This window comes from Diadema setosum, chromosome 5 (genome assembly GCF_964275005.1).
Source record: "Diadema setosum chromosome 5, eeDiaSeto1, whole genome shotgun sequence".
NCBI lineage: Eukaryota > Metazoa > Echinodermata > Echinoidea > Diadematoida > Diadematidae > Diadema > Diadema setosum.
The window spans coordinates 3,270,387-3,342,475 of record NC_092689.1 but is presented as its reverse complement, the minus strand read 5'-3'; the positions used below and the strand labels follow the sequence as shown (position 1 = coordinate 3,342,475).

General features: G+C 38.1%; 2 protein-coding genes and 1 non-coding gene across 3 annotated transcripts; 1 reads left to right on the top strand and 2 right to left on the bottom strand.

Annotated features, from left to right (window-relative positions):
* Positions 1–23,074: 23,074 nt before the first annotated feature.
* On the bottom strand, positions 23,075–30,583 carry LOC140228430 (uncharacterized). The gene is made up of 3 exons (XM_072308648.1): positions 28,639–30,583; positions 26,325–27,084; positions 23,075–26,246 (listed from the first exon to the last, which is right to left on the bottom strand). The coding sequence occupies exons 1-3, from the start codon at positions 30,581–30,583 to the stop codon at positions 25,418–25,420; spliced, it is 3,534 nt and encodes a 1,177-aa protein (XP_072164749.1). The 3' UTR covers positions 23,075–25,417.
* Positions 30,584–38,495: 7,912 nt separating this feature from the next.
* On the top strand, positions 38,496–38,713 carry LOC140229364 (small nucleolar RNA U3). Its single transcript, XR_011901289.1, has one exon. It is a non-coding gene; the product is annotated as a small nucleolar RNA U3 (small nucleolar RNA).
* A 5,527-nt stretch (positions 38,714–44,240) lies between these two features.
* On the bottom strand, positions 44,241–70,937 carry LOC140229004 (calcyphosin-2-like). Its single transcript, XM_072309267.1, has 17 exons — positions 70,831–70,937; positions 69,677–69,874; positions 67,488–67,567; positions 66,423–66,533; positions 65,976–66,147; positions 65,416–65,579; positions 64,135–64,234; positions 62,047–62,114; positions 60,704–60,808; positions 59,673–59,840; positions 58,655–58,748; positions 58,043–58,161; positions 55,204–55,310; positions 54,242–54,396; positions 48,468–48,587; positions 47,812–47,908; positions 44,241–44,407 (listed from the first exon to the last, which is right to left on the bottom strand). The coding sequence occupies exons 2-17, from the start codon at positions 69,842–69,844 to the stop codon at positions 44,241–44,243; spliced, it is 1,995 nt and encodes a 664-aa protein (XP_072165368.1). The 5' UTR covers positions 69,845–69,874; positions 70,831–70,937.
* Positions 70,938–72,089: the final 1,152 nt, after the last annotated feature.

Genomic DNA, 72,089 nt, shown 5'->3' with positions numbered 1-72,089 from the left:
TGTGATGGCTGTGGTAAGGTGGTAGTAGCCTCGAAGGTGGTCGGAAGAAGTAGTGCTTCTAAGGTGTGAAAGTGATGATGATGGTGATGTTGGCGGTTAGCCTGTACAAAGATGACCTTGTGAAAATATGATTTATACTCGTAGAGTATACATATGTATGTATACCAATTCTGACAAAGCATCAATGGTTAAATCAGTGGTAATGGAATTAGTATACTACCGGCACTTTTGGTAAAGACAGAAATAGCGGTGGTGGTAGAAATATTCAAATATATATCATAAATAAAATAATAATATATATATATATGATGAGGTATGTTAGTTAGGGAAGAGATGGTGGTGGTGATGATTATGAAATGACGATAATGATGACAATTGGTGGTGGTATTTGTGGTTAGGATGGTGCTCTGGAGAAAATGATGGTGGTGGTGGTCGTTGGACTGATGCTGCTGCTACTGATGATGGTAATGGTGATTATGATGATGATGATGATGATGATGATGATGATGATGATGATGATGATGATGAAGATAATGATGATGGTGGTGGTGGTGGTGAGGACTGTGGTGACTGTGGTGGAAGCGGTGTCATGTGGTGGCTGTGGTGGAAGCGGTGTCGTGACAAAATGGTCATGGTGATGAGCAGATTATTTTACTGGTGCTGATGATGGTGATGGTTGTAGTGGTGGTGGTGGTTGTGTTACTGGTGCTTCTTGAAGGGGCATTTTCAAGATGTTGACACTGCATGATGGTGATGACGATGACGGTTATTCTAAATAGAAAAGGACAACAGAATTAATACCAGCAATGACAGCAATTGCACTGAAGTAACAATCATGGACAACATGGCCTTGCAACGATGACAACGATACATAACGATCATCATGTTGTGAGACCACATTGGGTAAATGATGTTGATTAAGTGGAGGCAAAGAGCATCTCGTCCAAACAATTCATGTAAAACAGTGATGACGACGCCGAGATGACAAAGCTAACTGACAGTCTGACGTATAATGATGATAACTACACAATGTTTTTCTTATTTTTTCTTATTTTGTATTGAGTCTTTGACTTTCGATGATGATATGTACTCCTCCCTGAAGTGGTACCAGAGTTTTAGGTAAAGGTGTATCAATATCATAGTGAAGGACATGTCTTATGTATATGCCTTCAGTCACTCCTTTTTTTTTTCAAAGTGCATAATATTTCTGCCAACGAGAGAAAGAGACGTGGTATACATTAATGATGTATATGTGGAACCAAGGAGGTATGAGAGAACCATACCTCCTTGGTGGAACCACCAACCTTGTATAGCGGCCAAGAAGTTGTTGTGTATAGGGGGAAGAGAGGAGAGAGAGTCCGCTCAATACGGCGGTGGGTCTAATTTTAGCTGCCTGCGTATGGTATCAGTGGGTAATGTGTTTGCCATATCAATTAGGAAATCGCTCCTTAATTTTCGAGCGTCGTACATTCTTTCCCGGTCAAGCCCTTAATCAATACGTTACTCGCAGATCTCAGGGTAATGTGTATCGATTCCGTATACACTTGACATTCTGCCCTCGGTGTTTCGGCCTTTCGAGAAGTGAAGGGACAGAGGAGAAAATGGAGGTGTACGTGTGTGGGGGTGGGGGAGATGGGAACAGAGAAATACTAGTAGACAGACAGACGGGAGGGGTCGAGTGGACTAGAACTGATGAGGGGAGGGATGAGAGAACTGAATTATGGTGCAGTGGAAGACAATCATAAGATTAAAGAGAAAATCCACCCCAAAAAAATAAAATCTCTAAAAGAAAGAGAACAAAATCTCTACATAACGCTTCAAAAATGACAAAAATCAGATAAGATATAAGGAAGATATGACTTTTTAAAGTTTCATGTTTGTTTGTTTTTTGTTTTTTGTTTTTTTTTTTTTTGGTTGGAAAACATTTCTTGACCAGTCCTTATGAATATCTAAATGAGCGAACTGATGATGTCATGCCCTCACAGTTGTTGTTTATGTTTCAATTCATTTCTGTTTATGAAATGAATTTTAAAAAAAAAAATGTCAGAGTATGACATCATCAACTTGCTGATTTGAATGTTCATAACGCCTGGTCAAAAAGTGTTTTCCGAAAAAAAAAAATGAAATTCAGAATGTCATAACTTCCTATTTCTTATCCGATTTTGATCATTTTTTCATCTCTTTCTTATGAAATTGATAAAATTCTGGCGGTGATTCGGCTCAATAACGATAGCACTCGTCTGCCTCCAGATCCGCATGGGACCCGGGTTCGATTCTCGAGTCTAACTGGGCAATGCTGTGTAATCAGGGAGGTGGAAGAACTGACTTCCACCTCCCTGGTGTAATCAAGAACACAGAGGGCCTCCTTGGTGTAAACAGGGAGGTGGAAGAAAAACTTCCACCTCCCTGGTGTAAACACGCCTTCCCCAGTAGTAAGAGACAAAATACAGTCTGTATATAGGATAGGTCATAAAATGGAGGTCCCGAGTGTGATAGAGCCACAACTTATGAACGTAAAAGATCCTACTTCATTCATTCATCCCAAAGAGCAAGGTGCATAACCCAACGAAGTGGTCCCGCCTAACACTCAACTGGACCCCATGGAAGACCAGCTAGAGCAGCTGAATGAGTATGGGCTGTCCAGCAATCTTCTCAAATGGAAACGAAGCAAACCAACAAACTATCCGCTGCACAAGTAACATTTTCATAAAGTTGTCAGAGTTGGAGGACATTGGTAAAAGCTTTAGGTCTCTTCATTTCATGATTGTCAGTGATAATGCTAACAGGGAGGTCCCCATTCACCTGTCCCCACAGATTATTTAGATGACAAGGATAGTCTCTTCAATGTTTCTACCCCCATACCCTTCCCAATGGGCTCACTGCCTATTCATACTGTTGCCATCAACGCTGGACAGTGCACGCTCAGGTCAATAGGGACAGACTGAATGAAATACAACAACGGGTGGTCAAGGAAAATGATATGTTGTGAGATAGAAACACTGAGAACCTCCAGAAAACATTCACATGGGAAATACATACACGTAGATTTTCGAATTTCTCGAGTCGACTGATATTCGTCTATTGTATTGCTTCCCGCAACTCGAATACGATGAGGTCCCCCTCCGTGGTGAAACATCCGAAATCTTTCATTGTCTCGTAAGTCCCGATTTGTGTACTGCCATATCATAAAAGAGATGAATACAATAGGAATCTTTTGTTATATAATGTGAACAAAAAGAAGAAAAAAAGTTATTTTATAGTAATTGTACATTGCCACATTAAATGATTAATATATTATTATTACATGTAATTATACTTTTATGGGGGAACTAGATATTGTTAGAGGCGTCAAAGCACGTCGAAAGAAAAATATCGTAAAAAGATTCGAATAAAAAAGGGCAATCAGAGAAGAAAATGGGGGGGGGGGGGAGAGAAGACGTGAATGAAACAAGTTTTTTTTTTTTTTTTAACACTCAGGAAGCGAAACCAACGTAATGACAATCGGCGTTGACTCAAAGGGGGAGTTTGACCGAAGTCCCGTAACCTCTTTGATTATGTAGCCTATGTTGTTCTTACTGCTTTGTGATGAGTTTGAGGTTTACACTGCACTGTTTCGATGTTTGTCGGTAGCACAGTACTCAACTGTCACATGATCCATGAACATATAACGCGGTTGACGCATACAATAAATCGAGAGTCTGATTTCACTGCGTAATTCAGTTCCATTCGATGTGTTGTTGTTGTTCTTCTTCTTCTTCTTCATCTTCTTCTTGTAGTTGTTGGTGGTGGTGTTTGTGTTGGTGTTGATGTTGATGTTGACGTTGGTGTTGGTGTTGATGTTGATGCTGGTGTTGGTGTTGGTGTTGGTGTTGGTGTTGGTGTTGGTGTTGGTGTTGGTACTGGTGTTGGTGTTGGTGTTGTTATTGTTGGTGGTGGTGGTGTAAATCTAACGGTAACGAGATCTACCTCCATCAAATTCAATCCCACGTGCAGGTGAAAGAAGAAGACGACGTTGCAAACGAAGACGAAAAAAAGGGAGGAAGAAGAAAAATAAGCTGAAGATTAAATGACCTTTTTTTTTTTTTATTCAGCGATGATAACAGCAATTTCAAGCTATTCATTGATTAGAATTGTGGCAGATTCATCAATTCAATATATGAAAATTTCGCTTGCATAGATAACGCCATATTCTACTTTAACACAAAAGTAACACAGAGAAAAAAAGAAAACATTTTCTTCTCACAAGCACACCATGTTCTCCACACGACCAGCACAATAAAGGCTTTTCCCTTCATTACGGTGGGGCTTCATCGTCAAGGAGCGGAAACCAAACTGGTCCCTCCCCATTCTCTCCTGTATCCATCGGACTGATGAAATCGCCTTTCTCCCCCGTCATACGATACCAGTTGACATTGCTGAGAACAAACATGGTCTCCTTGTAGCAATGCGGTTGCTATGTGTACATACTCCAATCAAAAGTCATGCCGACACGCAGGAAGATCGGCGGCGAGTCTCCGCTTACCTTCCGACTGTAGTCTATCATCGCAGTCCTAAGTATAGTAGCCCAAGAAGGCTTAGCTCAGTTTGCTCACGTATGTTTTTTTTTTTCAGTCTCAAGGTATAGTTTTATCATTGAGCTGTAGTAGCTCCATGGTTTTATGATGGTGGACGTTGTATGGGCTCGCTGTTAACGGAGAATGACTATGCGCTCTACATGCATTGATGCCTGCTGAGATAAACAAGCTTCCTAGGTGACCTTATGCAGTGTCATGAGGTATGAGCAGGTGTCAAGGCTGAACTTCGTGAAAAAAAAAAAACATCCTCCACACAAACATTATGATATTGCAGAATATATCGTCCATTATTGATTTCAAGATGGGACCGTGTCTACCTCCCTGCCGAGTAGTAGCTGCATGCATGAGCTCAAACTACTTGTCTCTACAGTCGCTGTATACTTTACTAGTAAATGTGGAGATAAATAATTTTAAAAAAAAGTCTCCTGCTATAAGACTATACCAAGTCAAGGACAAAGGGAAGGATGACGTAACGGCACAGCTGATTCTCAGGAGGAGGGGATGACGAAATGCGACGAATGAAAGAGAAATACAGTACGCGTTTCGTCCATGACTTGCACAATTTACCTATCTCGTATTTTTGTTCTGCACGTGTTTGATTTAGTCGAACCATGAGGCGAGGATCGATATAATTCATTCGTGATGAGGCTTGACATACCAACATTTATCATCTCGATGGCTACTTTTGCCAACACCTGAATGCGAGGAATTCGCGAGGCAGACTACTAGTGCACGTTGCAAAGGGTTCACTGGGACAGCGGAAGTCCATTCACTGTATCAATAAATTGGACAAAGACGTTTCCGCTGCTTCGCGACGAACACATATACACGATGTCAAAAGTGGTATACGCGCGTGGGCACAAATGTAAACAATAATTTTCTCTATAGAAAAAACAAAACAAAACTTATTTCGTTCTTATGTCCCAAAATGTTGAATGTTTCATCTGTTCTTATATTGCAGTCTTCATTTCAACTCTATATGTATATATATATATATATATATATATATATATATATAATGGTATTATTATCCGCGTGTTGGAATAAGAGCATGAAGACGACGAAGACAAACAAGTTGACATAATGCATTAGAATCCAACTTCATTTATTTGTAAACCAAATTTTCGACCCTTGCACGGATCTTCCTCAGGGTAACAGTGATCTTCCTCACTGTTACCCTGAGGAAGATCCGTGCAAGGGTCGAAAATTTGGTTTACAAATAAATGAAGTTGGATTCTAATGCATTATGTCAACTTGTTTGTCTTCGTCGTCTATATATATATATATATATATATATATATATATATATATACATATATATATATGTACATATATGTGTATATATATATATACATATATATATATGTACACATATATGTATATATATATATATATATATACATATACATATAATATATATATATATATGTACATATATATATGTATATATATATATATATATATATATATATATATATATATATATATATATATATATATATATACATATATATATATATATATATATATATATATATATATATATATATATATATATATATACGTAAGGGAAAAGTGAAATTTTGCCCACCAGGCCCAGGCCCCACCCCTCTCTCTCTCTCTCTCTCTCTCTCTGTCAATCTCTTCGTTGCCATGGTGATGTTTGTGTTTCACGTGACCAGTCATCCCACCAATAACGGTGCTCATTAATATGATCAGCGTCAGTGACGGGGTGGGGGGGGTCGAAAACAAATATGCCTCCTGCTTTGCTTGAAATACAATGTAACTAGTCATTCATTTGGCTCATTTTCCAATAGTTTATTGAAACATGATGATACGCATGCTATCAAACGTGACGTTTGAAGAGACATCAAGAAGTACGTTCAGTTCTAGTTCATTTACCCAAAGACTCTTTCTCAGTTCAATGGAAGATCTCGATACGAGTGCCACTGTTTTCTTCTCCAGAGGGCACCACCATTTTACACATGTGTCGAGAGAAGCATTAATATTCAAGGATGTTCGCACTGGGCCGGATTCGAACTTCTTCTGTTGAGAGTCAAGCTTTATCCACAATGTCATGCATGGATAGGTGATGATTTCACAGTAGAATTCATGCTATTCTCGTTTTAAATACAAATTTGGTGGAAACTGGGAGTGTCTAACAGTTGGTAGGAGTATTTATTTCAACTCCCACATTACTGATTGGCCACTGCGTGAAATTCTCTAATAACGTTGAAGTGAAAAAAAAAAAACACTCCCATAGTCAAGTTAAAAGTTGTTTAAGTTCAAACAAACAGAATACAGGCCTATACCCAGTAGAAGATTTATCACAATCACAGAGAGACATCATGAACGTTTTGGAGTTCATAAGTTTGTCAGTGTCATGACACGACATTCGCAACAACGTGTGCAGCCATGTACGCCTGTCAGAACGAAAAAGTTATCTGTTCAAAAATGTTATGAAATTTATTGTTTTCTTTGTTATAGAACTTTCTTTTCGTAAATTCTTGATAGTTTTTTTTTTTTTCAAATACACTTCAGCCTTTAATGCTCTGTCATAAGTCACAATAGCTAAGTTGTCACAACTGTACACGCAATGGACCATGATTCATTTCTATTGATTTAATCAAGGGGAGAGTGTGCAACTCAAAAACGGACTTATAAAGCAATGACATCATCCCAATTGATTTGAATTTTGGCGACCAACATCACGGTGGCTGTCTTGGGGTGGGTGGGGGAGTTAGCCGTCACACATGGAACTTCCAACTTTTGTTTTTCTGGACCGACTTCTTGAAAATATAACATTTCGAAGTCACAACTTCTAAGCTCGTCATTTTCAAGCTCCATTGGTGGGAATGTTATCAGCACAAAGTTAACTTGTGTTGGTACTCATACTTATTAGTGCAGTACATAATTCGTTACATAGTATTACACTCAAGAGTATGTGCTGCGTGCATGTACATACACAATTCAATACACGTACACACATGCATAATTATTTGTATACATGATGTTATATATGATAAACACGCTAGTTTACATACTACTTTATCTTTTAGGAAGTAGTTCTGAAGGGTAGTATTTGGCATTAAGCGTTTAATACGTTTCACTTTTGTTTCAGATGATCTCATGACGAAACTTTCACTTTTTGTCTAATAATACACTTACGCCTACTCAATTATTAATAATACATGAACAATTCAATCTTGAAATCAAACTATGAGAATGGAATCAAGCAAACATCATAGACCATTCTTCTGATGTAGTAACAGCTTCTCCCCTACATTCATGTTGTTGATGACGCCGTAAGTGGTTCGGTCGCTCGCTCGCATGCAATTAGAACTTTGCATGATTGCTCAGTTGTAGACTACTGCCAATTTGGCGATGCAATATTTTAAGAATGTTACCTTGTCACCGGAAGTATTCAACATCAGTGACACTAGTGAAAATTTCTTCACCTAAAATGACTCAAAACGAGTCAGAATATGGTATTCATGGTTTAACACTTGGGAACCCGTGTTTGTCTCGCCAAGATGCATATCAACCAAACGAATAAAGCGAAAATATGTCCATATCGATATTCTTGACTGATTAAACCGACAGACACACGCACCAATAAATAACCGCACTGGGCCACGCGCGTCATACATGGCTGGAGAGCTACGTCATAATGTGCATGCGGTATTGTGATGCCCTAATATTTTTACATTAGTGTTCAAGCCCGACGCAGTGGTATTCCGTTTACTCGAATCGTAAGCACGCTGAGACCGTGAGACGACCAGGTGTGTGAGAAAATACCGGGTCGTACCGCTGGCACACGTATACACCCCAAATAAATGTTTTCTGAGCACACGGAACAGCTTAAATGGATTATAAATATTGTAGAAATTCCACACTTGACAGGAATGTTGTCCTTGAACTAACGAAAGTATTTCAAATTCCGCATTGTTTTGACAAGACTCGACAGGATATCATCTTAAAACCTCAGAAAATGTCATGTTAATTTGTCATACGAGGAAAATGAATAAAAATTTTCTGATAAAGAAAATAATATAAATTCCTCAAAGTTGAAGTAAATGATTCGTTTGACATAACATACGAGAATTCAAGAGACAGAGAAAAAGCTATAGTGTTGATTTTAAGGTGGTTTTCGACAATTTTATTCTGAATAACCCCCATTCACACTGTTGTGCTTTAAAAACACGATTGGGATAGCTTAAATCAGTTTTATTCTTCCAATATCTTTTTTACATATTAAATTACTTTTAAGAAAATAATCTTTGTTGGAACACCATGTAAAGAGTATACCTCAAGATAGAATTTGGAATTTCCTTTATGTAAACCACAGGCTTATGTTTGTGTGTTGGTTTGTTTGTTTTGTGTATGTGCATGCGCTCGAAGTTTTGTTATGATTAACCGTTCCTTGAAATAGAATAAAGAATTTAATTACTTTACAAATAAGAAGATTTGTCGTTGAATGTTGCAAGGGCTCGTATGTATTACTGAGATCTTCTCACTCTTTTAGTTAAGTTCGTTCTGATCGTCATTAGTTGAAAAGACAACCAGGGGAAAAAAAAAACAAAAAAAAAACAAAAAAAACAAGAGATGCTACTTTGTCTGGGCTCTGGTGAGCTTCAATTAGTATCCCTTGTCACCGAAATATGACAATATTTCTTGTAGAGTATTCATGACACACCCGCTTCCAGTGAGCAATATTGGGTATCTTGTCATTCAAAAGAGCAATGTCAGCCTAGAATTTCTTGCAGGTTTTCAGCGATATAATACTGAAATACGAATTTAACGAATTATAATTATATATCATCTCTGCACGAGGCGTTCACCGGAAAAAAAAGGAAGGAACTCTTCAAAGCAACTCTGTCGAAGAGAAAGGTCTGGTCCAACACTATACGTGATTTCTCTTACTGTAAAAAGCCACCCAAATTTTAAATCGACATCTAACAAAATATGGTGAAGTTTAGAAAAAAAAACTGTGGAAGATTCATTTTAATCAATCATTAAATGAAGTGAGAATATGACATCTTAAAGATTTACATGCATGTGTTTACGAAACAGCAATATCGATTTCATCCAGGTATATGTAACGATTTAGATAGAAACAATGATTCTGTCATCGCCTTAGAACTGTCTCACTTGCTTTTACCTACAATACGAGTATCATTAAAAAGTTCGGTTGGAAGTTGATTACTTAGTATTTATACAACACACTCTCCTTTACAAGTCACCATTCGTTATTATGACACAATTATACACTCATTCGATGCAATGGATATGATTTGTGTCAAGACCAGTGGTTGAGACTTGCGAGGACACCTAATGTCACCATGAGTTGGACATGTTTCTTTAAAAAAAAATACATGCATGAAACTTTGAAATTTGCGATATTGATGTCATCCCCTCTCGAGTTTCTTGGCATGTGCCTAGTGACCTGCTCGCAGTTCATTGCTTAAGATTTCTTTTCAAAATCAGAATGTCAAATCAAATTGACTCAACTATAAAAGACTTATATACAGCATCATTCAATGGAAACAACAAAAACGTGACTTCGATAATAATCTTTTTAAAAAAATAGACTTAGTGTAAACAAATCAAAAGGAGTTGTGAGGCGATGACGTCAGCATTTGTCTACTTTGCATAATACCCCTGTTTTTTGAAAACATGTTGGATTTGAAATTTTAATTTTCCCATGCCAATGGATGCCATGTCCGAACTTCATGAAATATCAACTGTTCCGTTCGGCAGAATTTACCCTGTCTTGAGCGTTAACAAAAACATGGCAGTTACGCTTTAAAAAACGGATGTACATGCAGAGCTGAACTTCAAACGCACTTCACTGGACACTGGTCCCAATGAAACACAGAAAACAAAAACTTTGCATCCATACGAATGTAATGCCTCCATGCCCAAGCCTAGTGTGGCGAAGCTAGATCAATTAGGTTCACCTTACGTGAAAAACATCAATTCGCGCTTGTGTCCTGTCGTGAAATACAAATTAATTACGCGGCGATAACTATCGATAAATTAATTTTCCAGTTCAGTTAATGCATTCACCTCCACGCACATCACATTATGAATTCGAGCAGTTAATTTGATTTAGCTCACCGTATGATATGCCGGGATGCCATGGCGGGGGAAGGGTTACAGTCAATTTCATTCAGGAATGGCAACCGTTGCTTGTGATCTTCTTAGCAACAAAGACTAAGCCTATTTATAGGACTACACTGAGCTTAATATTATGGATTAAATGCAGTTTTCGTTCAATGATTTTCGGATCGCCACACACTTTCAATGTACAAGAAAGTCTGGTATCAATGTAACAACTTCAATAAACAAACGAAATCGCGATCAAATAGACTGGTTTATTTATTAATGTATTCAATAATTTACCGATACACTATATCGTTCGTTGTGAATCCGTCCGTATATTTGTTACTTTGTAAATCGTTCAGACATTGACTACTATTATCATGGGATTTTTTGAGCTTTTAAAGGTTTGACTGTTATCGTTTTCTGGTGAATAGATATCATTTATAATAAATAACAAATGTCCTGCAACACAACCCTAGCTTGCAGTTGGTGATTATTGTTTTAGGATTTTTGCTTTTATTTCTTTTGTTTGATTGGTTGGTTGCTGGTTAAATTATCCAGCGCTACCGCGAGTTATTGCTCACATCAAAAGGACATAAACTTATGAACACACAAATCATGTACCAAAAAAAAAAATAATAGTAATAATAATAATTATTATTATTATTGTTATTGATATTATTATATCATCATCATCATTATTATTATTATTCCTGAGCACAACAGCGTATTCAGTATAATTATTCTCTAATGCAGTTCACCTTATTGTCAGCCCACATGCCGAGAAACGGCCTAACCATGACGAACAGATAGATACACACTATCTACCGAAACTATTACATGAAAGCATAATTTCAAATTCCATTCTAATGACTGAAAAAAAAAAGTTTTTAGGAGCAAAATATCTGAAGATCTAGCATTTTTCTTTCGAAGACGGATGTTTTAAATGTGTTTATCAGTGTGTGAGTGCGTGGGTTTGTATTGGCTGTGCGTCTCTTGAATAATATGAGATCAAGGACATGTTGCTTGGCTCATTTCTCCCATGATATGCGAACGTTGTACACGCGATTTATACAACACTATAGGCACAGACGCGTATGAATTTTTGCGGTTACCTCTTCGTCTGGAATGCAATCTGGGTGGGAAAATATATATGAACTCATAATAAGCCTGTTTTTAATGTCAATATCATCAGCACCCCATTCCCTTTATCATAAAAGAGTTTATAATAATAAAAAATAAAGAAATGAAAATTGTTTACGCATACTCCTTGGAATTTCCAGGGGAAGTATTCAAATTCCTCCTCGTCTCGCATTCGTCGTCCGGTGCATGGTGTCTAGTTGTCTCAAATACTTTTCCCCTCCTGGCCGGTTGTGTTTATCGTCTTTCGGTATAACACCGTCGCGTCCCGGTCAAATCCATAAAAAGTACACTACATGAAATGCAATACGATATCATATATATATATATATATATATATATATATATATATATATATATATATATATATATATATATATTATATATATATGATATATATCATATATATATATATTATATATATAATATGTATACATATATTATATATATATATATATATATATATATAATGGTATTATTATATATTAATAATGATAATGGTATTATTATTATTAGGCGCTGTGGGCTAATTCATTTCTTTTTTTAAGTCAATTTATTGATCTGACGGAGAGCAGCCTCTCTGACTGTTACCCTGAGGAAGATCCGTGCAAGGGTCGAAAATTTGGTTTACAAATAAATGAAGTTGGATTCTAATGCATTATGTCAACTTGTTTGTCTTCATCGTCTTTATGTATATATATATATATACATATATATTATATGTATATATATATATATATATATATATAGAGAGAGAGAGAGAGAGAGAGAGAGAGAGAGCTAGAGCTAGACTTAAACCACGAAAAATTGATGTAGGGCCATCAAAACTTCGAAAAGGCTATCTATTTTCTTCTTCTTCTTCTTCTTCTTTTTTTTTTTTTTGGGGGGGGGGGTGATCGGATAACTAAGATTCAAAATTGATTGACATTTTTTTCCCCTTTTATTTCAGGGCTACATTTCTTTTCCGGGTTATCAAAAGAAAATAAAAGTTAGTGTCTAGCCCGGGGGCGCATTTCACAGTTTTGTCACTTTTTTCTTCTTTTTTTTTTTCTGACAAATTTACTCTCAGCCAGTCAGATGCAAGTTGGTTTTTTTGTTGTTGTTGTTTTTTTTTTTGTCAGTAGCTTACAACAGTTTATCAGACCAGGGAGGTGGGTCTTCCCTCCTCCCTGATCAGACAAAATATCTGACAAAATGCTTCATGAAATGTCCCCTGAACATTGTCATTACAATGATCAAAATGATTATAATTCTGTTATCATCTTTATCATGACAATTGTCATCATTTTATATCAGGCATGCAATTACTTGTTACCTGGGCTTGTTACACACGAGTCAAATTAGCCTTTCCACATGGTGCAAGGTTTAGGGAAAGCGCAGGTATATAGGGAAGTGTATATTGTTATCTATGATCTTTCATTAATGAAGTTATTTCTTTAGTTTTTCATTTTTTTTTTCATTCGTTTATCAATTTATTCATTTATCCACTTGTACATTATGGTAATTATTCAATCAAATAGATTTAACTGCAGGGTACACTTTACACCTTTACACTTTACATTTTTTGTACCCACACGCTGCCGTGTACCTAAGTGCATGCGTGACATTATTAATGCGTGTGTTGTTTAACTAGTTCCTTATTTTAGATTTTAGTGGAATGTTTCATGAAAAGGCTATTGATGTGTACTGAAAAATAACAAGGGAAAGCAATATAGCATAAAGATTAAATAATTGTTTAAAAAACTAATAAGAAATTGACTTTCATTGAATTTATTGTACATTTTGATTAGAGGCGCTGTGGGCTAATTCATTTCTTTTTTTAAGTCAATTTATTGATCTGACGGAGAGCAGCCTCTCTGACGTGCACACACCCTCTAAACAGCACAAAGGAAAAAGCGACACTCGATGCGATCGAAAACTCGTCGTGTCACTTGTATCTTTTGGTATCACTTGGCGCGCATATCTTTAATTAGAGTCATGGCTATTTATAGAAAAGCTACAGCGATCGTTTCGTAGCCGACGGCCGTGGCGGAAAGCGAAAACGAGGATCGAAACAAAGAAACATAAAGACTATAAAGAGTATTTTAGACTTCCAAGCATTCCACGAGACAATAGCTGAGGTGTCGCTTGACGAAAGTGCCGACGAGCTCTCTGGATATTTGACAGCGGGGATATTGCGGTGTTTCTCCGCTGTCAAAAGTTGGAATTAGTGGTCAACTCTGAAATTGACTGATCCTCAGGAATGTTCTATACAGATGCCTCGTGTCGCGCTTTTGTTCTCGGCTGTGTGCGTGATCACCGCCAACAATAGCCCAAAGTAGCGAATTAGTCGCGCCCGGTTTCCTCGCTTTCACCGCTACAAGAGGCCGCAAAATGGGCCCCATTTGGTGGACAAGAAGGAGGCTTTGTTGTCATTACAATTGCTGCCGACGGTGACTCTAACAGCTGCTGTCACTTTCGTTTTGACCTCAATGTTTTTGTTGTCTGTATAATTACTGTGTGTCCTTTGATAACTCTCTATAAGGCTTTGGTCAATGTCCACTTTGTTCATACATCGTTTGATATGATCTAGAGCCTACTTATCATTATATTGATTCATCCACTTCAGCGACCTCTTGAACATCATTACCGACGAAGATAGGTTTAGATTACCACACTTCGATGCATTTAATGATATAATGATAAGTTACGTTACCATGGCAACTGAATTGGAAAGTTTTCTGGTATGGGCTTCGTTCCATCCTGTCTAGGTGCACTTTCCTCATTAGCGTTCTCTTCTCCTCCTTCTTCTTCTCCTCCTCTGTCTCATTCTTTCATTCGTCCATCCATTCATTCAGTATATTTCATTCATTCATTCTTTGGGGGTTTTTTTCCACACGGAAAAAAAAAACATACAAAGACATGACTTAAATTTGTTTAAACTGATATATCAAACACGACTCACAGGATATGAGGGAAAGTAACTTCTCTTTTTAAATGCATGCAGAGGAGCCGGGTTTTTTTTTTTTTTTCTTCTTTCTTTCTTTCTTCTCAAAGGTTGACTTCAGTAGGCCTATAATGTGCAGAAATGAAATATCAAAGGAAGTTTCGAAAGGTTGAACGACAGAAAGTCACCTTGTGTGGCGTCATGTTGTGCCAATCCAATTTGATTTCATTGCCATTGGGAATCTGGGTGTTTTGTTGTTTTTTTTTAAATTTGTATATCCACATAGACATCGCAAATATGGGTATCATTGATTGGAATAGTTTACACCATATCTATATAGATCATTATTATCGTGAATGCCACATTTCTAACACGACATCAGATAAGTGCGATTTCGATGATTATTTATATGTTTTCATTGAAACTTTTCTCCAAGGAACGAGAGTGTATAAGAAATCGGACTCACACAACCGAAAAAACCCAATTTGAATTGTCATATGAAAGTGATATAAGATAATTATATAGAAATCATGATAAGTGTAAACGTATTGAAATATTTTCGCAATGATTATATCGCTATAACTATTAACATTATACAATTTTCATTGCTTATATCGATAGCATTGTTGTCGGTTTTGCTGTCAGGAAAGTTTCCATCATTGTTGTATCATCGATATAATAATGTATTGACTTCTATTGTTTGATATGTTTCATAACATTGGATTTCAGGATATATACAAGTTCTTGTTTCGTTTTGTATTGTGTCACTACCTGTGTGGCTTTGTATGTATCGTTGTTTGTAATCGCACATCCTGGTACACTGGCACCATATTAATGTCTAAATATCTGACATTGTCATATTATTTTAAGTATATTTTCTTGTACGTTAAAGCAAGTATACTCTCTACGACATGCTTTATGTCATTGGCATCATAATGAATTATTAAGTGCTTTAACAGTACATATTAAGATTAATTTTTAATAATGTTATCGATAGGCTTATATCGTGTTTGTATTGTGTGTGTGTGTGTATGTGTGTGTGTGTGCGTGTGCGTGTGTGATCCACGTCTTACAAGCTGCGCTTTACAGTTACAGATCACCCTTTTCCATCGCTTTGGATTTTATTCTTTGTTTATACAATTGCAAAATGTACATTGTTTTCTCGTTAATATTATCCGTATACGTATATTTTGTATTATATTTTCTGACTTTATAACTTCTTTTAGATCACAACAATATGAATTAACTTATGTTTGCATTGTATTTTTTGTTTTGTTTGATGGAAATAAAGTAAATATTTGGGGAAAATAAAATCGAAAATACATCTTCCACCAAAATCAGGGTACTCCAATTTCCAGCTCGCAACTAAGAAACAGAGAAATGATCTGAAATGAAATTGGAGTGGAGTTCATTGAGGAAAGGATGGAGGCAAGTTCATCCAGGCAGGAAATCGGGGTCTCTTACGGAAGTAGCCGTGGATCGGAAGTCTTTGGGTATAGTTGGCCGATATTCAAGAAACAGTTTGTTAGGCCAATGTACGTTTATCATTGTTGGTGTTATTTTTCAGACCATGCCAGATGATTGACTTTATGGATGAGTGTCAGTGTGGTATTCTGTTTAGTTGTTTTTCTTTTCTTTTTCCCCTTGGGGCGGGGGGGGGGGGGGGACGGGGAATCTTTCACGATCCAGCCAATAAAACCACCGTGACATCCGATAGGAGACGTGATGTTATCTCGTGCCACTGCACGCGTCATTTCAAGGAGTGGTTCGAAACGCTGAACAGCAGCACCACAGAAACATATTTCCATATAATATATGATATAAAGAGAAGTCAACATTTCTTTTTAATGAAAAGTACACTCGGACTTGTTACTGACATGCGTAAAGGGTACTGAAGAGTTTGTTTGCAAAAACCGATAAGTCCATTTTTGAAGATTTTGAAATAAGGTCTCTGTCATAAAGTACAAAATGATACCTTTTAAATGATATATTGGTCACTACATATAAAGGTATATTTTTGAAGTTATAGTCAAAAGAAGCAAAAATTTTCTTATTATTCTCTTTATTTTTCTTGACCTTTAATTGCAAATATCTCCATTTGACAAATATGGACTTATCGGTTTTTGCAAACAAATTCTTCTATTATTCCCTTGCCTCCTGAAAGAGGCAAGTCAAGTGCTCTTTCAAAATGAAAATGTGTTGAATTCTCGCTCATATCTCCTCTATATTCCACTATTGCATGTGATGTCACACATTGTTACAGCGTTTTATCCAGCGATGACAACACATGCATTCAACAAAACTTTAAAAATGCATAACTTTTGAAATTATTGTCCGATATTCCTCAACCTTCACTGTTTATACTGCACATCTTTCCACACTATGAAAGCTGTTTTAAGTAGAATTATTCTGCAGAATGATACAGTGCATGGGATAGACGGCATGTGCACTAAAAATGATTATACAAGTTTTGGGTTTTTCAGGACAAATCAAAAGCAGAGCTTTTATTACGAAGATAAATGAATATTTCATTCTTAAGACATAATTACTTACCTAAATGTGTTTGCATTATTTCTAAGCAGTTTAACAGCACGGAGGAAGCGATGAGCATGGTGAATGAGGACATATTAAATCAACGATATAAGGACTCTTCTTGAATAACTGCTGGAAGACCGGACAGAGAGGTCAATGTGAAGACGAATACTCATGATTTTAAAGTCACTAGTTCCCCGAAGTGGGATGTGAATACAAGCTTTTCAGGGAACTATGACGAGTTTGTCTTGACATGCGTGCATGTTTCTAAGGCCATTCCACGCACGCAATTCACTCGTTCTCCGGGGGAGAAAAATAGATGCCCGTATTTGTGTTTCTTCGAAGGCAAATCTTTCAAATATGCCAACCAAATTCCACTCCAGCTCAACCCATCTATCAACATCGAACCAAACTTTTCTAACCGTTTTCTTTTTGGTTCACCTCTGTAGGAAGAAAAAAAAAAAAAGAAAGAAAAAAATATTTGCACGTCGCATCCGATATTGGCAAATGAGAAACGATTTCTCACTTGGACGTGCTAAGGTGGAAGTTGTTGTGGCGCGATCGGAGCGACTCGAAAGAATAAATGCCACAGCCTCAAAGTAGTTCGTGATGTGAAGTTGATCTAAATTAGAAGGAGAAAATAACTCTGTCTGCTCGTCAGACAACATGAGAATATACTCTATTGTCGGACTGATTTTTTTTTTCACGACTGCAAGTTTAGTATGATACAACTGAAAGCCGTTGCCCGGATATTACCTCCAAATTTGTATTCGCAAACCTCAACATGCTTCTGTTTATAGGTCACCATCTTGCGTTTTCTTTCATATCTAAAGATGTGATAATAAGATATTTGTAAAAAAAAAGAGTGTATAATGATGATGAACATAACATGACTCTAAAATGTTCCCCATCCACACGGACAAGATGGTTGTGACATAAATTGTTATGGCAACATAACTTACCATAACTATCTCCTATACAAAGTACTTTTTCAGATTATCAAAAGACATCAGTGAAAGTTTGAGAAAAATTGGACAATCCGTTTAAAAGTTCCGAATATTTAAGTATCTGCGCAGTCACTGCTGGAAGAGAAGACTACTAGAGTGTATGATGTCACATGCGTACAACTATATAAGGAAAATAAAAAGAGAATTTCACAAAACTTTACTTTTTGAATAAAGTGCACATTTCTTCGACTTGCTACAGACGTATGTTAAGGGTAATATTATTCCCCCTGCCTTCTGAAAGAGAGAAGTTGAGTGTTCTTTTGTTATGCGAGAAAAATGGAAATATGTTGAATTTTCTTTATTCTTTCTTTATATCGTTGTACTCATGTGACATCACAAGCTATAGTAGTCTTTTCATCCAGCCGTGACTGAGTTGAAACTTTAAAAATTCATAACTTTTTAACGGATTGTCCGATTTTGCTCAAACTCTCACTGATGTGTTCTACTATTATTGCTGCATTCACTCAACCCACATGTCTATGAAGGTGAACTTGTCCTTTAAGGTTCTCAAATCGTCAGAATAGCTAACCGAACTCGCGTGGATACATCGGATACGAGAACTTGATGGTTCAATTCGACATTTCCAGCAACAAATGGAGAATTTTTTGGTTTGGTGGCACGCGGCAGTCTCCCCACGAAAGGAATCGCCATCATAACTATGTCTTGTGATTGACAAACATTGTAATACATTTTACGCAAACATAAACATTGGTCAGTGAATGTAGAAATAATACACAACAGTAAAGTCTGAGAAAAATCAAACAACTGAAATGTTTTGAAGCTATAAATTTTGAACAAAAACATGGTTAAATACATGTATTATGTCATCATCGCTGGATGGGAAGGCGACTTTACAATAATCAGAGTGATGTCACAATATAGTGCAACAGGAGAAAAAAAAAAGGTGTATCAGAGATTCCATACGCTTTCTTTCTTTCTTTTTTTTTTTTTAGCATAATGAAAAAGTTCTTGACTTACCTCTTTCAAAAGGCAGGGAGAAGGATACATTCAGTATCCTTCAGTGGGTGTGTACCTTTTCACTGAAAACTTGTTAACGATGTGACCATTTTCTCGCCTCCCTTTCTCTTCAGTCTTGCGAGACTCTAATTGGCTGCACTTCCGATAATTATGCACGGACAAGGGTATAACTTTGTAAGTCTGAAGTTTCAATCAAAATGAAACAGTAATTCCTGCCATATGTATATAAGCGGATATTCTTGTTTGTTAGGTTACTAACATATGATTTCAATGATATCCAATCAATGTATTAAGGACGTTGCATGAGTGGAAAAAAAACTATCTTCATGTGAAGTCTGACATCTTTTCCTCACCATAGTTGTCTATCATCCCTCCTCTATATATTTTCGACCTGCTGTAAGCCTTACTGTAAACTAGGCCCATTCTTCTGTGAAAAACATTTCACCTGCGATCACATCGACTGTCCACCCACGTGTATATCTTCGTCGAAAATCCGCGATGGGAATTTTTCATTCATCTTCTTGTTATTTCCTTGTCTTTTGATGCGTATAATATTACGGAAATATTTCTTTAAGTATCCCGGTGCGGTTTGTTACTAATTCCCTCGATTTATCGATTAAGACGTTATAGCTTCCTCATAGATGAAAATCACCTGTAACGCATCAGGGTTTTTATTCATCTATTTGTTTTCTTACCTCCGTGTCATTTCAGGGTATATTAAATTTAACACACTGGAGGGAAGTGTTTGTTTTCTTATTTTGGAAGCCTATGTGATATAGCTCTTTCCTCTTCTGCATTCAGTCAGGTTTGGAGGAGGTTGGAAAGATTCGCCGAGCACGAAATGAAACATAGAATCATGAGCGAGAAGACAATATGTTGCAGTCTTATCGAGGAACCTGCGAATGACGTTGCCATGGTAATCAGAGTAATAGAGTGATTTTATAGAACAGTAATAGAACACGAATAAACGGGGACATCTTAAAAAGAAAATCGAAAAATTGCCCTGACGGAGGAAGAGGTATAATTCCGCTCAAAATGAGTCCATCAGTGTTCTTCAATACCATTTTTGAGGGTGTAATTTAAAGGACATTCCTGACCAGTAAGATGTTAAAGATTCATTATAAAAGAAATAGTAACATTTCACAAACATAATGATAAACGATTTTGATGAAATTCGGCTTAAAGATAAAGGAAGTTATAGAATTTTGAAGACTCGCTATTCACTGTGGAACAGTTCTCGAGCAGTTGGTATGAATATGCAAATGAGTGAGCTGCTGATGTCATCACCTCACAATTATTTTACATTGTAGAAAACATGAAATGCCGAAAATTTAATTCTTCTGCCATAAGAATAAAACATAGTGTTATTCTATGATAGGCTGAATGACTTCAAAGTAATGATCAATAAGATATCTTATCATTTGAGACTTGGTCATAATAACGTTTAAACAAAAACCAAAAAAAAAAAAAAAACCTAACAACAACACACAAATACATACAACCTGGATACTGTAGGATTCAAACTATAATTATGCTAAGTTGTGTTATGATGACATCATCTCAGTATTTGCACATTCGTATTGACTGAACTGTTTTGTGAAACTTCCCTAATGTCTATTCAATTTTGATAAGATTTTCAATGTTTTTATGATAAACTTTAATCCTTTCTTGTAAAACTAGACCATACTTTTAACTATATTGTTTTCAGTGTCATCATTTATCATTATCATGCTTACCGTTTCTGATATTTAGTTGTAGCTACAGGTTTTACTTTGAAAACTTTTACATGATTTTGATTTTATGCTATTTATGAATTTTTCTCTATTGAAAGTAAAATACTACTTGACTAAAAATAAAAGAAGTATGTCGTGTTATAAATAACTTGAAAAGAATCCGCATTATTGATAGCAATTATTTGCAAGGCTCATTATCATGCAAATATCAACATTTATCAAGAATTTAAAAAAAGGAAATATAACATCTTTCGGTGTATTAGTCGGGGTACAAAAAGCACCCCAAAATATAAACTTGCTTTGTAAAGAAGCCTTATAATAAAGGGTATGAGAATTGAGGTTGCAAATTTGGTTTGTTTATTTTGCCATGTTTGTTTGTTATTTGTTTAGATTACCATCGCGATAGAGATAAAATCCTATTGTCTGCTCAGCTATTTTGTTCCCAATTTTTTATCCGGCAGGTTAGTTTTCGCTGGTGGTGCATTCGTACATCCAATATCCTTTCGTCCTCGCATCCTCCCGTTCCCGAGAGGAAAACATAACAAACAGACAGAAAACAAAACCCGCAAAACATCCCAACAAATTGACACGGATGTTGGCGTTAAATCTAATGTGGAGGAAGTGGTAACAGGAGTAACATCAGCAGGAGTTCGTTAGCTGTTATCATAATCCTTTCAACGCTGATCATATTTCGGCATCAGATACCAGCGAAGGAAAAGTAGCAGAGATTTGTATTATCTAATTTTTCCCCCACTGCACCCACATTTTTTTTTCGTAACAGCGGAAAGGTTGAGAAGGAGTGTCGGCGAAGTGAAAAAAAAAATAGTTCTCTGAACAATTAGCTCGCTCAAGTCTTTCTGACAGTGAGTATGTGCCTGTTGTGTTGTGTTGTGTTGTGTTGTGTTGTGTTGTGTTGTGTTGTGTTGTGTTGTGTTGTGTTGTGTTGTGTTGTGTTGTGTTGTGTTGTGTTGTGTGTGTGTGCGTTTTCTACGTGTTTTTGTTTTTTCTATGAACTTTCTTGCTATAGAAACGTACTGACGTTCTTATCACATGGTACTCTTTATTAGTAATATTTAATGGTATACCCAAGCTGGACATTATGATAACAATATTATATATCGTTATATTTCATGCATTTTTATTGAGAAATGCTACAATATATTGAATTTCAAATTGAAATTTAAATGAAAACATAGTTATTCACACATATTGGTATTTTTCTGGAAGAAATTTCAATGGATTTTGTTATTATGCACGGGAACAAAAAAAAACAATAAACAAAATGATCTCTTTTCTGTCGTACATGAACAGCATCTTATAGGAATCTAACCCTGTGAAATTTATTCACTTCTGAATTACCTGAATTACCCATGATGACACCCAGTTTAAGTCAAAAACTTAGAAGAATTCAACAGGTGTAATCCTGAGCTTGGAAAGTTCAATAAGATGTATCCAAGGTATGGTCAGTTTTAATAAAGACTGGATTAAACTCATTATACTTCAGTTTCCAGTGGTCATTGAGTTTACACCTGAAGATGTTAACTGATGATGCTTCGACAATATCAGAAGAAAGACTGTTTCAGGAATTCACCGATCTTTGATGGTTGAAAGAGTATAATCTCTCACTGTGTACGACACATTCCCTTACACAACTTAAACCTTCATATATTGAATTACACAAAAGTATACACACGCAACTAACGTTGTTGATACGAATATAACGGCACAAAAGATCAACAAATCCCAGCCATTCTACTGACAAAAGTAAAAAAAGATAACGAGATAGGACGTGGATGCAGGAAGAGTTTCTATAGAGTCAGTTTCTTCAATATCATCTTACGACTAGTGTGGCGCATGAGTAGTCTCTGAAATGAATTCGGATAAGGTCACTTCGTCGTCAAAATATTTTGTTTATGTTTGTTTGCCGTGACGTGGCAACCTGTGACATGATAAAACAACATGAAACGACGGTGGCGCCCTCTCAATACTGCCGATTCATCTCATCTTCGTTATCTGTGTCCCAAATTTAATCTGAGAAAAATAAGAGGATGCGGCTTTGATCTTGACCCGATCGCGTCGTGAGTTATCAAGATGTCGCCTAACCCCTGCTCGTCATCTAGCTGACAAGATAGCTATACTTTATCCATGTATTGTGAGTGTACTACACTGTGCCTACCAGACTTGCTGATGTTGTTTTGTGATGTTCCCCGGGCGACGTTAGTAACATGTTTGTTTAGAGGGTGGGATGGGACTTAAAACGTCTGCATGCCTGCCTCACACCTGATCCCAGCCGCCTGAGCCCAGACACGGTCCTGGGTGATGGCACGTTACGTGAGACACTGACAAACTTCTGTCGTGACTAGCCTTCAATAAAATCACTGTCGAAAAGTAAACATGTGAATAGTCGAAGAATGGAACCCGAGTTTAGCCCAGCCGTGGATTGAGATAGTTAAGCCGTGAAGCTTGTTTATTCGATCTGTGAATAGATCAAAACCGTAAACAAAGAAAATATTAGCACCTTGTTGCTAATACACATGCAGTAACTTGGACATGTGAATCACATGTAATACTCAGGCATGCCTTGTACACTGAACTTGGACTTCTGAATCACATGTACATTATTCATGCACGTCTTGTACACTATACATTTGTATATGATTAAATCTTTGCATTGCCTGACATGCATATAGATTCAAAAACTTCTCTTGTTGTCACTGTCTCTTATTACCTTCATAGTATATTGTACGTGTATTGTACATGTACACTTCATCTGGATTTATACCTGTCACATATTGAAAAGCGACTAATAAATCACCATGTTTCTGTTACATAGGGAATATCAATTGAACATGCACCTTGAATGCTTGGAGTTTGCTAATGTACACTTGTATGCTAGATGTATGCTAGATGTATGTAGGAGTTAGCTACTACAATGTACACTTGTATGCCAAAATTACAGATTCTTTCCGTCTTATTGAAAGAACTTTGTATAATATGTAATACACTGGCTCATTGTGCTCATTTACTGTGTACACATGCAGATTAATCTGAGCACTTTATTTTGCACTCTTGCACTGTACTTAGCCGTGTTGTGCATATCCTGTCTAATTTGTACTTCTGCACAAACATGTAATTTTGTACAAATACAACATGTGTTATCACCCCTTTAACTCTCAGTGACTTTGCTTCATACACTTGCAGTCACAAATCATACGGATATGAAACAGAACTTACACTGTACATACAACTGTATGTGAAAGTCAAACCACCTGTACTTATTCTTACATGTTATATGTCAAACATCACTTGCATCTACACTCTGATTGTACTGTAGACACTCATAATCTCACTTTGAGCTCGGTAATTTATGCTGAATATACTCAATGTAACACCTTACAACAAATCTACAACCTGAATTTCTGCATTTGCTTAGCACTATATTGTACACTCAACATTGTTACCTCCATACCATGGATTCTAGTTCCACTCCAGAAATGCAAATTAAACCTTACAGCACACCATTGAGTAGATTCTTACACTTTAGATTCCACTTTAGGCACTACAAACACTGTATGAACTGCTGTCATTAAGCACAGTTCTGTAATTACCTTACAATTTGTCTTGCAATACAAACACCCACACTGATGCATGTCGATAAATCATACACAAAGAACCTATTAACGTGTGGTGACCTTTTCCCACTATCAACTCTATTCACCAACAACTTTGTCTCTTTGAACATTATCGACATTTATATAACACTAAATCTGTCTTAATGTCAATTTCTGTCACAACTGTATCTTCACACAACCACCACATCAGGTTGATGAAATGACATTACACATAGTTCATAAATTCCTGGCATTACATGCCTTGACATGAACGTGCATTACATGAACATGCACCAATGTTCACGTGCAATACCTGTGTAACCACGTATGTACCACGTTGCAACTCACCAGTACGCATGCAACAAATTCAACACTGTAACTGAGTTCAAATGAGTTCATAAGTTCGCTCAAGCATACTCTTATTTGCTTTCTTTCAGTTTTTAATGTTCATTTCACATTTTCCGGTATTTACTTACTCCTGTAGCGGGACTAAACTTGACTTGCATGAGTCTTCTGCAGAAACGGACGAGTCAGCATTCGCATCCCATAACGCGACCAGTCTTCACGTTGATACGGTCAGCTGCTAACTAACTGAATGGCACAATTAGAAACTGCGCGAAACGTGACAAATGACAACTTTCACTCACTGCGCATGTCGTCTATGGTGTCCTCAAATCACAAATGAGGCAAACTCAAACGCAAACTTTCCTAACCAGAATCAAAACCCGCTTCGCTCCGCGAGACATCCTCCCCACCCAATGAGGAAATCTCTCCTCATGATCGCTTTAACACTGAATTTATCACAAACAAATCACTCGTCGTATCCCTCAGCTGGGTAGATCACCGCGATCTTCGTAACTGGACGTCGATACTCAGCAGTTGGCGTTTTCACCTTCACATTGCGCACCTTACCATCCGGTCCCGGGTAGACTTGGATAACGCGGGCGATGGTCCATTTCCCTCGAACCGCGTTCGCGTCAGCCATCATCGCGACGTCGTCGACACGTACGTTGCGGCGATCGACGTGCCATTTCTGTCGCGGTGCTAACAACGGAAGAACGTCTCTCGTCCAGCGATGCCAGAATGTGTCGACAATTCGCTGAATGAATTCGACACGATGCCTCGGATTTCTCGTTTCCCGGAACGGCCCTTGAGCGACGTCGCTAGATGCACGCCCCAACAGCATATCATTAGGACATAGGTAGTTGCCGTCATCGGGTTCGGTCGGAATCCTGCCAATCGGTCGCTGATTCACAAGGTTGGCGACCTCCAGCAGGCACGTATACAGCTCGAACGGTGTCAAAATCTGCTCCCCAATTGCCCTCTTCAGAGCATACTTGCAGCTTTTAACCAGCGACTCTGCACTGCCATTCTGATGGGGGGCAGCGGGTGTCGTGAATGTCCATTCCGTGCCTTTCTCTGCACAGAATTCTCGTAGCTCCTCTTTAGACCAGCCTCTTACCATGTCTCGTAGTTCCCGCTGTGCACCAATGAACTGAGTTCCATTGTCGCTTAGGATTTTCCCTGGCTGGCCCCTTATAGCGAAGAATCGCCGCAGCACTTGCAGGAATTCCATCGTGGAACAGTCTGTTGCAAGCTCAAGGTGGACGGCCCTTGAGTTTAAGCATGTGAACAGGACGCCGTAGTTTTTTGCAGTCTTGTTTCGTCCTACCCTCACTTGGAAAGGACCAAAATAGTCACATGCCGTGTAGTGAAATGGCGGCGTATGTGGAGATAGCCTCTCGGTAGGCAGGTCTGCCATTTCCTGGGTCTCAGTCTTGTGGTCGAATGCTCGGCAAACTGTACATCTGAACTTAACTGTTTTTGCCAAATTATGCCCTTTCAGAATCCAGTATCTGCGTCGAGCCTTAGCAGTCGTTACAGCCACTCCATTGTGACCGCTCTCATGGAAATGCCGTGTAATCAGGGTAGATATCCAATGCTCATATGGAAGTAGCACTGGATGCCTCATTTCAAATGACATTTCAGCCTTGTCTACTCTGCCTCCAACCCTGATTATGCCTGTTTCGTCTGTGTATGGGCTGAGGGTCCTTAATTCTCCCTTGTCGACTCTGGCCTTCAATGACTGCTGGGCTTTCTGGATCAGGAAATTCTCTCCCTTCTGCAGGTCATCAGGTGTCAAAGTGCAATCTGTGTCTTTCTCACTCTCGTCAGTTTCTCCTTTGCACTTTGCCTTCAGCTTTCTCAGGAACCTCAGCACATATGACGTCACCCGGATCAATTTTCTCCAGCTGGAGAATTTGGCACAGTCTATAACATCCTCATCTGGTGGTTGGGTGATGTTTAGAACTGACTGATTCTTTCTCATTTCCTTCTCCATTTCAGACATCTTTTCCTCTGCCTTGCCTTCTTCAGGCCAGTCTGACATAGGCTCACGAAGGAAGTCAGGTCCGTGTTGCCATCTGGCGGTCAGCTGATCTGCATCTAGTCCTCTCGACAGGTCATCTGCTACGTTAACTTCTCCAGGGATATGACGCCACTTACTCGGGTCAGTAGCAGTCTGGATTTCACCAACTCGGACAGCGACAAACATCTTGTAACTCCTGGCCTTACTCTTTATCCAAGATAGTGTTATCATGCTGTCAGTCATGAAGATAACATTGGCCAGCTCCATTGACATCTCAGTTCTGATTGCTGTGTACAACCTGCTTGCAAGTACCGCTGCTTGTAGTTCAAGCCTTGGGATAGTCAACTGTTTCAGCGGTGCCACCCTGGACTTTGCTGTCACGAACCGCACTTCGTACCTCGCCTCGTCTACCTCCCATCTGAGATACGCACATGCTCCGAATGCCTCCATAGATGCATCACAGAAAATGCAAAGAGTTGGCTTGCCTCTGGCGTGAGCTGGTGTCAGACATCTCTCAAATCTGACATTTGTCAGCTTTTCCATTTCATGGAACAGCTTTCTCCATTCTGTCTGACTCTCCTCGGGTAGTTCAACATCCCAGTTCAAGCCTTTCTCCCATAGCCTCTGCAGTCCGATCTTTGCTCGTATCACTATGGGGGTTGCAAATCCAATGGGATCGAAGATACGTGCAACTTGGCTAAGGATGCTCCTCTTTGTCATCTTGATTGCTTGAATTGCATCCTCATTCAGTTTGACTTTGTATGAGAATGTGTCTGAGTCATTTTCCCATACCACACCCAAGACTTTCTCATCAGTGATCGTCTTCAGTAATTTGGGCTTTTTGTCATTCCCATCATGTTCTCTGGAGAGCTCCTTGTTTGATCTCCATCCCTTTACTTTGAACCCTCCATCAGCCAGTACTTTATCGATGCTTCTGCTCAGCTCCTCTGCCTCTGTCACTGTCGGCACCGATGCACAGATGTCATCCATGTAAGTATCAAGCATGATGGTTGATGCTGCTTTCGGAAACATCTTAGCGCCTTCCTCCGCTGTCTTCCGCAATGCCGTCTGTGCCATAGCTGGGGATGGCTTATCACCGAAAGTGACAACTCTCATGATATAGACATCTGGCTGCTTATCCTGGTTCAAATTCCTCCACAGAAAGCGGTGGACGTGCTGGTCCCTTTCAGGTATCATCACTCTGTGGTACATCTTGGATATATCTGCGCAGAGTGCCACCTCGTGTTCCCTGAATCTCATCAGTACACCAAACAGTCTGTTCAGCAGATCGGGACCCTTCATCCAGTAGTCGTTAAGCGAGTGTCCCTGGTAGGAGGCGGATGAGTTGAATACGATTCGGATGGGGGTACTCTGCTTCTCCGGTCGAACGACCGCATGATGCGCAATGTAGTGCACTGGGCCTTCATACGATCGCACTTCATCCTTTGACAGCTTTCTGGCAAATTTCATTTCAACCATCTCCTGGATCTGTCTGTCATATGCGTCTGCATGGTTGGGATTTTTTGCCAGTTTCCTCTCAGTAGCATATAGCATTCTCTCAGCCTGGGCCTTGTTATCCGGCAGAAGATCCGGCTCCTTTTGCCATGGATAGGGAACGAGCCACTGCTTGCCGACCTTCTGACAGGAATTACTGATTAGCTTACTCTCATCCATTTCCTGTCTACTCAGTCCGTCTGGTTGGTACTGGCTGGGACTATGACAAACTCCCATCGACTCTGTTGTCCAAAAATCTTTCAAGTCCACAGCATCTGTAACCATCACATTCAAAACTGTGCTTTTGGCAGCCTGATGATCCGGGTCAGCTCCAAATACCACCCATCCCAGGGGGGTATGTCTGGCTACCAAATTTCCTTTCTGCCTGGTTTCTCCTGTGTGCAGCTTAGCATGATCAATTCCAACCAAGACATCAATCGATCCGCTGCTACGATGTAGACAGTTCTGTCCCAGGTTGAATGTCTTGCACAAGTCATCTGTCTGGACTTGTACTACGTCATCATTGATGGAATCCAGTCCGACAGCCGACACTCTGTACACTCTGTTGTCATCGAGAGATCGCAGTCTTAATCGGTAGATCTTCGTCTGGACCTCTTCAGTGACACAGCCAACTTTCGTGATGTTGATGGATATCGGCTTTCCCTTTAATCCTAGGTTTTCTGCAACTGATCGTCTGACAAGGCTAATTTGTGCACCAGAATCCAGTAGACAGTTAGCTGAGTAGCTCTGGTCCTTGGAACCCATCATAGTAACTGTCACAACAGGCAGAAGGGCTGTTTTACCTGAAACACTTGCCACTATCTCATGGGCTATTTCTTTGTGCAGCAGAGGATGATGAAAGGATGTGCACTGTTCTCCGTTCAATTTCTCTGTGCACCTCTTCCGTCGCTTGCAAGTTTTCATGTTGTGATCCCTGCCTGCTCTCTTCAAGCAACTGTAGCATGCATGATTGTCTTTCATCATTTGGAACCTCTCGGGCTGACTCTTTGACAGAAGCTTCTTACACTGGTCTACCCAGTGATCAGATGATTTACAAATCCAGCACTTGTGGTCCGCCTGTTTGCCTGACTTATCCTCTTCAGCAATGTGACTAACTGAAGCACTGGATCGTTTGTCTTTCTGTTGAGTGGAAGACCGTGCATCTCGAAGAGGGGCCGATGCTCTCAATCTCATCTTCATTTCCCCACTCATCCAGGTTCGCAGTGCCTCAAAGGTAGCCTCCTGTCTATCCCTCTGTAGATAGCGGAACCAAACCTTGCGATCATTGCTGGTCATCTTTCTTTCCACCAGTGCCAGCATATGGCTGTTATCCATGTCTCCTGTTCTCCCCACTTCCTTCAGTGTGTTGTAACTTCTCATTACAATGTGCACAAGATCGCAGAATCTTGCATCATCTCCCTCTTTGAGTGGGGGGAACCGCTCCATTTCATCCACGATTACATCTGCCACGAGCCTTGGATCGCCGTATATGGAGTCCAGCAATGCCCATGCTTCATCATAGTCATTTCCTATCCCTCTGATTAGCTCCAAAGGCTTACCGTGTAATGCTGTACGAAGGATGGCCATCGCGTCCCGTTTACTGTATCGGTCTATCAAATGGTGAAAGTCCGATTTGAACGTAGAGTACACTCTCACGTCTCCGCTGAAATGTGGCAGTTTGGGCCGCTCTACCTGTACTCTGAATGCAGACTCTACTTGTGGACTGTTAGATTCATCTGGCCTTTCAGGTGAGGCTACATTGCTGCTATCATTTACAGCCGGTTGTGTCTCAGCTCTCTCAGATGCCTCACTTGCTTTTGCCTTGATGCAATCCTTCGCCTTTATCTGCATATCCATGAAGTTTGACTGACACTCTTCCAACCAAGTGCCCTCTTTTAGAAACTGCTCGTCATCCTCGATAATCTCGCAGTAAGCTTCATGTTTCTCCTCTAAGTCCTTATACGCTAACTCCAGACTCTGTAAGGACTCGGTGACCTCGTCAAGATTCCTGTTGCTGTCCAGCAATTTCTGCAAGGCATTCAATAATCGGGTCAGCTTTGCCTTGGCAGTCCTCCTCTTGATCTTGAGGTCCTTCTCTTTCTGTTCTGCACTCATGACTGCATGCAGTGTTCCCTCTGTCTCCTATTCCAGGTCAGCAGGAATCGAATTTGATGAATAGTCGAAGAATGGAACCCGAGTTTAGCCCAGCCGTGGATTGAGATAGTTAAGCCGTGAAGCTTGTTTATTCGATCTGTGAATAGATCAAAACCGTAAACAAAGAAAATATTAGCACCTTGTTGCTAATACACATGCAGTAACTTGGACATGTGAATCACATGTAATACTCAGGCATGCCTTGTACACTGAACTTGGACTTCTGAATCACATGTACATTATTCATGCACGTCTTGTACACTATACATTTGTATATGATTAAATCTTTGCATTGCCTGACATGCATATAGATTCAAAAACTTCTCTTGTTGTCACTGTCTCTTATTACCTTCATAGTATATTGTACGTGTATTGTACATGTACACTTCATCTGGATTTATACCTGTCACATATTGAAAAGCGACTAATAAATCACCATGTTTCTGTTACATAGGGAATATCAATTGAACATGCACCTTGAATGCTTGGAGTTTGCTAATGTACACTTGTATGCTAGATGTATGCTAGATGTATGTAGGAGTTAGCTACTACAATGTACACTTGTATGCCAAAATTACAGATTCTTTCCGTCTTATTGAAAGAACTTTGTATAATATGTAATACACTGGCTCATTGTGCTCATTTACTGTGTACACATGCAGATTAATCTGAGCACTTTATTTTGCACTCTTGCACTGTACTTAGCCGTGTTGTGCATATCCTGTCTAATTTGTACTTCTGCACAAACATGTAATTTTGTACAAATACAACATGTGTTATCACCCCTTTAACTCTCAGTGACTTTGCTTCATACACTTGCAGTCACAAATCATACGGATATGAAACAGAACTTACACTGTACATACAACTGTATGTGAAAGTCAAACCACCTGTACTTATTCTTACATGTTATATGTCAAACATCACTTGCATCTACACTCTGATTGTACTGTAGACACTCATAATCTCACTTTGAGCTCGGTAATTTATGCTGAATATACTCAATGTAACACCTTACAACAAATCTACAACCTGAATTTCTGCATTTGCTTAGCACTATATTGTACACTCAACATTGTTACCTCCATACCATGGATTCTAGTTCCACTCCAGAAATGCAAATTAAACCTTACAGCACACCATTGAGTAGATTCTTACACTTTAGATTCCACTTTAGGCACTACAAACACTGTATGAACTGCTGTCATTAAGCACAGTTCTGTAATTACCTTACAATTTGTCTTGCAATACAAACACCCACACTGATGCATGTCGATAAATCATACACAAAGAACCTATTAACGTGTGGTGACCTTTTCCCACTATCAACTCTATTCACCAACAACTTTGTCTCTTTGAACATTATCGACATTTATATAACACTAAATCTGTCTTAATGTCAATTTCTGTCACAACTGTATCTTCACACAACCACCACATCAGGTTGATGAAATGACATTACACATAGTTCATAAATTCCTGGCATTACATGCCTTGACATGAACGTGCATTACATGAACATGCACCAATGTTCACGTGCAATACCTGTGTAACCACGTATGTACCACGTTGCAACTCACCAGTACGCATGCAACAAATTCAACACTGTAACTGAGTTCAAATGAGTTCATAAGTTCGCTCAAGCATACTCTTATTTGCTTTCTTTCAGTTTTTAATGTTCATTTCACATTTTCCGGTATTTACTTACTCCTGTAGCGGGACTAAACTTGACTTGCATGAGTCTTCTGCAGAAACGGACGAGTCAGCATTCGCATCCCATAACGCGACCAGTACAGTCTTCACGTTGATACGGTCAGCTGCTAACTAACTGAATGGCACAATTAGAAACTGCGCGAAACGTGACAAATGACAACTTTCACTCACTGCGCATGTCGTCTATGGTGTCCTCAAATCACAAATGAGGCAAACTCAAACGCAAACTTTCCTAACCAGAATCAAAACCCGCTTCGCTCCGCGAGACAACATGCAAAACATCAAAACAAACAAACAAACAAACAAACAAAAACATTCACTCTGACAAATGATGCAAAAGACAATTGATATGATTTAATGGAACAATCGCAAATACATAATAATATGGAAAGTGATATGGAGGTGACGTCATGACCTTAAATATCCTATTGGCTTGCCTTATGCATAATTACGAGAGAGAGGGGGGGGGTGGGAAGGGTGGGATCTGGAAAAAAAAAATCGATAGAGCGTGCATAGTTTGTCATAGTGACTCATTAGATCATCATGCTATAAAAACCCAACGAAGGTGATAATGTTCACGATCTATGATTGACTGACATTAAAATCTGATGATATCATCCTATCTTGAAAGGAACTGGTAAATTTGTGGATAGAAAATGGGTTCATGTTTTTTTGCATGACAGATCTCATGATAATGATCGTTTCCGAACGGCTCCTGGACGACACTGCATGAGTCACATACGGAAAACGCAATTGTTATCCGTCACATAACACTAACATTCCTCACTTCCGCCACAGACTAATAGGCCAATGATTTACATCTTTTGTATTATCATTATTATTATTCGATTGCCATTATCGTCTCCAGGTGAAAGTTTGTGGGACTTTCGGTGCCAACTCGATAAAACGACGTTGCAACTTCTACCAAAGGGGGTTATATAGGACTATCTTAATTGCGTCAGTTCAGCTTTTGATATTACAAAGTTAGCACAAAATCCGCCGTCTTCACAGCATCTTTATAGATGGCGTCATCCCCTTCACATCGTTACTATTCGATAGAACTGACCCTGAGATGAATACAATAACCATGGACCCTAGGGTCCATGCAATAACTTAAATAAGTGTGCGAGCTTCAGATTGTCCCACTTATTCCCCTTACTTTCCCTCTAATCTTACAGCTTGGCCCTATGCATATTCTCCACACTGACGAAAACTTAATCCTGGGGATTACGTTTTTCATGTCGTCTTGTGCTGTATACGTCTCCCCGGCTCGTAGATCATGAATTGCTTTCCAGCGGATAGTCACGTGTCCAATACATTGGCTGAGTAGATAAAACCATGTGGAGCTAAAACTGCTCGGCATCATTAGGAAGTGGCTGTGGGGAGTTTATTTGTGTGATGTCCTTTTCACAAAGGAAAATAAAAACATCGTCGAATAGCTAGAGACCGTAGTTCATTCACACGAGATGACCTTTGGTATGTCTGATGTCCAAGTTACAATGAATGAAGCTTTTTACAAGTGTGATAATACAGCAAGGGTCGTTGACAAATAAATGTATTAGATTATTCTGTAGAGTCTATAGCTCTAGTTCAAGGGAGTTAGGGTAAGCACTATTGTATCCATATTTGTGTTTATGAATGCCTTTATTGTATCCATATTTGTGTTTATGAATATAAATGGAATTCATATATCAGTGAAGTCATAGTTAAAGGAGAAATGTGAAACTTTTGAGAATAGCATACCAACTAAGGTTACATTTCAGCATTTCTTAGAATATGCATTCGAGAATGGAATGTGCTGTGATATGGGGAAGGAAGGAAAACATGCTTGTGGTTTTTAATCTGTGTTCAATTTAGGTTTCATGGGTTTTCTCGCGTGTCATGGATGTTTGTATTTTATCGTATACACATTAAGAAGAAGGGCTTGAGACTATAAACGCAGGTGCTAAAATGAAATGAAAACTGAAACACTGATGAAAAGAAATGTAAAAAAAAAACGAAAGAAAGAAAAAAGCTACGGTCGAGCGGGAGGTATAAAGAAATTGGACACACACCTGAAGACGACACACGTGGACAAGACCACGGATGGCGGATGGGAAGGAAATGAAAGTAGATCAGAGAGCAACACACGCTTTATGACCTAAAAATATCGGAAGAGATGAGACAAAGCTTTGCGAAAACGTTCTGATTTTTCCTTTTGATAGACAGAATGATGCTTATAATATCCTTTGTTTTTTATATTTATGCTGATGTCGCATTTTGTCCAATTCCCTCACATCTTTGTCTTTCACAAGTTGATCTAGTGGCAGGCACCAACGTCATGAGTTTTTATAGTGTTCCATTATTCAAATCGGATATGTCCATATAGCGAGATGGTTAGGTATTTTGTAACCGTATAATCGTCCGTGGAATAGACGCCGAAACAAGGCCAATATCCAAGTCACATGCCCATTTCACGCAATTTGTACAAAATTCACGATTTTCTAATGACTATATTTTTGATGTTCATATTCATAAAATTTTGTGGTAAGTCCAGCTTGAGTATATATTAAATCACTAACATTCAATAAACCTACTAACCCCGAGGACCGGAAGATTTGTCGCCATGTTGGCCGTGATGTAAAGTCAACTATCTTGACGAAAATATCAAGGCTAGACTACACGGTCTTCTACTCTCATAATTTCCAACAAGATAACACTTTTTTTTTTCACGTATAGTCGCGCTCAGATAGCACTGTAAGCATTCATCATTTTTTTTCTGCAGAATTCATTATATTATTTTTTTTTGTTATTTATGGATTCTTAATATTCAAAAGCGCACCAACTCGTCATTAATGAAGAAGGTTGTTTCCATTCGTTGGACATCGGCGTCAACATGACGGAGTATATCGAGCCTAGAAGATCCATAGCATGACATTGACCTTATATGGCAATATTAGATCTTGGAATCAGTTTAGTCCAGGAATAGACCAACCTAGGTATAAGGTAGTAATGCGCATACAGGACAGACAGACAAACTGATTCACTGGACTTGAGTCAAAACTTTCAGTTTGCAAAAGTTTTTTTTTTTTCGTAATCTGTCTAAAAATCGTCTTATGCGGTTTGTTCCACTTCCTTCCCATACCCATTATCTTCTTCTCCTCCTCCCCTGCGATGACCCACCTTCCTAGTTCTCACAGTTTTTCAGACATGTCAAAAATGAGATCGCCGAACCCACGTCCTCGACTCAAGGCCTTATCGTTCATCCGGACACTGTCTTTCTCAGTCTGAAAAGTGCTTCCGGATTACGCTTGACGTATGGTGCACTGGGTAAGTCTATGTGCAAGTAACAAGCGATGTTATGCCATCCAACATCATATCAATTTACATTTTAGTTGAGAATAAAACGACAAAAGATACCACGGCGTGGAAAATGATTTTTTGAAAGAAAGAAGTACACGATACGAAAGCAATACATCGATAGAATGTCGCTGTGGGTGGTGGTGGTGGTGGGTGAGATTTGCAACGCAGTCTTGTCATCAGATTCCAGACGACGGAAGTGTATCGAATAATGCGCTTCCGAACGTGAGAGGGCGATGTTTAGAGTTGATTACCAGAGCCTTCTAGAAGGCTCTGTTGATTACAGCGCCATGTGATAGGAATGCAGCGTGTATCATCAGCAGTACTGATGGTATTCCACCCATGAAACAATTCGCACACAACTCTTCAACTCTCAATCTTCATTTTAGAACCAACTAATGGACAAGAAATATATAATAGAGATTCGATTCTTCGGAAGCGATGACCGTCGAGAACGGAAAGTCGTGTGACCCGTGTCATCATCGAGGAAATGGATTAAAACGATTCACTGGCTCATTGAGTATTCCTCCTCTCCACATTCTGTTTCTACCATTCATCAAATAATGTTGATAAATCAAACAATAAATGGAAGAAGAAATTGATTAATGAAATTATATCAAACAGATGAGAATATTACCGAAATGAAGATATGTATGCTTTATGCTCCTAAAACCAATCATATCCAAGGGGTTATATACTCGAACCACCTTTTTATACTCGTATGTATAATCTCATTGGTTCCTACAGACAGTGAATAATACATACATACAATTCGTATATACATACATACCTAAAAGATGTGCTTACATTGAAACAAATATAGACAGACATAATACAGGCATATTTATACACATGTTCTGCACAATACACATACCCGTCCCAGTTTTGCCCTGCTGTCTCTGTATTATTATTATTATTATTATCATTATCATTATTATCATTATTATTATCATCATCATCATCGTTATTATTATTACTATACTACCATTACTATTATTATCATCATCATTATCATTATTATTATTTTTTATTAATATCATTATCATGCTCATCTTTACATTTCCTTCTTCAGAGTGAGTTCACCTTTAAAGTTTTCATCCACACATATACTAACATTCAACGAGTTTTATCTATCTCTCTATTCCAACACTTTCGCTTCCTCCCCTCCCCGTTTTTAGATTGGCAGTAAGAAAACAAAACAAGAGTGTCATTTTTCTCGGATTTCCTCGGGTCCTAAGGTTTATTTGTCTTGAAGACGAAACATCGAACGGATGCTATTTAAAATGTTCTCGTGATAAACTATAATCAAGATGTTATGTTTCAATATGAATGATCTCGTTCCGTTCGCTTATCCAGCAGTGTGATAGTAGCAGTGATTACAGCCGTAGGTCTGGAAACGTGACTTAAAGAGGAAGTCCAACCCAAAAATCAATAAACTTCAAAGGAAAGAGAAATAATATGTAATATTCCCTACAGAACGATACAAAATAAAAAAATGACAAAAATTGGAGAAGAAAAAGGAAAAGATGACATTTTGAAATTTCACAAATTTTTTCGGAAAACATTTCTTGACCAGTCCTCATGAATATTCAAATGAGCAAGTTGACGATGTCATGCCCTCACAATTTCTTATTCATTTCACAAAAATCTCGTATTTCAGCTTTATGAATATAGAACTTGCCTTATTCCCCCCCCCCTAAAAAAAAGTGAAATTTCAAAATGTCATATCTTCCTTATTTCTAATCCAATCTTTTCTTAATTACATATATAATCATGTATACATATATCCGTTATAAATTTGCTTGTCTCAATTTCTAATGACTGGATAAAAATATTACCGCGTGGAATGATTTACGAGAAGCGGAAGGAGACGGTACGTTGCACATGTGCGAGTTGACTACCAGTTTAGCGACTACACGCCGGGCTGTAGTCTTGCTTTCCGTACCTCAATAACCACCTCAGTGCACAACCTGTTTTGGTTACATATTTTGTTCGCGTGTTTGTTTGTCGACCCGTTGACGGTCGATACTCGCTTCACAAAGATCGGGCTCCGAACACTGTTGATATAATCACAGTCAATACTTTCCCGTATAGCTGTTGGGTTTTACCTATACTAACCGGTTTCGACATGGTGATATCCAACGGGTGATACAATACTGATCAGGCTACATGGATCAGGTGACCCAAAATGGAGACAACCTGATGCACCTCCCTGAGACAACACAGCTTGGAAAACACATCAATAGACTTTCGCAAACACAATTTGTGTATTTGCTTTCTCCCGATTTCATTCACGAGTTTGCAATAAACATTGAACGAGAGAAAGAACAATGAAATGTATGATAGTTTATCAATTTTTGTTCTTTTGAGCCCGCTATACTTGCTGCACGAAAAAAAAATGCGGCTTCCTCCGTAAGACTACTGACATCAAATGGCACGTGGTCTTACAGAACGTATACCAGTAGTACAGTTGCATGCTCGCACACAAAACGTACAAACGAACTGTGCGTATTTTGTGAAGAAACTCCTGGTTAACAAGACTATATCTCATGCATATTCATATTATGTTCTGCTACCTCTCGATACCTACTCGAGTTACATAAAATTCCACTTTTCCCCTTCCCTCGTGGCCCCTTTCACAACCCAACACTACCCCCTTCACATAATTTCAGTGCTTCAAGGATTCACGTGTGGAAAAACTATGACACTGTTGTATAAACACATTTTAGAAGCGATAGTTTGCGGGTTGAGATAACTTTATAACCTCGCCATGAAGTGAAATGAATAAACATATGACTTGCATAACAGGCAAGTATAATTTAAGATCATACTTTTAGGGATCATTTCTATAGTATGCATCTCTCTTTTTTACCATAAAAAGAGTCCCACTGAAATGCCACGATGAGGAGCAGAAGCGTTTCCCTCTGAGCGCGAAGCGGACATCGAGTGATATCATTCCGATATCCTGCTCGTTGTCATTGATGACCGTTCCTCCTCTCCTTCGGGGGAAGAGGAGGAGGGAAACGCAATCTGAGTGGTATACTTTTAATACAAAATGCAAAGAAAGAAGTGTAATCGTAGCAACACACGTTTCGCTACCACATTATTTTTTAGTTCTAAAATTATTTTCATATATTAAAGAAAGGAGTGTAATCGTAGCAACACAAGTCTGGCTACTATATCATTTTTTTTTTTTTTTAAATTCTAGAATTTATTTTACTCATTTATTTATTAAAGCCAAAAGAGTAATCATAGCAACACAAGTCTGGCTACCACATTATTTTTTAATTCTAGAATCTATTTTACCCATTTATTTATTAAAGAAAGAATTGTAATCGAAGCAAGACACATCTAGCTACCACATTATTTTTTATTTAATTAATTAATTTATTTATTTATTTATTGATTAATTTATTCATTTATCTTTTTATTTATTTACTTCTATTCATGTATCACTCACAAAGTTTAAGACCTCAGTACTTGGTTTGAATGCTGAATTTATAGATTAATTACATGAAAATATCAATGTGGGATAACCATGCCTCTTCCACATGCAACGTTCTCAAATTGTTACTAGTGAATATCATGGCCTCAATTCAAATGTTCGTTCATGGGGGGTGGGGGGGGGGGCAAATATTGCATTATGCATAAAGCTAAGCCCATTTATTTTTTAAAATCTTGTGAGTGGGGTATGCACCTATATTCCTGGGCATACTTTACCCTTTTGATGGGTCTTCTTCTCCTTCCTATCTGTAAAGAATTCAAAAGATGTGAATGTTCTATATGTATACTAGTACAAATATTTGTAGAAAGGTAGAATTGTTTCTGTATTGTATCATACTGTTTCGATGATTATGAATATGTGTTTATTGTCCATGCAGGGCCTCCACAAACAACAGGATTAACCCGTTCCGTACGGGAACCTAGTGGCCTGTGTATTAAGTCTATGGGAATTTCAGAATTCAGTATGGAACAGGTTAAACTCACTGATGGAGCCAACCTGTGAAAACAAGACTAATAAATAATAATGAATAAATAAATAGGCAGGTAGATACATAGATGAATGAAAATAGGCCTATGAATGAATGAATACATAATTAAATAAATAAATGAATGAATAAATGAATAAATAGATAAATAAGTTGACTGATTAATTAAAAAATTGATACACATAATCATCTCTGACAAATATCATGTATCATGATAACTAATATAGTGTAATTATATAGTAGGGAAAAAATGTCCCTTGTACAGTCTTTGTAATCTTTGCATCTTGATAGATTGGAGAAAACTGACAAGGTGAGAGAAACGGAAACAAAGAACAAGCCCCATTAATAGCACTGAGACTGCAAGCAGTTGCTAAATATCATTCTTATATGCATGTGTAATGCATATTTAATGAGTAAAATTTTCTTGGTGCTCTTGTGTCCATTCCTTTTTGCACAATCTGATCTTTGGCCCTTCTATTCACTGTGGCCCTCAGCCCGAGTCATCAAAATGAGTCGGCCTTTCTCTGTACATTCAGTGCTCTTTCAGGTAATTGCCTATTTAACATTTCAAAGGAACGACACTGCATTATAGCATGGACCCTACCAGTAGGGTCCATGATTATAGAAATATTATTCAGAGGTGTCTGTTGTGCTCAGAAAGACATAAGATGCTTCAGGATAACTTGTCAAAAAATATTATTTTTTCCCCCCACTTATCTGTAAGTGACTTGCTGCAAGTCATTGGCAAGTAGAAATTAGAGTGCCTTGAATAAAGGCTAGCACAGAAATGGCTACGGATGTTGACAGATTGTGACAACACACTATGACTTTACATTTAATACTCCACCACAATTTCAAACTGCATGTAATCCCACTTCAAAGCACTATCAAAAATGAGTGAAAATTCTTTCCAAGCATATTCATGACATGTATGTTTGTGTGCATTCTAATTTGACGAATGCTACGATTCGCAACATTAAAATGCACACAAAAGTTCTTGTCTACACTATATGTATTGAATGCCAGTGGCAATTCGCCAAAATTTCGTGTCGCGAAAAAAAGTCGTCAGCTACAATTGGTGAAAATTATATGCCGTGAAAATATCTTGCTTTAAAATTTAGGGTAATAATGCACACATAAACGAAAACAAAATTGATGCGTTCTTTCACCATATATTTGGCACCACATTGAAAAACAGAAGAAGAAATCAATGGAAATCTTAATGCCAGATAAAGGGGAAGAAACAAATTATGTCTTACACAAGTAATCCACATATGAATCAGCTTCATTATTACACGCAACACACACAATTTCCTGATACACTGTAGATAATACCAGTACTGTCAAGGGCAAGCTCTTAGATTCACCACATTATGTATATGTTGTGTTTTCAAGCTGCATCATTAAAGATAATATAAAGTTTTGGTACCTCAAAAGTTTCCCTGAGTTTCCTTGTCTTAGTTTGTGTTTCAGGTTAAAGTACCTTTCATATAACTAACACTGTGAGACTTACTCGCCCCAAAGTGCTCTCATGTCTTAGTAATCATGCAATAATGGATTCGTACAATACATGTACATTGATTGTTGCGGTACCGCGTCGAGTCAAACTAACGGCTCGTTCGAATTTTTCAGAGCCCGCTCTGCTCTGGTACGAAACTATTATTGCATGATTACTAAGACATGAGAGCTCTTTGTGGCGAGTAATTCTCACAGTGTTAATTATATGAAAGGTACTTTAACCTGAAACAAATACTAAGACAAGGAAACTCAGGGAAACTTTTGAGGTACCAAAACTTTATATTATCTTTAAACACAATTCAAGCAACATTACCTCGTGGGTAATGCATCTGTTATTCTCTTTTCCACATCCCTCCTGACTCAACCAAATTTTATCCTTAAACAACAATTGATGTGAATTAACATGCAGTCATTGTGAAATGCTTGAATACAGTTTATCTTGTTGCATATACTAATAACCTGTTGCCATTGACGTACAACATACTGTCCTTTTAAATATTTGAATCTATTTTCAACCTGCACTAAACAGTAGCTTCTTCACCATCCTATTCTTGATATGAAAGACTAATGTTGAATACCATTTTTTTTTTTTTTTTTGAGAGGAAGTCATAGAAACATCACAGTAATTAACATTTTCAGAACCAAGATATGGTGCTTCATCCAATGATGGTATAGGACCCCACATTTGATGATGATACAAGATCAACATGTCAGTTTGGACCACACACAAGGGTCCTGATGGACTTTTACTAGAACTGAGCAAAATGTGCACCATTCTTCCCTCTCAAATTTGACATACATTTGCACATGAGAACAGGTGAAAGAAGCTTGGGATATTCACATGATGAAAAAGGTTTTATATGACCTAGTGGCATACCATCCAAATCAGAGTTTGGTAAATACTGTTAAGCCAGAAAAGTTTGCATGCATTTTCACTTCGTGAATTCTGCGAGAGCCAAGATTCACAAAATTAAACTGCACTCAAAAGTTCTTTTCTAAACTATATGCACTGAATGCCAGTAGTAATTTGCAAAAATTTCGTGCCACAAAAAGGCCGTCTGCTCCATCTCGCAAAAATTTCATGCCGCGAAAAGGGCTGTCTGCTCTAATTCATTACAAATTTCATGCTGTGAAAATATCTTGGTTTACGGGAATTTCATGAGAAAAACACCATGGGTACACATACTCTAGGCCAATGCATTCAGTGTGAGTAGGATGTTGAGCAATTTAGGGTTCTTCCAGGTTTACACACACACAACAAAAGTCTCTATTCTATGGCTGTAATACAGTGGAAGCATAAGGGAGGTGCCATGATATATTTCAAGATTTTACATTGTAGTACTTTCACTGATATATTCTATTACAATAATCTATGAATAAATAAGAGCAATCATACACATCTATTTACAATTTTAAGACAGATCACATTAGGAACAATAACTATCTATAATCTTGACTACAATATGGCAAGAATATCTCACTTACAGTCTTTATACAGTGTCTTTTTCACATAATCGTACAAACTGGGAGATATAGAAGGTTATGCAGAACCTTTTCTTTTTTTCTTTTTCAAACCAAGTTCAAAGAAAGCACATTAGAAAACATGGTCATACAAACAAGAGGCAGCATAATCATAAGTCATATCAAAGATGGTGACTATCTGTCACCACAAGATTCAGAATTTAGGCAGTTGGCAGAGCATGATCTACAGATTAAAAGTAGTACTGTACATGCTTTATCGTAAACAAGTCCTTGTTGTTTCCACACATGTTAGCTTGACAGTCGGTGTACCTATAGCACATACATGCACTGATTTAGTCCAGTCAAAGTGCCCTTGGGTTGTTCCAAACGGTCATGAAAGAATGACTTGTCAATGCCTCCTCTATGTGCTTTAATTAAGACACATAAAAGTCATTCTATAGAGATAGTTGAGAGACCTCATTTGCATGCTAATTTAATGTCAACAAAATGTCCATAAACTGCATTTGCCATTAGAATAGTTCTGCATGTACGACGTGTAGCTCTATCTACTTCAAGGTATGACAGTTACAAGAAATGAAAGCATTTCACAAAATTCTACCCATGGAATGTTTGAAGTTTCTTCCAGTTGCAGTAAAATAGCAGAATGTTGGTCAAATATGTTCAGTACAAGCCATATATTTTGCGAGTATAATTTGTTTCTGTTTTTGGTTTTTTGGTTTTGTTTTTTTTTGCAAATTGGAATATGCAGGACAATTGCTTATGTGGTTGAAATCGCCATTGAGAATGACATTGATGAGAAGAGAAGGAAACATCCATTTTGAAGAGACACAATATACAAGACACTTGTCTTACAAAAGGTAATATTTTTCACGAGTTGTTGATTTTGCAAATATCAGTTGACATGTGAAATTTGCAACATGTAAACATCCCAAAACTTACCGCAAACATGCTAATATTTATCTCAACATGTCTAAATATAACAGTTGCATTGAAAGACCTCTTTCAAAAAAAAAATCACAATCAAAAGTCCTGGGGCCTGACTTTGTCAGACATTTCTTGTAAAGGTTTAGGAATGAGAGTTGCTGCTTAGCGTAAAATCAAGTACGTTGCTATTTGAGGACTGTGAAAAGCATTCCTTTTTTTTTCACAAAGAAAACAATGCACTAAAAATACAACATGAGCATTGGAATGCCATCTCCAGAGTGTGATGTTGGTTAGTTGTACACTGGACATATGCCTCATAATTTCCCATTACAATATTGACTTGTTAATGACTCTGCTGATCAAAACCTCTCAGCATACTTCTAGGCTTCAAATCAAACAATGCACTCAAGCACGGATTTGCTTTCCTTTTGGTAATCATAACATTTACTGACTCTTACTGTCATGATCATATGAACCGTTATATGGTCGCAGGCCTTTATTCAAAGATCCCGAGCACTACCACATGGTATAACGATACTGCCGTGCTTCATTTAGGCAGCATCATTTACTGATTATATAGAACCTCAACTCCTCTATGCAAAAACCACCTCATTCTCCTACCACCTCCCCTTCCCAAAGTCCTCTCCAGCTGCCTAGAGAGTCCAGCAATTAGTCAACAAACTGACAAAGTCCTCGTCACTCTTGGTGGTGATGCTGACGCCCTCGTAGTAATCCTCAAATTCCCCGTAGGACAGCTCCTTGACTCGGGATCCAAACACCTCCAGAAAGTCGGAGAGGACCTGCTCCTCAGTGCACTTGCCTGTTGGAAGATAAAAGGCATCAGTTAAAAGGATGAGAAGTAGGATGGTGGTGGTGATGGTGATGATGGTGATGGTGATGATGGTGGTGGTGATGATGGTGTCATAATGTTTTTGTGTATCAGTGGGAGACAAGCTTTGAGAGGCAATATATCTGCGAAGTACAGGCACTGATAGTTGAGAGGAGAAGTCCCTTTCTTCCTGACTTATTCTGATCAATGTACTAATAGTTACATAGAGGTTTAATTGTGTTGGAATAAGGAGGCAAGGTGTTGTGGATAATTCTACTTGGAAAGTGGTCAGCGATGTTTATGTGAGTTCCTTGGGCAAGAGGTAGTGGTTAGACAGTGGAATGTGTGCTGGTGTGGGAATAATGAAGAGTGAGATACATAGGTGGGGTATAGAATCATACCATTCAGTGGTTTGTGGAAACTAAAGATGTCAGTACCTTCAGCATTGTACCCATTGGTGATAGCAATCAAAGATCATCGCCTGAACCCCAAAAGGGCGTTAACACATAACTGATGAATTAATGGCGTTAGGGTCCTTCTGGTTCTCCAGCAATGACATTTTAAATACGCCTTCACTGATTGATGACCCCCTTTGCTGATCTCAATTACAAAGCTTTGAGAATGTGTTGTTTGAAAGTACGGTGACCTGACAGAGTTCAGTGACCTCTGCCAGCAGTCCCCCCCCCCCAAAAAAAAAGAAAGAAAAACAACAACAACAACAACAAACAAACAAACACAAAAACTTGAATTGTGCCTAAACCTTGAACAAAAATGACACCATATTAATTTCAATGATCCAATTATAACATGTGGGAAATTACAAAGGTATTTAGAGTGTAGTTCTGTTTTGCTTTGGAGTTGTGTCTTTGCTTTTGTTTGTTTTGTTTTTTGGCTTTTTCACTGAAAAAGATGGATGCATGCTTGTAGGGCATTACTACATTCCTCCTTTTAAGGTATGAGGGAGAGTGATGTGTCACGCTCTACAAAGGTTAAGATGATTTTTTTTTTCTGGTATATACATCGCCACACTCATGATGACCCCGGTCATTGGATGCAATCTCAGTGTACATCTACAATACACAGCATCCACCCCCCCCCCCAATCATTCATTACCCAGCTGCCTATAATGCCATTGTGGGTCAAACCATGCCTAAGTAATTACTCGGGACCTACAGGGTCCCCTGGCTCACAGGCTCCTAGGCAGAGAGACGAACTGAAAATCATTTGCCTGGGTGATGGACAGAGCTGGCTGGCGGTAATGAGATTAAAAGGCATACTATTCTAATTGACTATTGACCATCCAAAACAACAACCCATCCTACGGTCACAGAGAGAGCAGACAAAGCAACCTGGTCAGATTATTGTCATACAACCTTACATGATTTCATCTGCAATGTTGAATAACTCGATAAGAGGGGGGGGGGGGGGTAGTGGTATTTCCACACCCTGAGAACAAACTATCTTCCTTAGCAACCATCAGCCTTGCTCAAATTTGTCTTCCCTTGCAACTCCTAGTATATGCCAATATACTAGACTCAGGACCAGACTCAAGATTTAAGATTTACAGAAGGTAGAAAGCAGGTGAAAGAACTGTGAAAGAACTGTGATCAACTAAGACTACTGGATTAAAAAAAACAAAAACAAACAAACAAACAAACAAACAAACAAACAAACAAGAACTCAATAGATATGGAAATATTACAAAAATTCCAATAATGGATCAAGTATGAGATAGGGAAACACTACATTATGAATTCATAATGATGTTTTTTAACATAAAAGTAAACATTAAAATGCTCCCTAATCCATAACTTCTGCCTTTCTTTGCCTACTAAAAACTGTGGATAATATAGAATGTGTGACTGGGAGACTCACACCAGTGCAGCTACTTCCTCTCAAGAACACATAGTAAGTCCTCTACCCCACCACTCTTACATGCATATCAGCTGCGACTTCTATTTGAATGCATGCTAACTAAATTTATCCTTGTCTACGAATTCAATTACCTACTGATTCAGTGCACTGCATTAAGAGGAAGGACATCAAAGAGCCTGTCTAACCCTTTTTGTGCCATGAAATTTGGACAGTTTGTAAAACCCTATGGGGTTTTCTGTCCCAATCGGCACTCAAAGCACATAAAGGGTTAAAACTACCAAACTTTGCAGAGTGAGCCATAAAATGCTGATCTCTATCTATGCTGATCTCTCTATGCTGATCTCTCACTATCAAGATATCCACAAACACATGGCACCATGTTGATGAACCATGTCCAAAATTGTTCTTTCAAACCGTCTATGGCTGAAACAAGAGTAAGGTAACTCCATTCACTTACAGTTGAACCTTTTTGAAGCAATTATCATTCATTTTCAAGCACAGTGTTCATAGCTTCGTAAGTTAGAGCTTGATATATTACACAGTAACAGAGACATAGGTATCATGTGATACAGGCCCATGGAGCTAGGGGTTTTCCGCCTGGAAACATTGTTAATGCCTTTAAAGGGGGTGGGGGCTAGAAGGTCTAACATATTCAGTGGACATCCAGATGAGCATGGGATGGCACGTGTGACCTTAATTAGGCATGCTAGACACAATCCCATATCTGGCGGAGAACTCTTATCATTGGTTGTGACAGAAAAAAAAAAAACCACCAAAAAAATAACCCACCAACAATAGTACAGCTGACTTGATGCATGGTGACCATTGACATTTAATTGGCAAGAAACAATATTGACCTTACTGGGAATGGTGACTCACATCTTGCAAGGTTGTACAAAGACTTGACAAATGAATAAATGAATATATGAATATATCAATTAATGTTTGGATCAATTTAAGTTAATACACAACCAAGGTTTTGATGCATTAAAGAAGCTACCATGATGACAAAATGACAAATATACCAACTGTCAGGGTAAGAAAAAGTACTAATAAAAGTCAATTTCTTTTTGTTCTAGCCATTGCTATGACAGTACACTAATAAGACAGGAAGTCTATTATGTCAAATGCCATCTGAGAGGGGGAGGGTCACTTTCTACTCAGAAGGCTTTGCTAACATATGAAGACACGGGTCTGGATTGAAAGATTAATTCAAAAGTAATCTTGTCATCATTTACCAAGAATTCAGGGTGAGTGCCACTGTAATATAATGGTGGAAGTCTTGTCTTCAACATGTAATGTTGATTGTATGCCATGACCACAGCAATATTTCATTAAAAAAAAAAGTAAATATCTTTCTTAGGCATTTGTAATAAAGGCCATATCTGAAACTGCTTGAAGAATTATGATTAACATGTGCTTACTTTCGACTTAATTTTAAAATGGGTGTTAACGTCCATTCAAACAGATGTAATCGTCACATATCGTGATTGACAATCCTCAGTACATGTTTCACTAACCTGCCGTGACCAAGGGATGTTTGTGAGCTCTGAAGAATTTCTTGACCTCATCAATGCCTGCTGTGCCCGACTTGTTGGCATCAATTTTTCTGAAGGCCTGAAAAATGTGGTGAAATGTAGCTTTGAGATAGGACAAGAAACTCACCTGCACCAAAGACACAGCACACGTTTGCAAACAATACTTTGATTTTATACAGGCAATGTCATGCACACAATGCCAAACAATTCAGGTTATGAAGGGAATATCAGCATTACAAAGTGACTTTGACATAGAATTTATTGAGAATCAAGGAATGCTACAAGTAACAAATTACTAATGTACTGACTAACATCAAGAAATTTGCCTTCTCCAGCAAACACATGTCATTTATACAGAACATGCTTAATGCAAATTCCCCAGTCTCATCAAAAACTTAGAAATCTACTCACCAATGCTTTCCAAAGTTGTAATGAATTGTAAGATTCATGCAACATCCCGAGATACTAATAACTACCAATCAAAGATGAAAAATTTCAAGTTCAAACCAATTCTATTCTTTAGAAAAAAATTATATATATCTCCGTCTTCACTATTTTGAAGACATGAGATTTAAAGAGAAAAGTAAAAAGATAAAAATGAAGCAAGAAACAAACGTGAAAAGTTCACAGGTACCTACCTTGATGACAAAATGTTTACGGAATTCACTCATCTCCCCAATGAAAGCCCTGCAAAACTCACTGTAGTCAATGGCGTTATCCCCGTTCTGGTCTATGATAAGCCACAGCTGGTCAAACAGCTAACAAAGCACAGACAACATTGTGAGATACATTTAACAGCAAGGTGCATAAATCAAGACAAACACAAAGATATGAATATGCATGTATTCATGATGGGGTCATGAATATGCATAGGTTGAGAGACTGCCCACTTTGTGCATTAGCGGCTAAAATTAAACCCCTCATACATATATATGATATCACGCATCTCTCTTCCCTGTTCTTTTCAAGATAATACGATGAAAACCTCAGATCTTCATGTACACATCACCATCAAAAAGTAATACAGTGCACTCCCGCCATAACGAACACTGTTAAACAAAATTCTGGTTACAACGAAGTAAAAATTGCAACATTATCAGCTCTATTTTTTTTTTATCGCTTATTTGTTCAGTTATAACAAAATGTTGGTATAGTGAAAGAAAAGTGTGGTTCTCAAGGACTTCATTAAAACAGGAGTCCATAGTATATCACTTTGCTCTGCAGTTTGGCAGCAGTGAGCTGAGGAAGCACAAAAACAGGGCTCCACATTACCAGTAGCCTGGTGGCCTTGGGCCACCAGAAACTGATGTCGAGCCTCCACTTTTTAAGAAAATATATGTTTTGGTGGCCCAATCGTGCCGCCCAAAATGTGTAAGTGTGTAGATTGCTTTTGTGTCTTTTTCACACTGACAAGGGGAAAATAAGTTGTGGCTCAATGTTTCATAATGGCTTGTGTAATTTGTGAAGAAACTGGGGTCTAGTATCATAGACTAAAGCAGATTATGCTTTTACTCTAACACTGTTACATTGACTGCTCACTCTACCATCGACCAAGACAATGAGAGCAAAAGTTCTACTGAACTTGACCGAGAAACCACAATGGAGACGAAGCAGCACATAAAGGAAGTGATCTCCTCTGAACCATTCCTGAATAGAATGGCAAACTCAATTGCCAACGCCATCTTGGACAGGGTATCGCAAAGCATCTATGCAGCCATGAAGTTTGGCAATGACACCAAAGACAAGGAAATCAAGCAGGTGAAGAAGAAAGTCCGTGAACTGGAGAAAAAGCTGGAGAAAGTCGATACCAAGCTGGATGAGCCCGAACAATATTCGAGACGAAATTGTCTGAATGAACTGAGAGGGCTACCCTGCTTAAAGAAATAAATGAATAAATAAACTTGGTTTTGGCTATCAGACAGTTGGGAGCTGGAGACACAGGTACCATACGGCATGTGCGTGTATGATGTATTGTGCATGCATCATTTCAACACACACACTGTGAACAGAGACAATTGGCTGTGTGGAACAATAGGCACGAGGTGAACACTCTGCTTGCAACAAAGGCTGCACTTCAGGGACTTTCTATGGAGATGACAGACAGTTTTTGCAGTTTCCATCTCTCATCTAACTGTCAAATTTTCAGTTATACTGTATACGCCGTTATTTTCGCGCGGGTTTAATTTTCGCGAATTTCGCGAACTGCAGTTGGATCGCGAATTTAACAACACGCGAAATTGTCTCCATGTGCTTTGTTAATAGAGCATTAACGTAAGCGTCGGCGTCGATTCGCGAAAACAACATCTCGCGAAAATGTCTATGACCTCGTCATTCGCGAAAATAATGGTGTACACAGTATACAGTATTTAAATTAATTTGCAACAAGTCATTGTGTTATTTTTTGTTTTAATTATGCATAATAATTTGTTCTGTCACAATTTTATTTCTGTTGTCATCGATATGTACTCTGTCATTCCCAATCACATTTTATATTTATAGTCATATCTGTTTTAATTCTAATTTTTTTCATTTGTATGTCATTAATATTGTGTTTAATCAGGTGCTATTATTCTTATTATTATCATTATTATTATTATAATTTTCATCATCATTATTATTATTACTATTATTATTATCACTATTATTATTATCATTATCATTATCATCATCATCATCATCATTAATATTATTATTATTGTACCTGTTACTCTTTGTTTTTTCATTCAGTTTTGCAAATTCTTATGCACAGCCTTGCTGAAAAGCAGCTTCAAAGCTGACAGCAGGCTTTTTACTGTTTTGTAATAAAAAAGATCTAATCGAATCAAATCAAATCAAATATTCTTATTGTTAGATAATAATATCAGGAATATGGGGTGTTAAAGAAAATTTATTTATATTAATACATTTATGGCTGACATCAATATTAGTGAAGTTACTATATGGTATTTGAATTCCTTTATCATACCTGCCAATTTCACATAATTGTCTATGTCTATGATGATTATCAAGCTTTATTATCATTTTAACAAAGCCATAAGAAAGGTCAGCCAAAAAGGTAGAGAGGACCTACTCGAACAAGTCAGAAAAACTGAAGACGAAGAGGCAATCCCCTTCGTCTCTACATACCACCCAAAAACGTGTCACCTTGCCCATGCAATTAAAGAAAGAATGGCCACAATCATGGCAGATAAGAAACTTGAAAAAGTCATGCCAAGGGTTTCTCTCCATTCTCAAAGACAGCGTCCCAACCTGAAAAGACTCCTTCTTAAGAACCAGCTTCCGGGACCACCTCAACCCAGAGGTAACCAGCCCTGCGGGAAACCACGCTGCCAAATTTGCCCGCACATCATTATTGATAACTCCATAAGTCTCTCATCTGGTTTTACCATACATCCACCTAACCACAACTGTGATTCCAGCAACATCCTCTCTTGCTTTCTCTGCTCAAAATGCCCCAATGTGGCTTAAATTGGGGAAAACAGCACTAAATTCAGAACAAGATTCAACAACCACAGGTACACAATTAGACAAGACCGCACTGGATTCCCTGTAGCTGAACACTTCAACGAAGCAGACCACTTTCTGCAGGACTTCAAGATCTGCCTCTTTGGAGATGGATACGAAACAGCAGATGAAAGAAAACTCGCTGAACTATGTGCTATGTGCGTAGTAGAAGCTTTCAGGTTGGACTTAATAGAGAACTCTAGTGGCTTGACAAGTACAACTTTTATAAGCAGTAGCGATACATAAGTACTCTACCCTAAACACTGCTGTTAGAGGGTTATAAGGCCTTTACTTTTTCCTCAAGAATTTGTCCAGTACAGATACCAATTAAACGGCCCATATGCAGTTTTAAGTCTTACACAAGTATTGGTCTCCTGCTAACACTTTCATTTACATGCTTCAAATCAATATGATATGTTGGTTACTTATGCATATTCGTGTCATTGCGACATGAATTACTATTATCATTACATCATAATCATACAAACTGACCATGACTGGAAGTGCGCATGCTAATAACATACAAACAATGCCTCTACATAGATACCACATGCATAAACATTCCTTTGACCACCACTTGTGTATATAGAGTAGAGTCATCTTGTTTATTTTCATAATTGTTCATGTCGACCCTGAAGAAGATGTGGGTATGCGTTGAAAATTCGGTTTGAATATTCAAATAGCACTGTCGGACTAAAATGCATTACTACCCTACTTGGTCATTCACACTACCATCATGGTTTACAGTAGTGTTATACTGTTTCGATGAATTAAAATACTTTATTCTTCATGTTTTCTCTTTAATTTGGGGGTGCCATATTTCATTGTCCAGCCACTAAATAATCAAATTTGAAGATTTTAGTGGCCAGAATGGTCCACCAAAAGAAAAAGTTAGTGCTGAGCCTTGACTATGAGAATTAAACCATAATGGCATTATGGCTAGAAAGGGAAAAAAATGAAGAGAAAAAACAACTCCTTAGCTTGTTACAGCTGAATACATTAGCATATAAAAGGTTTGTATTGATCAAAGTTGATGTACATATCAGGTATGGCCCAGTTGCATTACAATAATTATATAATACAATGTATGTATGTATGTATGTATACGAATATACATATAAGCCCTGGAGCCTAGGAGACATCAGAACAAGGACAAAGTTCTAACATATCACCCATCAACGGAAAAGCTCGTTTCCACCATTATGGTCAACACACACATCTTACAAGAAGATGCCACCACCAAGGAAATCTTCAAAGATCCTCCTCTCTTAGCATACAAGAAGGACAGTAGTCTGCGGGATCTGCTGGTCCACGTAAAAATGAAGGCCCAGGCACAGTCAGAAGTAGATTTGGGATACGGTACCCAACCCTGTAGAATGAGAAGGTGTAACACATGCAGCCACATGGATGGGGCAACAAACATCAAAGGACCAAAATACACCTGGTTTGTCTGTGATCGTTTCTTGCGCATTACCAAAAATGCAATTTATGCGATGACATGTACAGCCTGCAACAAAATGTACAGAGGCGAAACTAAACAGAGACTGGCCAATCGCACAACGGATCATCTTCGATCCATCAGGCTGAGAACACCAGGACTTCTAGTGGCCCACCATTTCAACCTGCGGGGACACACCATCAACAACCTCAAGATCTGTGCGATGATGACTTGCCATGGTGGCACAGACAAAGTCCAGAAACTACACGAGGAACAGCTTATCCATTGTCTTGGATGCCTGCAACCCAATGGACTGAATGTTTCTTTCAATTTTTTTCCCCGTCAAGGAATAAGTCATCAGGTCCCTCTTCTTCTTTTTTCTTTCTTTTCCCTTTTCTCTGCCTCTGTGTATTTCTATTGTTATCTTCGTTCATATACTCCTTCTCGTTCCTCTTCCCTCATCTGCGATCTTTCACTAGCTTCCATTGTGACCTGTTTTTCTGTTTTCTCAGTGTTCTTGGTGGCGTCTCTTTTGCGCACTTCTTGTATTTTCAGTATTTTCAGTACTGTCCAATGGCCCAGGGCCATCAGAATTAGCAGTAGGTATATACCTTATGTTGAAGAAAATTATTCAATGAATATGTGGTGTCATGGAAAATTATGTTTATGCCTAAATTTAAGATAGAATTAGTTAAATTTGGCAATTTAAGCCCTTTTACATTCCTGCTATTTTTATATATTAATCAAGATTTTTAATCAATTTAATGTTTTATTAAATCAATTCATATTCTAATGTTTTACTTCCTCACTTCTTAGTCCTAGTGCTATTTGATGCACTTTGTCATACCTGCAAATTTTCACACAATTATCATGGTTAATTGTATTATTTAAATGGTTCATCAAAAACAACATTTTTAATGCTTTTCTTTACCTTTCTGACCACCAAAGAAAAACTTAGTGTCAAGCCATGCATATGATAATACATGCTGATGTAAAAATGGGAAATTGCACATACCATGCATGCTAAATTAAATTTCAGTACTAAAAAAAAAAAAAAAATATGGTACCAAAAAACATGTTCCTATCATTGACCAAGAAATAACATGCCAAATAGCATTTGAATATACTTATTTGCCAGCTCTGTTGATGACACAGAAAAAGTTTTTTTTAATTTTTTTTTTTTTTAAAGCAACATAAGAGATAGTCATTCATGTATGTAAAAATCCTGCACTGAATTTCCTGTTATATTTCCATTGGACAATTTAACCGAATTGAATTGAATTGAATTGAATTGAATTGAATTGGATTGAACTGAATTGAATTGAATTGAATTGAATTGAATTGAATTGAATTGAATTGAACTGAATTGAATTGAATTGAATTGAATTTAATTGAATTGATTCGAATTGAACTGAACTGAATTGAAATGAAATGAAATGAAGTGAATTGCACTGAATTGAATGTCCAAACCTTTGGATCTAGCTTGATGTGATATGTCCTCAGGGCTTCCGTGAGTTCCTCTCGGTCCAACGTCCCATCCCCTGACCGGTCCATCTTCTTGAAGTGCTTCCCCAGTCCGGTCAGTGTCCGGCTTGCTCGACTCAAGATCTGCTTGTGTATTTCCTCTGGGAATGTGAAAAACGCAGAATTAGTTTGATAACCTCATATGAACTTGGGAAAAAGATATGGGGATATTTTTCAAAAAAAAAAGGAAAACATATTGCAGATCTTTGTAATCTTTCATTGTATTATATGAATTGACACCTTATACCAATAGCTGTGCAAAAGAGTTTGAAACAGGAAATTTGGTAGTTGATGAATATTTTCACAATGAGTGCATATTATAACATTGTCATAAATGCCTTATGTACTGTGCATGCTTTTGCTACTAACATCACAATAATGAAAACACCTGAAAACTTTTTAAAAATCTATAATTCTCTTGTTTAGAACCCATTAAGATGGAACCTCTCCCATCCTGTCTGTTTGATTTTACTATATTCATTACAGCTATTAAACCTGAGCATTGCTCTGTACAGAGGCAACTGTAATATATACATTGTGGGCCTGCCATGATAGGATATTGACCGTCTACCGAGATGGGATTCAATTCAAAGACCTAATACACATATAAAGAATATTTGGAATAATGATGTTGTGGGTAATCTAGTGGAACACTTCTTTGAATCTCTCACTTAGCGTTTTTCTATGACTAAAATATAAACAAGGGTCTTTAGTTATGTCCAAAACTGTCTCATCTTCACACTCCATCTATGAAGATGCATTCTGTCCTACCAGACAACCACTTGCGGTGGTTTGGAAAACTGCTCCTGCTAAATGCAACCCAGTAAGGTGTCATTAGAGGGCTGTCATCGCTGGTATTCGGCCTCAGACTGCATTCATCATTTGGATGGAGTCACATCAACACTTACTCTGGACACCAGAGATGATCTTCCAATCTTCCGCCTCTTGTTTACTCTTCTGAGGATTCATCTTCTTCCGGACCTCCGTGGGGTTCAGCGGGACGTTATCACCAAACCTGTTGACACGGAGACAGGGAGAGAAAATCACAAAGGATTTCTGTAAACCAGAAACTTTCACTGCATGAAACTTTTGTGAATTGGAGCCGACAGCCTGTTTTACAGCATGAAACTTTCGCATATTGCCACTGGCATTCAGTGCCTTGTGTGTTGTGTAAAAAAAAGAAGAAGAAGAAGAAAAAAAAAACTTTTCTCAAGCATTTTTCTTTCACAAATCTTGGCTCTTCATGACGTTAATAAAAGTCTCATGCCTGCATAAGTTAATGGTTTTAAAATAAGGAGAACTCATTTGTTTCAGTTTTGTGTTTTGATTAGTTGTTAGGGTACGTCTGAAGGAAAAAGTATGGGGTAATGGTGTAAAAGATTACTACCCACATTGCATCATATACTGGTGAGCACAAAATACAGTAGACCTCGCCTAAGTCGACATCGCATAAGTCGACAACTCGCTTAAGTCGACACAATAAAAAAGTCCCGATTTTTGCCTTTGTTATTCCTTGAAAATTTCCTCGTCTTAGTCGACATTTATAAGTCGACAACTCGCGTAAGTCGACCTGATTTTTCAGTGCCAACTGAGCTGAAATACGTGTTAATTCCCTCGTCTAAGTCGACATAATTTTTCGCTCAAAATCTTATCGCCATTCTCTGAAAAAGAATTGTTTTCCCGCTCCGATTCGCTGCGTTTCTACTCGGTAATTCGCTAGTGTACGGCGCGGTAGCGTTCGCGCCATGCGTCCATTTTCTTGTATGCCAGAATATAGAAAGGACATACACTCATTTACACTGGAGCATTACATGTAGTACACAAGACAGTTCACTTTACCCCAGCCTTTTCTCCCTCTCGTTTTTCTCAAAACGCACAAATTTTGTACACTTATGTCCCAGTAGGTATTCATTATCCGAACATGAAATAGGTGTTTTTGTAAATCCGAATATTCTAACGTTGATTATTCCGAAGCGGTATTAAAACCAGGGCCCTTTCTAAAAAGATTTATTACAATGCAACTAATAATGCAAGTCAAAAAATCAAATGCAGGTGTATCAAATCACACGCAACTTTTGCATTTAAACGCGAGTGCGTTGCTGAAAAGACTTGCGTTTGATAATCATATGAAACTAGAAAATAATTGTTACGAACCTGAAACTCAATTGCGTTTAAACGCAACTCTAAAAATCAAATGTAAGTCCATCAAATCACACGCAACGATGTATTTAAACGCAAGAGCGTTGCAGAGAAGACTTGCAGTTTTTTGTACGAAACTAGAAACTGCGTTTAAATAAATCTCTTTACACCTACGGAAGTGCGTTATTGTTGAAAAGACTTGCATTACTTTTTTCATTTCGTAAGCAAAATTAAAAATTAAACGCAAGTCTGAAAATCAAATGCAAGTCCATCAAATCACATGGCACGCTGAAAAGACTTGCGTTTGATAATCACACGAAACTAGAAAATTGTAGGAAACTTTGTTTTAACTCAATTGCGTTTAAACGCAACTCTAAAAATCAAATGCAAGTCCATCATATCACACGTAACGCTGTATTCAAACGCAAGTGCGTTGCAGAGAAGACTTGCGGTTTTTGTACGAAACTGTAAGAAACTGTGTTTAAACGCATCTCTAAACATCTACGGAAGTGTGTTATTGTTTAAAAGACTTGCATTATTTTTTTATTTCGTAAACAAAATTACAAATTAAATGCAACTCTAAAAATCAAATCACACGGAACACTGAAAGACTTGCGTTTGATAATCACACGATACTAGAAAATTGTAGGGAACTTTTTTTTTTTAACTCAATTGCGTTTAAACGCAACTCTAAAAATCAAATGCAAGTCCATCAAATCACGTAATCAAGTTTAAAAACGTTAAGTGTCTAGAAACGGGCCTAGGTTTCCGATCCCGCTCTCTCAAAATCTCTCTAGAGATTTGAGAATTGTGCGTTGTCGTTACTAACCCGCGCAAGATTTATGCATGAACTAAAACATTATTGTTGCTCATGTCAGTACGCATGTTTTGGCGGCAAAAGGAGTAAGATATGGGTAGCGATCCGCATTGTGATCCAAATCTTACTCTTTATAGGGGAAATCAATTTTCATTTATAAGTCGACAAAATGTCGACTTACGCGTAAGTCGACATTCGCGTAAGTCGACGTGTTTTGCTCAGTCCCGATTATGTCGACTTACGCGAGGTTGACTGTACTACCAATTTCTCATTTTATAGGCTGAGCAACAAGCAAAAACATACTAAAAAGAGCAAAGACGTGGACAGTGATACTATTCTGATAAACTTGGCTCGGTTTCTGTTCTCACAGAAAACAGATGCTATAAATTCAGGAGGGAAATGGCACAATCTAGCCAGCGCTCAAACAGCAGTGTATTTCAGTGTATAAATTTGGAAGAAATATTGAGGTCTTCAGGAACAAAAATCTTCAAAAGAGCTAAATGAAAACATATACGACTATCATGCAAGACATCTTCATGACAACATCATCATCTGGACATGCGGTTTTCTATCACTACATTGACATTTTATTTTAGACAAACATGACAGCATAATATTAATATCATAAAGATATATATTGAGATTTATTTTGGGGATCTGAATTTTTTTCTTCATTGCAATGAAAATTTTGTTAAAACCGTGTTTGGTTTGATAATCCTGATCAAAAGTCTGGAGCGACGACCAAAATCATTTTGTAGTGCTTTCATAAATGATAGAAATCAAACACTCACAAAAACTCCTTTTTTACTTCTTCGTCCACGTCCGTGACTCGTAGTGTGACAATAGGTTTCTTCTGCAGAGTCTCTGGTAGAGATGGCTGATCGTCTGTCTCAAAACTTAAATCCTCTCCCTGAAAAAAAAGATATTTAAAAAAAATGAAATGGGGAAAAAATCTTCAGCAAAGCACTATCAGGAATTACATTATCTCAAAAGCAATTGTTCAACTTGTTAACAAAAAGCATAATTTACTCTTTCTCTTGTACTCACAATGGTCTCAATCGTCTCAATATCATAAAACAATTGATGCAATGCATATATCTTTTCTCTTTTTTGTTTTATGTGAATCAAATTCTATTTTACAAGGACATATTGTATTACAAGCTGCAAAACCTATCAACAAGAGCAGATCATAGGCAGTATGTTATGTAAAATACATAATATGTTTCCAAACTGTTAATAAATACCAAGAAGATACATGTTAACACATAAAAAACACATGCTGACTGAAATATCAGAAGTGCTCATTTATTTTTCCACACGATGCAAATGAGGAAGGGGGGGGGGGGTCATGATTTATATCACATCTGACTCATTTATGGATGAATAAGAACCATTCATCATACCCTTGTGATGTCCGCTGGGGTGTAGACTAGCCCCTTCCTCCGTCCAGCCACCCTCTTGTATGACCCTCTCTTGATGAATGGTAAGGCAGATGCCCTGCATTTAGAAAAAAGAGGAGTTTAGTAATATCCTTCATATCACTTCTTTACTCTCGATATCAAATATTTTTTTGGATTAATATTTCGTATCGCATTGACACTTTAATTGATTATTCAAAAATTTGCCATTGCATGCAAAAGTAAGTTATTATAACAGGAAACTACCACTTTTTGGGACTGTCATTCTTACAAATATCCTGTAATATGTTGTATGCGCCATTGATTTAACGAGTCTAATTTCTTGCAAATCCGGACTTCTCGTCAACTTCGACAGTGGTTGAATTCGTGATTGTGGAGTAAAATAATGAATAGGAAAATGTATGCATGCATGTAGCCTTCATGTCGGGAAACAGAGTTAATATTTTCATGAGTTATTACATTCACACATAGCAAAAGACTCCTCAATTTGCAAAAAATAAAAACTCTGCAAAATATATGGTGTATACACTATCAAACATCTAAAACTTGAGGTTTAGAGCTAAGTTTGGGAGGACGGCCTGTACACAACAAACGGTAACTTGATTCTTTCAACACACAGATGTCAAGACAGAATATGCATCAAAGACAAAACAAAAATATATGTATATTTTCTGACCAATTTCTTCATTATAATGATACACTTGGCAACATCTTAACTGCAACCACAACAACCACTACAAGTACTACCGCTACAACTAACATAATTATGATGACTGCTACTATTGCTACTACTGCTACTTCTACTATTAGTACCAAAACCATCCCTATTTTAGACGAGCTGTTGTAGTCAATAAAAATGAAAACAACAGTAAAATCATGGCTATAATGATGACAACTGCATCACTACAAATGATGATAAGGATTTTCAAATTGACTGAACATGGGAATTGATTACAATTTTATCACAAAACAGGTGACTGGGCTGCAGTGTTGTTGAACTCACTTCCTCCCAAATTGCCTGAACTCGTAAATGGTCATCGTCTTGTCCAGGGCAAAATAGAAGCCGCACAGTTCCTTGAGCGCCATGTTGCCGTTTCTGGACACCACTCGGCAACTGAAGCTCAGCCGCTTGGCAAGCAATTTTTCGGTGGCTGTACCTGACGTCTTCACTCTACACAAGAAAGAGAGTAAAAATGAAACAATGACAACATCTACTCCATAATCTAACAGACCTAGTATGTGACCTACACTCACCATGAAACCCAAATAGAGTCACTTGACATTAATTTTCCAATTTGGTTTGATAAGGTGGTCTAGACTAAGGTTTTCCATTGATGTAATTGATGTAATGGTGTAATGGTGGGACAATGATTTGTCCCACCATTATTTCTAAAAACCTACGACGGGAACACAAACAAGGAGTAACTATATACACACAGTTCTGGAATATCAGCTTTGCAGTTTAGCTGATATCAAGCGTGTAGGATACTACACATTTAAACACAATAAGACAATTCAAAACAGCATAGTAACATGTGCAACCCTCTTTAAAATAGAATCAATCGATCAATAAGAATTGAAAGTGTTCTTGGACTTTTGAAATTTGAATAGTGTGTTGTATGAAGATATCAAACTTTTGGTTCTTGAATGAACATCAAGTTTCCTTGTCATTAAGCCATCATGCTGATTGGCACTTTTTGAAATCTTAATGTCTTTAATGTTATCAGACCTGCAAAAGAAGAAGCTGCAAACTATTAAAGTTGCCATGGCAGCAGAAAGAAAGCAATCGATTAGCTCTGGGCATTAACGACATTACAATTCAAGTAACTGCAATTATTGCAACGCACAACAATTGCAAAATCCTTTATGAATATCAGGCCTCTGAAGATATCAGTATCAATTCTCATGTTCATCATAGGTATCTCTACGGGAAAGAAACAGGGGGTGGGGGTTAGGGTTAGGGTTAGGGTTGGGGGGGGGGGGTTAGGGGAAAAAGAGATTACAATACACTAGCTCATGGTAACACACACTCACTTGGTCTCATGGAGATTTCGCGGTCTCCATGATGTAGCTCCATAGCGACCATAGTTTGATGTTGGTGTTGATACCTGGTTTTGTTCTGGGTCACTGATTGGTGCTCTACATCATTTTAAAAAAAGAAAGAAAAAAAGCCAGGCACATATTTGAGACAATCACACTAAACAAATTACACCAGTATGGATGGACATAAATGGTAAAATCTGTCAGTCAGATATCTTAATATGACTTTTAAATATTCTGGGAGTCTTAACCTGTTGAGGAGGAGCCCATTTGCTATATCATGGATTTCCTAGAGACACCTGCCCGAGTATATTTGGGACTAGTCTTCAGTGGGCTTAAAGCATGTGCAAACATAATACTGCATTACAAATATGAGAAACCTTGGAGCAAAGTGGGGGATGGTCATAGAATAAATATGATCAGAGATCGATATCTTACTGACTTTGTACATTGCAGACATTGGTCTTAATTTGTGAAATTTTTGTAAAGAGCACAAAATGTTTAAGTGATGGAAAACATAAACTCATGCTTATTGTCACGTTAGCATTGTTAAAAATCAATGATCATTGAATACATAATCATGTATGATTTAGCTCTATTTTCAAAATCATTACATCCACAGAATTTAATATCAAATCAATTCAAGACTTAACACTTCATAGAGAAACGACAACTTTACATTCACGTAGTTACTTGATGAGGTCTCTTTAAATTAAACACCAGGAGGCTTTCAGTTGCCTCTTTGTTTGAGCTGGTTATTCACCGACCTATTTGAAGTATATGAAACATCATCCTACTCAAATAACAAACTGCAGCATCATCTTGCACACTATAAGCATAAATCTAATATCTTAAGTGTTGAAAAAGATCCTACTCAAATGATTGGCTGAAAGCTGTCATGTGACCAGTCTTTTATTTTGCCAGAAGGCAAAACTTCACTATTCACCAGGAACTGAGATACTAATGACTGGTACTATGACTGCTTGTCTGTGCTCAGCTGTAGAGCTGATGAATTACAAATGCATTGCAACTGTTTGTGTGTGTGCGGCTCAGTTAGCTTGGAGCTGGTGCTGGCCTGGGGATCATGAGAAAATGGCCACCATGGAATTTAAATCATATCACCATTATATAAAACAAATAATGCCCATTAATGGGCTAGGTATTGGTAATATCATCCACTCTATGTATTACTTCTGAACAGTACAAAATATACTTGGCTTTGCCTCATGTGTTTCTGACCGTTCCTAAGTTACTATTGGGTGGTTTACTAATGCCCTGTGTAATGTCTTATTTTACACAATTCCACTTTTCCCGAAATCCCGACAAAATCAATGTACCTTGACAGCTGATCAACTAGTACTGTTTCCATAATGTGCTGCTTCATACGTTCTGCCGCTACATGCTCCTGCATACATCGAGATCATTGAAAAGAAAGAGAGGGGAAGTAATAAAAAAAAAGATAGTGCAAAAGAAATTCTCCGACAATGAAATCCTTGTCAATATCAATACATAATTAAGATGTATACATGCCACTGACTTTACATTGAAAGATCATACACTTTTGTTTATCTGGTGCACGAGTCGAGAGAAGAATAATATTCTCTTATATCACTGAATATGTATATATGCAAAGTAGAAGATAAGAGAAAGATGTATCACTGTAGCAAGTTCAAGAATTGCATTTGTCAAAATCAAGATTTAGCTGTGGGAATGAATAAATGTACTGGTAAAGGATTTAGCATTATCAAAAGCACTAAAGATACTTTGGATGATGTCCAGAGAAAGTGCTGCAAGGTTTGAGGGAGTAACTGAGAATATTCCAGACAGAGTTACTGACAGGATAGTTTTCTTTAAAGGAAAAATGTAGCGAAAATGTATGTTGACTTGTGTTGATTCATGACAATACCCCTCAACATCCCTATGTGGCCAAATTAATATCTAAACGTGTGCAATATATTCTACAATAATTTTTCGTCTATTTTTCTTCAGATTATGTGGATATGCCCACAGACAAACCTTTAAAACCAAGATTCTGCCAGTGACATCATCTGCCAAACATTGCTTAAGTACTAATATGTGACCCGCTACGACAAAATGATCCTAAAGTCGGGCGAGGTCGATTATTTGAAAATTGCGTGATACAATTTCCTAATCTTTCTGCTTTAAATTGATATATAACACGTCTCATAAAAATAATCGGCTGCGGAGATATCGATGTTTAAAAGAGAGCATGTCAAGACGTCTGGGAAATCACTTTTTCGAGAAAAGCGCCCTAAAAGTTCTCCTTGCGACGCAATCACAATCAAGAGACACGCAAATCAGTATTCACCTCCGGACAATAGAAGTTAAGCCCTAGCAACCCCCGAAATGCTCATTCAAACACAGCGTCGGCGGTCTCCTCACCGACCAATCAGTGACCAGGATGTCAAGTGAAGCGGCTAGGCATAGCGCAACCCGCCCGAACGCACCAGTCGACTGGGCAGTGTGCGGGCTTCACGCTTCGGTTAGCGGCAAGCAGCAAACTGACCAATGAGATCACTCTGGTCGTTGTTAGGGGCGGAGCCTATGTGTGGCGCTCAATCCAAATGTTCGAACCAGTTTCTGCTTCATTGAAACGCCAAAAAAACATGGCCCAGAAAAACGCTATTTTTTGGTCTTTCCTTTCATCATTTTGCTTCAAAATTTCGACAGATGATAGAAGACATGTCAGACTCTAATAATATGTCAAATTCAGAAAATCGTAAGTTTTGACCAATTTTGATGCTCTAACTTCAAACTCGATTTTCACGGCTTCGACCGTGCGCGACTTTAGGACCATTTTGTTGTAGCGGGTCACATATGATTCACAATAATATTGTAATGCACCCTCCCGTAGAATGAGCATAACTTGCATGTTTTCATGTCATAAGATAAGATAAGATTAACAAAAAACATTTCAGGGAAACATGAAAGTTATATTCAGTCTACAGAAAGGTGCATTCCCATGTCTTTTGTCAATTATAAAAGTACTTTAGTAATGATTGACAGATGATGTTAACTGCCAGAATCTTGGCTTCAAAAGGTTTGTTTTTGTTTTTTTTTGAGGGGGTTATATACAAGCAATCTGAAGAAAAAAAAATAAGAATGTTATTATAATACATATGACACATATATAGATATTCTTTTGGCCACATGAGCGATGATCAGGGTATCGTGAATTAATACAAGTCACATGCACAAACTCTGCATTGTATAGTTCCTTTAATGAGCCAGTCATAATCAAGTCAGAATCTCAAAAATATTATGAAGTCAGATGACAAACAGTTTGGACTAAGAGAGGCCCAAGGTATGCATAAGGTATGCACAAGGACACCATTATTACAAACACAGGATATTGATGTTTTTCGTTTGCATTTTCTAACATCAGACAGAAATGTCAAACTCACGGCTGCTATCTTCTTGTTGACTTCTTGTCTATGACTGAGCGAGGAATTGTTCCAGCTGGTGTTCAGGGGCTCATCTGTGTCATCCTCCTCATCCACAAAGCTGAAAAGATGTTTCGCAAACATGACAGAGACAACAAAAGACAGAAATGTCAGAAGATACTGTTTATGTCTCCGAAAATGACACTATATTTTTTTCCCCCTCTTTTCCTTCATTTTGATATTAAAAGATGTTTACTCACAAGAACGATAAGCGCCATACACCTTTTCACTGCCTCAGTCAGTCAGCTAGACACAGCATGGAAAGAGATGTTTACAAACTTAATGATGTCCAGCCCTGAGGTATAAGGAGACGCTATCAAACAGTTTTTGTTTGCCTGATAAAGGAGTCTCAACAGGCTAGAATGTGTCATTGTGATGACACAATATTTTTGATTTAAGATTGAATAAGTGACATCTCAGCAGGTCCTTGGGGTGGGGTAAAGGAATCGAGGACCAATATGCACTGAAGACACAGCCAACTCTTTTATTCAAGACATGATCAATGTTGATGTGTGAATTTTTCTTCAATTTGTCTCCCGCTACAAATGAAATTTGTAAGATCAAAAGTGCTGATCTGTGAATTTAACAAACATGTCAGAAAAAAAGGAGCCACGGGACTTGAAAGGAACCACTTTACCCCTCTAATTAATATTCTCTTGCTTTCATGATCAATGTTACGTGAAATGAAGCCATTTTGTTTCTTCAGAAAGTGGTCAGATTTATAACAAATATGTCGTACTGTTTAAATGCAGATATCACAGCTAACTAAGACTAGACACAAGCACACAAAAATGTTCATTTATAGATGATGTCACTCAACAAAATAACCAAGCATAAAGGATGTGAGTTGCTTGAATGCATGTTTTTAACAATCTTGAGTGGGCAGTATTAAAACTGAAGCAGGCACACAAGTAAGATTGGAGTTGCATATTCAACAGACGGAATTTTACATGGCAATAACATGCCCTCAACCTAACATCAGACTAACTTCAGAGTTCAGTCACCTTATTTTAAAATTGCTGATTTACAGTAGTCATACGCAATTCTTATCTCTTGTAACTAGTCACTGCTACGATGTACATGATGTACTGTGACATTTCAAAGCAACATGCTATGTAGACATCATAATCAAATTGTGTGCATTTTGTCAGAGAAAAACCATGTGCTAATAAGCGAGTCCAAATATTTTGAACTTTTGGTATACAAAGATGGGAAGTGTAAAGGTTCCTGCTAGAAACATACTCTGTGTCTGCCTTCTGCTGCTGAATCACTTGCTTTCCTTCCCCCTTCTTAGACTGCTCCTTGACCTGCTGCTGCATGTCATTCTGGTACTCCTTGTACAGCTGTTTGTGTCTTTCAGAGGGAGGTGGGACGTTGCTTGGCACAGCGGGCTCGTCCCAGGCACTCTGTACAACAGAGGAGAGCATGAATCAGCCTTATCATCACACAAGTTTTCAGGCTTACAACGTTAATCCCATGATTCTGATATTTAGTAATTCTCCACGAAGTTGATGCACTGCACATCTTTCTTTTTTTTTTTTTTCTTTTTCTGTAATCGATGGGTTAAATCACAGATTTGAGTTGAGTAAAACTGGGTCAAAGTGGCTCTGGCAAAACCCAAACTTGGAAACATTATTGGGATGTGAACCAAAGTGCAAAGATAGATATTAAAATCTTGCCAAAAATATGAAACAAGACAAGATGTTGGGACACAAACCAGTGACAAGTTCATCCTTCTATATAGTGTCCACCCCCCCCCCCCACCCCCCTTATACACCTTGGGTACGTATGATAAATATTACCTTGGGCTTCTTCTTAGATTTGTCAGCAATGTCGAGTCGTGGAACATTTGCTGGTCTGGAAGAAACACTGTGGTGGGAAAGAGGACCCCCTGGGGTGTGGTGCAGAGCAAACGGGGTCTTGGTGGTGCTCTTTCGGCCAGATGGCTTGGGATGGTAGTCATGGTAACCCCAGCTGGAGGCAGTAAAGTGCAGTGATACGATTTCATCTCGCAACGCTCAAACCTAGATCATTTTATAGACTGTTTTCATCTGTTTTTCATGAGGGAATAGAAGTCGTTGTTACAAGATAAATACATATTTCAGCAATGCTCATATAATTGTATATTGGTTGGTCACATCATATAACATGCGGACCTCACAGTATATAGACACAGACATAGACCCTGCACTATCACAGACACATACACAGATCGTCTGGCTACTCCTTCTGTGCAATTTCTGAGATACCTGACAGTGCTTGCTGTGTCAGGAGGTGACATCTTCTCCTCGTAGTCTTCGACAGGTTTGGAGAGAGTGTCATCGTAGTCTGCTATCCGGCTCAGGTCTAGGTTTGGTACGCTGTTGACAACAAAAGGCATCAAAATAGATACAATGAAAACAGTAAGATGCAGATACATAGCTCCACAGTCAAGAATGATTATGATCAAAAGAAAGATATAAAAATCATAATAAGAATGATGACGGTGAATATGATGCTGCTCATGCTGTTGCTGTCATTGATGATGATGGTGATAATAATTATATCCAGAAAAGCACTCTGACGGTGCAGACCCCCACCAAGCAGCTCTTTCGCACCACGAATCTTGTTCTTCCATTGAGACCACTGATTTCCCCTCATACCTGTATAATGCATGCTGAAAATCACCCAATCCCAATTTTTACAAGCCTTTTGTTAGTTTTCAGTTGTGCGAAGCCTCATCCGAGCAGAGCACGCACCTTAGTGCGCATATGCAAACCTCAAATACGAGTAACTTGAACTCTTACGTTCATTGACCCTATCTGCCGAAAGACGAAAAATCCTTCAAAAAAATCATAAAAATTCCTGGACTACTACCAAAATGTAATCATCTGTTCCTTGTGTCATTATCAACCTTTCCTGCAAGTTTCATCCAAATCATTGACATATTTTGCACACAAACAAACAAACAAACCAAGGCGGCAAAAACGTAACCTACTTACTTGGTGGAGGTAATGATAATAATAATAACAATGACGCAAAAATGATGTCAATTCTACTATTACTACTTCCACCATTAACAATATCAAAAACAAACATAAAACGAATAATAATGTCAAATACACTAAAGTCTTTTACTATGGGTAGCCCTTCAATGTCAAGTGCTCCATTCCAAAAGCAAGGGAAACTGAGGAGGTTTTATGCATTTGTCAAACTAAATTTCTCAGATATAGGCAATGGAGCAGACAAGTACCACACAAGATACTGTATGGAAATAACATTATCATCTTTTTCCTCCTATGTATCTAAAAATCATCAATCCAAGCTGTACTCACTTGCTTGGCTTGGGACCATGACTTTTGACACTTGTTGGCCTCCTGTATTCCTCTACCTGTGGCTGAGTGACTGGGCCTCCCTGTCAAAAGCAAGTGGTATTTCTGATCATTCAGACCTAGCTCGTCAGGTTATTGTTTGGGGGGGGGGGTGGAGGGAGGGGGCTGGGGAAGGGTTGAGGCTGTACTGGCATGGCTTCAATGTCCATGAAGCATGGCAACTGTACACAACCTTGTATCATTAACTTAATTACCACACATGTCAGGGCATGAAACAAAATATTTGCTCCCATGTGCCCATATTATGGACATTTGGGCCAAGGACCTTCTACAGATTTCAAGGTAAATGTCTGTTTATCTAATACCTGGCACATCACTGATTTTAGTTGCTGCCCGGCACACAGATAGATGCGATTTCAGAACCCTACACACACTTTTTTTTTATAATGTTTATAACAGTTTAATTCAAATCATAATGAAATCATCATACAGAGAAATTCACAGTCATAAATGTTAAACCTTATGAAAATAGAGTTCATAGATATAAATGAAACACACAGTGCTAAAAAAAAAAACTACATCATTCTGGGTGTAAGAAGCAAAAAAAAAAAAAAAATGATAAAAACAGCACATATATACAACCTTATCTCATGATTCCTTTCCATAACTGTCATTTCAAATGATTTTAATCACCTCTAATATCAGCACATTACGTATAAAACAGATGATGTGAATGAAAATCTTCACACACATGCACTTTTTATCTTTTTTATCTTTTTATGGTGATTCAACATAGTTTGAAATGCTCCTCCTCCTCCCCCCCCCCCCCTTCAAGCCCAAAGATTACTCCTCTTTGCTAAGAATGTAATTCTGACTCAATATACAGTCCAATGGGGCTCACAATCTGGCAAACATTAAAATGCAACTGTTGCTATTAAATATTTACATCATCCACATCTTCCATTGAACATGGGTACAGTGTTTGGGTTGTACACATTTGCCTTAGGAAAGCGTGTACTTTGAGAAGAGGAAGACATCAATTTTAGTAATAATATCCACATTGAAAAGTGATCATCAAGACTTGGGAAGTATGCAACCTATATCAAAAGTATACAGTCGTACTTCCTGGTGAAAGTTTACTCATGAATGCCCCAAATCCTGATATTAGTTTTTTAGTGCTGACCTAGTAAACCTAGTGACAACTAAATATAAAGCATTTTTTTTTTTTTTTTAAAGATACACAGGGCAATTTTAAGTTCAGTGCTAGTGCTTTTTCAACACTAGCACAGACAGAAAACTAGAACCAAACTTGAAATCAGTCAGTGTAGGGAGGTTGACCTAAAAATTACGACATATTTCCGGTAGTTGGGCCTGGTGTTGAATGTTGTCTGCTGAATCGTGCTCCACTGTTTGTGTTTGTTATTTACGTGCTTTTTACCATTGGCCAACACTATCCCCTTGGGATTATTTTGTCATTTCAAGTTCAGGTTGGTGTTAGTGTTGTGCAATTCCCACAGACTTTGTGGTAGTTTGATACCAACACCTGTCGTTGGGATCAACAATTGTGATCAGTATCGCTTGCGTTTTAAACTTGACCAATGGTGATGGAGCTCGATTTAACTTTTAAAGCAGTTGTTCGGGAGATAGCACTAACACTAAACTTGAAATCACCCAGTGTATGATGCATCAAAAGCTAATGGTGACATGTTTCTCTACAGAGCATTTTGGCGGGAATTATTGATTGATAAAGTAAATCACATTGATGACATCTTCTATCTAGAAGTGACACCTATCTTGTAAGCAGGATTCAGGGATTGTCCATCTTTGTTGAAAGACAAAATATATTGTGAATGTAAATATCTTTTCCAATAGACACTGTACACACACAAGTTCTAAAGGCAACATTTGACTGACCCAAGGCACTTGAAAGATGCCACAAGCATTTTCTTTTTCAAAAAAAAAAAAGGGGGAGGGGGAATACACAAAATTAACACTAGGCCCTAAGTTCTTCTCTTGACTAACAATTGGTAATTTTAGCTGAAATTTGGTAAATGCTGATTTCATATCATGCATTCCACATTTACACAATAGATCTAATAATGATGATTTAGAGAAAAAAAAAAAGATTGAGGGAGGGAGGGGGCAGGGTCAGAGAGGGTGACTACACTGAAATGGTTGCCATGCAGTGTCACCTGACTCTTTCTCGGTTTGCCAGCCGGTGGCTTGGCACCTTGTCTCGGTGCTTCGGGGGTCGTGTGTATCGAGGTCGTCTGTGTACTCGCCTTGCTGGGTTTCTTTCCTTTCGCACTGGACACGCGATCATGGCGTGGCGTCGGTGAGCCATGGATAATCAGGTCCATGGCGAGTCATCAGCTGACAGTCCCAGCTACCTGATAAAAAAACAAACAAACAAACGAAACAAGGTAATATTAGTAAAGTAGAAAGAAATAGCAAACTTAAAAAGTTGATAGCATGCTTTGAGGATATCCTTACCCAGGGCGCTCCTTGTACGCAATATACTGTGGGAGCTTCGCGTTTGGCGTTCGAGCTGTGCGTTGCAGTTAAGGATATCCCTATGAAAGAACACTATCAACTTATCTTCTATACAATGAGAGTGTGGAGGAGACAATGGGTAACGGTGTGCAAGTGAAGGACAGACATATTTTGTTTTATACTTAACTATTTTTGTCACACAAAGTGTTTCCAATACTTGAATTCAAGATCTGTATGCATTCATGCACAATTTTAATTTTTCATTCATACATTTTTGCTTTTCCTACAAGCCCTTGGAAGAGAAAATATTGTTCCTATCATCTTACCCCTCTTTTTAGATTGTGAAATATCAATCAATAATGAAATATCCAGTTCATTCCTAACGAGTAACGTTTCGTTATTCAACAGCGCAGTTGTCTAAAGGAACGTTTAATACTGTAGAAAAATACACACGCACATTCACAATGCAAACCCCACAGGAAAAATTGAGCTGGTGTTTGCTGCCATCATATTTTGCCTGCTGCGTGACCAGGAGTACTTCTAGATGAATAAATAATTCTAATGGCAATGCCAGTACAAGTATTACGACAATTTATCAACATATTCGATCAGCACAGAGTTGACTTTTCGAAGTCCAGTGCTCTCGCGTGGCCACCACTGTCAGCGGTATTGAGAAAGGTGTGCCAGCCGAACTGTCGGGGTACAAACTGCGGTGTGCCGTTACTGCCAACAAGGCAGCACACGCAGGTTGGTGGCACTCCAGTTATCATGTCTGTATGAAGTATGTGGTAAACGCAGGATATCACTGTCCAGCAAAGTAAAAAGAAATAATCACAGCACTCCTGATCCTTACCTGTAACAAGAAGATATGATCTACGAGGAAGAGAAATATCAGAAACAGGTGCTCTTGTCGTAAGTTTTGGGTCGTCCTTTCAAACGGCGTCAGGTATGTTGGCATGGTTGCCACTATAGAGGGCAGCATAGCAGACTACTGTATGTGTAACTGTATGTAGAGATTTTTTTTTTTTTTTTTTTTTTTTTTTTTTTTAAATACAATGTGGGGGCCTACGAGCTACCGACAGAATGAACTCTTTATACTATAAATAATCATGCAAGTTAGCAGTACCTAAATCTTTGTGTAGGTAATCTACTCCCTTTTGAATCCTCTTGTTACTTGTAATGGTATTCAAACAATTCAAACGGAAACAAACAAAGAAGAGAGTACTAAAAGGTAAGATTGAACGACTGTGTCAGTGATTTCACTCAGCGGAAACGTGAACTTAGTATTCATCTAAGCAAATTTTTTTTTTCATCTATCATTTTTAAGCAAAGCTCAGATGTAGTTGAAGAAGCGAAGTCAACCAGCGTATAATGTACTTCTAAAAATAGAAGTAGGCCTATATCTGTGTCCTCGCTTGCAAAATGGACAAAATAACATTAATTATGAAGGCATGAAATCCTGTTAATCCTGTTCAATCAAGTACAATAAAAATCAAACAAAATCAAATCAAATCACATTAAAGCAGACACTCAAACCTAGACTTCTCTTCCACACAAGGCAATCGTTATTCATAGCCATGAAACAAGAACTTAATCAAACGATGTAATCGGTACATTGGATTTTACATTCAAACGTCACTGATCGGATAGCTATAACAAGGATCCTAATTTTTTTAAACTGTATACATTTCAATTTATATTACTCTGAAAAAATACAAGATGTGCATAGCATGCCGTAGGACCTAATACTTTTATGTATCCCAGTTGCAGTAAAAGTGCTATTCCAAACCATATTCAAAGTATTATTGTCTTTGATAAAATACTAGTAAAACACATGAACAGAATGGCGGAGGTTTCTTTAAGACAAAACCTAAACTGAGAAAGGCTATTTAATCGAAATTTTCCGATTGTGAGAGGTAGAGTTGTGAGTGAGGAAAATGGGTCTCGAAAAGTGCCAATTAAGCACACATATTGAAACAACCTTAACCCTAAATGGGTCCGGGGGGGGGGGGGGGGTTGAATCAACCCCCCTCGACATTTTCTGCGACCATTCTGCCGCGCGAATTTTTTTGTGTGTTTTGTTTTGTTTTGTCCGCGCCGTTCGCTGACTTT

Excerpts from the sequence above, each read along its gene's own strand:
- LOC140228430 (XM_072308648.1), bottom strand. The coding sequence starts at position 30,583 with ATGAGTGCAGAACAGAAAGAGAAGGACCTCAAGATCAAGAGGAGGACT. Across the intron at positions 27,085-28,638 it reads TAGACAGGAAATGGATGAGA|TTAACGTAGCAGATGACCTG; the intron begins GTAAGCTAATCA and ends TCCCTGGAGAAG. Across the intron at positions 26,247-26,324 it reads CTATCTCCACATACGCCGCC|CGTCCTGTTCACATGCTTAA; the intron begins ATTTCACTACAC and ends AAAAAACTACGG.
- LOC140229004 (XM_072309267.1), bottom strand. The coding sequence starts at position 69,844 with ATGGACCTGATTATCCATGGCTCACCGACGCCACGCCATGATCGCGTG. Across the intron at positions 60,809-62,046 it reads CTAGTTGATCAGCTGTCAAG|AGCACCAATCAGTGACCCAG; the intron begins GTACATTGATTT and ends AAAATGATGTAG. Across the intron at positions 47,909-48,467 it reads GTAAACATTTTGTCATCAAG|GCCTTCAGAAAAATTGATGC; the intron begins GTAGGTACCTGT and ends CACATTTTTCAG.